At 45.0% G+C, this 71,582-nt stretch overlaps 2 protein-coding genes across 3 annotated transcripts in view; both read left to right on the top strand.

Annotated features, from left to right (window-relative positions):
• Positions 1 to 9,095: 9,095 nt before the first annotated feature.
• Positions 9,096 to 59,119, top strand: LOC307100601 (complement C3-like; the record flags this gene model as incomplete). The annotated part of the gene is made up of 41 exons (XM_079773073.1): positions 9,096 to 9,223; positions 9,944 to 10,136; positions 10,969 to 11,134; positions 11,231 to 11,301; positions 14,145 to 14,239; positions 14,340 to 14,422; positions 14,508 to 14,598; positions 14,900 to 15,002; positions 15,112 to 15,241; positions 15,466 to 15,581; positions 15,662 to 15,811; positions 16,255 to 16,464; positions 16,594 to 16,797; positions 17,162 to 17,323; positions 17,709 to 17,838; positions 18,084 to 18,155; positions 18,299 to 18,499; positions 21,464 to 21,572; positions 21,820 to 21,905; positions 26,593 to 26,735; positions 26,824 to 27,036; positions 36,871 to 36,937; positions 37,031 to 37,117; positions 37,814 to 38,017; positions 38,464 to 38,539; positions 38,840 to 38,999; positions 39,957 to 40,055; positions 41,364 to 41,520; positions 43,011 to 43,174; positions 52,979 to 53,137; positions 53,283 to 53,342; positions 53,460 to 53,547; positions 53,660 to 53,711; positions 55,986 to 56,073; positions 56,179 to 56,271; positions 57,178 to 57,283; positions 57,496 to 57,585; positions 57,803 to 57,886; positions 58,581 to 58,664; positions 58,755 to 58,890; positions 58,978 to 59,119. The coding sequence occupies exons 1-41, from the start codon at positions 9,150 to 9,152 to the stop codon at positions 59,117 to 59,119; spliced, it is 4,998 nt and encodes a 1,665-aa protein (XP_079629199.1). The 5' UTR covers positions 9,096 to 9,149.
• Positions 59,120 to 70,290: 11,171 nt separating this feature from the next.
• TNFSF14 (TNF superfamily member 14) overlaps positions 70,291 to 71,582 on the top strand; it is a gene marked incomplete at both ends in the record, with an annotated part of 3,632 nt that continues 2,340 nt past the window's right edge. The window contains one exon of one of the 2 annotated variants that reach the window (XM_079772730.1): positions 70,291 to 70,509. In XM_079772730.1, the coding sequence (XP_079628856.1) occupies positions 70,291 to 70,509 (219 nt within the window). The remainder of the gene's footprint in view (positions 70,510 to 71,582) is intronic. The other variant, XM_079772731.1, reaches the window with a different exon arrangement.

Genomic DNA, 71,582 nt, shown 5'->3' on the forward strand with positions numbered 1-71,582 from the left:
AGTGTATAGATCAGAAACAGGCTGGGAGAAGTCAAAGCTAGAATCAAAATCTGCCCACCATGTCCTCCCAGGATGCGGGTCTGGTGCCCAGGCCTCTGCTGAGTGTGCATGAAAGCATGGGGGAAGGATCCATAGGGCACCGGGTAAAGGTTACCTATGAGTTAATGAGTAATGAATGGAGTGTGTAGGGTGAGGGGATGACCAGGCTGCAGGTAGTGGGGGAGGCCTGGCTGTGGGTTGAGGAGGGAAACTCTCAGAAAGCAGTGTAGCAAGGACCCTTCTTGGAAATGGGGGGCCAGGAGTGAGGGAGGCTTCTTGCTATTTCCAGGCCTGGCAGTGCCTGTGGGGAAAGGGTGGGCTGCAGCAGGGAGATCACTGCACCCTGGCAGGGGTGGGGTGGGGTGGGGGGTCCCAGGTCTCCTGCCTTTCTTCCTCTTCTCTCCTTGCATCCCAGCTAGTGTTGTGAGGCAAAATACAGGGAACCCAGTTAAATTTACGTTTCAGGTAAATAACAGGTACTTTGGTAGTAAAAGTTCATCCCCAGATGGCCACCTAGGTCGTCAGGCAGCCTGGCTCCACCACCCTTGGTGCCTGAATGCTGGGCCAGGTGGAAGTCCCCTCATAAGCCACCTTCCCTACCCCCTTCCTTCCGGCTTATCTTGCCCCCCTCCCCCACTCACTCTCCCTCCCAATCTTCACCCAAAAGTCAAGAAGCCTTCCTCCTGTCACCTCTGTCCTCCCAATGGGAGCCCCGCTGCACTCCCCCCTCCCTCTGGTTCAGGGGCTTCTCAGTTCCTTTAATTGTCTGAACAGCAGGGACTGTCATCCGTCTCATCTCATCTTTCAGAAGGATTCACTGAGGCGCTGAGAAAGGAGGAACCAGGCCTTGCAGGGAGACAGAGGCCAGACCAGGAACCCCTCAAAGCTGTCCAACCACAAAGCCTGAAAGCTCAAGGCTCTAATAACATTGGGAAGTGGGGTGGGAGTTTGGGGGCACCAGGGGAGGGAACAAGGGCAGTATTGGGGGCTGGGGAATCCTCGCAGGCACCCCACCCCAGTTTCAGAAGTTCAATCCCAATTCTGAAGAATAAGCAGGTCTGTTTGTACGCCCTCCTCTTCTAAAGAAAGGGTGTCACAATCGTAGCAGACAGAGGCCAGGTTTGTCCTGTTTCTCTGTGCCTCCCCCCTTCTGGGCACACGGGGGGTGGGGGGAGGAGAGCAAGAGGATGGTTTACAGGAACTCAGAACCAGTTCCCCTTCAATGGGCCTTTGGAAACCAGCCCTCCAGGAATCAGGATCCCCACCCCACTGTGCCCAGACTTCACATACAGCCCCAACCCCAGATTTCCAACCTTGTTGGGAATCAGAGGAATGCACGTTAAAATGATACTGAGGCAAACATTCAAAGCTTTGCTACCATGATCTCATGGTGGGGGGCAGGGGGTTGGCATGAGGTGGGGCAACTGACAGTTTTCTGCGGGGCCAGTAAGTATGTAAATCAGTACAATTATAGAGGGGAATTGAGCGCTATCTAGTAAGATTACCAATGCCTGTAGACTTTGATCTGTGTTATCTCCTTTCCTTACAAAACAAGCCCATAAAGTGGGCAATGTGATACGCCCATTTTACATGGGGAAGCTGAGACGCAGGGTGGTTCTCAGGGGCTTGAGACCACCAGTAAGTGACACAGCTGGAAAATGACACAGGCTCATAACTCACTGGCAAGAGTATGATTTGTTTTTCTTTCTGTTTTTTAAATAAATCTTTATTGTTGAAAGTATTACATATGTCCTCCTATTTCCCCCATTGACCCCCATTTGAGCTCTCCCCTGCCCCTACCCCAGCTCCACCCCAGGCCCTCTCCACCCCACTCCCTGTGTTCTTGGGCCATGCATATATGCATACAAGGTCTTTGGTTGATTACCTCTCACCCACCTACCCTTACACCTCCCACCCTCCCAAGATTCCCCACTCTCTTCCATGCTTCCACTCTCTGGATCTCCTCTGTTCATCAGTTTATTTTGTTACTTAGATTCCACATATGAGTGAGATCATGTAATACTTGTCTTTTTCTAACTGACTTATTTCACTTAGCATGATACTTTCCAGGTCCCTCCATGCTGTCTCAAAGGGTAAGAGATTCTTCTGTTTTACTGCTGCATAGTTTCCCATGATAAAAGTACCAAAGCTTTTTTATCCACTTATCTACTGATGGGTACTTCTTTCCAGATCTTAGCTATTGTAAATTGTGCTGCTATGAACATAGGGGTGCATACATTCTTTCTGATTGGTGTTTCTAAGTTTCTTAGGATATATTCCTAGAATTGGGATCACTGGGTCAAATGGGAGTTCCATATTTAATTTTTTTAGGAAACTCCATACTGTTTTCCATAATGGCTGCACCAGTCTGCATTCCCACCGGCAATGCACTAGGGTTCCCTTTTCTCCACATCCGAGCCAGCACCTGTCTTTGGTTGATTTGTTGATGGTAGCACTTCAGGCAGGTGTGAGGTGATACCTCATAGTCATTTTAATTTGCATCTCTCTGATGATCAGTATCTTTGAACATTTTTTATATGTCTCGTGGTCACCTGTATGGCCACTTTGGAAAAGTGTCTATTTAGGTCTATTTCCCATTTCTTAATTGAATTGTTTGTCTTCCTTCTGTTAAGATGTATAAGTTCCTTATATATTTTTAATATTAACCCTTTACCAGATGTATCATTGCCAAATACGTTCTTCCATACAGTGGGCTCCCTTTTTGTTTTGTTGATGGTTTCTTTTGCTGTGCAGAAGCTTTTTATTTTGATGTGGTCCCATTTGTTTATTTTCTCCTTAGTTTCCTTTGCCCTAACAGATGTATCCATAGACATATTGTTGTAAGAGATCTCTAAGATTTAGCTGCCTATGGTTTCTTCTTTGATACTTATGGCTTCTCAACTTACATTTAAGTCTTTTATCCATTTTGAGTTTATTCTTGTGTATGGTGTAAGTTGGTGGTCTAGTTTCACTTTTTTGCATGTATCTGTCCAATTTTCCCAACACCATTTATTGAAGAGACTGTCTTGACTCCATTTTATGCTGTTGCTCCTTTGTCAAATATTAATTGAGCATAATGCTTTGGGTCCATTTCTGGGGTCTCTGTTCTGTTCCATTGGTCTGTATGCCTGTTCTTGTGCCAGTACCAGGCTGTTTTGATTAAGGTGACTTTGTAGTATAACTTGAAATCTGGTATTGTGATTCCTCCAACTTTGTTCTTCTTTGTCAAGATTGCTGCAGCTATTCGGGGTCTTTTCTGGTTTCATATAAATTTCTAGATTATTTGCTCTAGATCTGTGAAGTATGCTGTTGGTATTTTAATGGGGATTGCATTGAATCTATAGATTCCTTTGGGTAGTATGGACATTTTAATGATGTTGATTCTACCAATCCATGAACACGGAATATTCTTCCATTTGTTTATATTTTCTTCTATCTCTTTTTTTTTTTTAACGTCCTGTAGTTTTCTGAGTACATTTCTTTTACCTCCTTAAGTATCTTACATTCTTTGTTGCAGTTGTAAATGGGATTGTTTGTTTAGTTTCTCTTTCTGAGAATTCATTATCAGTGTATTAAAAAAGCCATGGATTTTTGGGTGTTGAGTTTGTATCCTGCTACATTGACAAATTTATTTATTAAATCTAGTTGTTTTTTGGTGGAGTCTTTAGGGTTTTCTATGGACAATATCATGTCAACTGCAAATAATGAGAGTTTTACTTCCTCCTTTCCAATTTGAATGTCTTTTATTTCTTCTTTTTGTCTGATTGTTTGGGCTAGGACTTTGAGTACTATGTTGAATAAGAGTGGTGAAAACAGACATCCCTGTCTTGTTCCTGTTCTTAGGGGAAATGGTTTTAGCTTTTGTCCATTGAGTATGATGTAGGTTTGTCATATATGGCCTTTATCATGTTGAGATATGCTCTCTCTATTCCCACTTTGTTGAGAGTTTTTATCAAAAATGGGTGTTGAATTTTGTCAAATGTTTTTTCTGTGTCTATTGATATGATCATATGATTTTTGTCTTTCAATTTGTTTATAAGATGTACCACATTTATTGATTTGCAAATATTGTACCAGCCTTACATCCTTGGAATAAATTCCACTGGGTCATGGTGTATGACATTTTAATATACTGCTGGATATGATTTGCTAATATTTTGTTGAGGAATTTGGCATCTATGTTCATCAGGGATATTGGCCTCTAATTCTCTTTCTTTGTAGTGTCTTTATCTGGTTCAGAATTAGGATAATGCTGGCCTCATAAAAGGAGCTTGGAAGTATTCCTTCCTCTTGGATTTTTTGGAATATTTTGAGGAGAGTAGGTGTTAGTTCTTCTTTGAATATTTGGTAAAACTCCCTTGTGAAGACATCCAGATGTTGGCTTTTGTTTGCTGGGTGTTTTTATTATTATCATTATTATTACTATTACTTCTATTTCCTCAGTTGTTATTGGCCTATTCAGCTTTTCTGATTCTTCCTGATTCAGTTTTGGGAGATTGTATTTTTCTAGGAATTTGTCCATTTCATCTACATATCCATCTTGTTGTCATATGGCTTTTCATAGTATTTTCTTACAATTCTTTGTATTTCTGTGGTGTCAGTTGTCACTTCTTCACTTTCATTTCTGATTTTATTTATTTGGGTCTTCTTTCTTTGTTTCTTGATGAGTCTGGCTAACAGTTTATCAATTTTGTTTATCTTTTCAAAGAACCAGCTCTTGGTTTCTTTGATATTTTTATATTGCTTTTTTAGTCTCTATGTTATTTATTTCTGCTCTTATTTTTAGTCATTCCTTCCTTCCTACTCTGGGCTTTTCTTGTTGTTCTCTTTCTAGTTCTTTAAGTGGTAGGGTTAAATAGTTTATTATTAATTTTTCTTGTTTTTTGAGGTAGGCTTGTAGTGCTATGAACTTCCCTCTGGGTCTGCTTTTGCTGTGTCCCAGAGATTTGGGGTTGTTGTGTGTTCATTTGCATTTGTTCCTAGGAAGGTTTTGTTTCTTTCTTGATCTTGTTGGTAACCCATTCATTGTTTAATAACATGATTGTAGCCTCCATGGGTTTGAAAGTTATTGGGTGTTTTTACTGTAGTTGATTTCTAATTTCATTCCACCGTGATTTGAGAAGATGCTTGATATGATTTAAATCTTCTTATACTTGTAAAGACTTGTTTTTTGTCCTCATATGTGTTCCATCTTTGAGACTGGCCCATCTGTACTTGAGAAAAATGTATATTCTACAAATTTGTGGTGAAATCTTCTATAATTGTCAACTAATTCCATCTGGCCTCATGTGTCCTTTAGGGTCACTGTTACCTTGTTAATTTTTTGTCTATAAAATCTATCCAGTGAAGTCAGTGGGCTGTTAAGGTCCCCTACTATGACTGTATTATTGTTGTTCTCTTCCTTACAATCCTCCAGAAGATTTTTTATCTATTTAGGTGCTCCTTTATTGGGTGTATATGTGTTTGCTGAGGTTATATCCTTTTTTAAAAAAAAAAAAAAATATATATATATATATATATATATATATATATATATATATATATATATATTATTGGTTTTTTACAGAGAGTAAGGGAGAGGGATAAAGAGTTAGAAACATCGATGAGAGAGAAACACCAATCAACTTCCTTCTGCACACCCCCTATTGAGGATGTGCCTGCAACCAAGGTACATGCCCTTGACTGGAATCGAATCTGGGACCCTTCAATCCAAAGGCCAACACTCTATCCACTGAACCAAACCCGTTAGGGCGGTTATATCCTCTTGTTGGATGAATCCCTTTGGTATTATGTGGTGACCTTTGTTGTCTCTTGTGATGGCCTTCATTTTGAAGTCTATTTTGTCAGATATGAGTATTGCTACCCCAGCTTTTTTCCATTCTTTCACTTTTATCCTGTCTGAGTCTTTTGTTCTGAGGTAGGTCTCCTGTAGACAGCATATAGTTGGGTCATATTTTTGTATCCATTCAGCTACCCTATGTCTTTTGATTGGAGCATTTAATCCATTTACACTTAAGGTCATTATTGATAGGTATTTATTTATTGCCATTTTAATTCTGTATAGCTAGGTTTCTCTCTCTGTTTCTTCTTCTCATTACAGTAGTCCCTTTAGTATTTCTTGTAATGCGGGCTTGGTGTTGATGAACTCTGGCTGTGTTTTTGTCTGGAAAGCTCTTTATTTCACTGTCTATTTTCACTGATAGCCTTGCTGGCTATAGTAATCTTGGTTTCAGATCCTTGCTTTCCCTTACTTTGAGTACTTCATGCCATTTCCTTCTGGCCTGTAGAGTTTCTGAGGAATCAAATGTCAGCTTTATGGGAGATCCTTTGTAGGTAACAGTTTGCTGTTCTCTTGTTGCCTTTAAGATTCTCCCTTTGAGTTTAATTTTTTGGCATTTTAAATATGTTAATGTCTGGGCGTGGGCCTTTTTGGGTTCTCTTGCTTGGGGTTCTCTGTGCCTCCTGAATTGTGTGACTTTTTTCTTTACCAGGTAGAAAAGTTTTCTGCCATTATTTCTTCAAACATGTTCTCTATCCCTTTCTTCCTTTCTGCCTCTTTTGCCACACCTGCTATTCAAATAATGTTGTTTCACATTGTCCCACAGTTCCCTTATGTTGTCCTCCTGGTTTTTTTTTTATGTTTTTTTTCTGTTTGGTTCTCTGATGGAGTGATTTTTTTCTACCCTGTCTTCTAATTCACTGATTTGATTCTCAGCTTCCCCTAATCTGCTGTGTATTCTTCCAATGTGTCCTTTATTTGTGCTATATCATTCTTTATTTCTGTTTTCATAGTTACTATGTCTTATGCTGTTGAGCATCTTTACCATCAATATTCTGAATTATCCAGTTCTGTATTAGATAAATTTCTTATCACCATTTCATTTATCTCTTCTTCTGGAGAATTCTCTTGTTCTTTCATTTGGGTGTTGTTTCTTTGTGTCCTCATTGTGGCTGCCTGTTTGGGTTTGTGACTGTATATTAGGTAGATTTTCTATGCCTCTCAACTTCTAGTGCAGTACAGTGTCAAAAGCTTTTTCTAACTAATTAGATCAGGCAAACACTCAAAGCCTCCAGAGATATCCTCTGCCTACAGAATGATTGGATTTAGTCTTGACTAGCCCTCAGGCAATTGTCCATAGGTTTATCGAGAGGTTTTTTTTCCAACAGAGTGGGACAATTGCTTCTGCCTGGAGGATACTTGTTATTCTCAGTCTTTTAATGAGCCTCAGAAACACTACATTGTGGGGCTATGTATTTTCCAATAGTTTCCCCCCATGCCAAACCACCTAGATAGCAGTTGCCTGCATGAGAAAGATGATCTCTGCAGCATAAGGTAATGACTCAGCACAGGAAACTGGGATGTCTGACTTCTGACCTCTAAACCCAGAGCTCCAAACCCTGGCTTCTGCTCCCACAGTTCTAGTTCACTCTGCCCTCCCTCTTCCAGAGCACAAGGTGAGTGGTCTACAGGGAATTTCATGCTTGGCCCTGTAAGAGGGTGCCTGAATTTCTAGCCCTCTCTTCCTGTCAGACAGCAACTCCACTGCTTTTCATTACCAGATATTCTATAGGTACCCTTCTCAGTTGTGGTGCTCTCTGTTGGGCAGCCCAGCTTGGGGATTAGACCGTCCCCCACCCCCCAACCCCCTGCTGAGATATCTCTGCAGAACTTCAGTTGCTGTCTGTGGGAGCCTGGCCAGCCCTTTTGCACCTCCGCCCTCTTCCCCGGCCTCTATGTGGTCTCCACTTTCCAGGCTCACTTGGTTATCAGGGTTCTCTTCAGTGAGTCTTTTGTTGATTATTCAGGAAGTTTTCCCGTATTTTAGCTGTAATTCCATTTTGATCCTGGGAGCTTGTCAGTGCACATCCACTTACTCCACCACCATTTTTAATCAAAAGTGGCAAGAGTATGGTTTGCAATCCAAGAAAGTCTGTACATCAGTTGGAGTCTGTTGACTTTCACACAATGTAATATGAGGCAGTTTTTTAAAGAAGTTCTCTGTGCACTATTAATCAACAGTCTCTAGCTGTTTAAAAAGAAACAAGGTATGACTCAGGGAGACTAGGAAGGACTGTATGTAAAGCATGCCAATATTAGTTCCGACAACATGTGGAGGTTTGTAAATGCAAACGATATCTGTGGAGAGAAATCATGATCCTTTATTACATGGTCATGATCCTTCATTACTGGGACCTGGATGGCTGGTAACAGACCCAGGAGGAAAATTATATTTTCCCTATATATATATTTCTACATTTTATATGTTAAATCATATGAATACATTACCTATTAACACAAAAAAATATACTGTTTAATAATAATATCCTAAGAGGATGCTGATATAAGACAAATACAAAAGCTAGCAATGGTCCACAAAAATTACTTTTTAAATCATCATAGCTACTCAGGCATTCTGAGAAGAGTAGGTGAAGGAAGCTCCAGGCTCCTATTGCCCTATAAAATATGCTCACCTGGACAGTGAACTCCTATGCATACTTCAAAGTCCACCTGAAATGTCCCCTCCCCCAAGAAGTCTTCTCTGACCCTCCAAGAAGCAGACCTCCACTTGAGATCACACTCCAGAGGGTTAGGAGTGTCTGTGCTGGAGTCTGTCCCCGACTCTACATCAACATGGAAGACTCTGGAAGTAGATTCCTAGGAAGGGTTTGGTTAATAAGTTCATGGACGAAACTGGACTGGGCCCGGCCCAGATATCTGAGGTAGGGGGTGGGGGGACCCCTTGCTCTCAGAGTTCCTCCACTACAATGTGGGTGTAACAGGGAAAGGTCCCTGTTCATCCACTGGCCTTGCCACTGAGGAAAGCCCAGGCAGGGGGCACTTGTGCTCCTGTTGGAGAAGGATATGCCCTCAAGTTATTTACCCAGGACCTGCTGGCCCAGGAAATGAAAAAACTTAGGAAACGTTATTGAGAAATCTGGGGCAGCCCCAGGGAGGGGAGAGGCCATGGGGAGCAGAGGGCTGGGCTGAGTGGGGGAAAGGCGGGAACTAGATAAAAGGAGGCCTCCAGCAGCCTCTACTCAGTCCTCCCTGTCCTCTCCCTCCGTCCCTCAGTCCTTCTGTCCCTCTGTCCCTCCACTGTCCCTGTACCATGGGGCCTGCCTCAGGTCCCAGCCTCCTGCTGCTGCTGCTGAGCAGTCTCCCCCTGGCCCTGGGGGACCCCATGTGAGTAGTCATGACCCTACCCCAAGTGAGGCAACTTCTGAGGTGGAACGGGCATTTGTGGGTTCAGGTCCTTGTAGAATTCAGGGTGCATTATGCCGGAGGATGAGGAGTTAGTGGGGAGGAATGCTAATAAATGGGGCTGCCTGTGACTTTGAGAGTTTATGGGTTGGGTGTTTGTGAAATTCAAGCATTGTACAGAGGGAGTGTGTGGATGTTTATGAAACTGGGGGTCTGCAGGTTTAGGGTGCATATGGTGTTTGCTGATTCTGTGGATGTGGAGGTTTGACTTTACATGATTTGGGAGTTTGCAGTTTTAGGATTTATGGGTTTCAGTGTGTGTAGAGCTATGGCGTGGGGTTATGTTGGCTGGGGGTGGGATGGATTTAGTTGTATTTATAGGCCTGGGTGATAGAGGTTTAGGTAGAGGCTTGGAGTGTTCAAGGATTTGGGGTTCAAAGATTTGGTATATGTGAGTTTGGCTATGTATAGTTGGGGTGGCTGAGGGTCTGGGTGTTTAGAAACTTAGGGCGTTTAAAGATTTAGGGATCAGGGTTTCAGGAGTATGTATGTAGATTCCCCAACTGTGGGTTTGGAAGTCTAGATAATTAGGGGACTTGCTGGTTCTGGTTTTGAGGTTCCTGCAGGAGCAGGGACTGGGGAGACCCCCGTGGAGGCTGGAATGTTTGGTTCCTAGGATGACCCCGTGCACTCTTCCCGCAGGTTCTCCATAATCACCCCCAACGTCCTGCGGCTGGAGAATGAGGAGACAGTGGTGCTGGAGGCCCATGATGGGACAGGTAACATTCCTGTCAAGGTTAAGGTACACGACTTCCCAGCCAAGAAGCAGGTGCTGTCCAGCAAGGACACCATTCTCAACAGAGCCAATGGATACCTGAGCACCGTCACCATCAAGGTGGGTGCTCACTGGAGCCACCCCGTGGATGCCTCACCCCGCGGATGCTCCACCCCCTATGGGTCTTCTCCCCATTCCAGCACCTCGCTTATGAGCCCTGTCCCTTCCTCAACCCTTCCATTTTTTTAATCCTCATGAGAATATGCTTTCACCAGGAGGAAAGAAGAGAGAGAGAGAGAGAAAGAGAGAGAGGGGGGGTGGGGGGAGGCAGGGAAACATGCTCAGTTGCCTCCAGTACACACCCTGGCTGGGGAATCAAACCCGAAACCCGGGTATTTGCCTGATCAGGAGTTAAACCCGGTGACCTTTTGGTGCACAGGTCCAAGCTCCAACCAACTGAGTCACAGCAGCCAGGGCAGCCCTTCCTCTCTTTAATTCTCCTCCCCATTTGGGTTCCTCCTTTTATTGGCCCCGCCCCTTCTAAGGCCCTCCCTCACCCTGAGCCTCTTCCTTTCCAAGCCAACAATGTCTGTGCCCCTCCTTTTGGAGCCCTTTCCCCTCCAAGCCCTCTCTTCCTTCAAGCCCCTCTCCTCTCTGAGTCTCCTCCCCTTTCTGAGCCCCCTCTACTACTGAGCCCTCCATCCTCTGAGGCCCCTCTCTGATCCCCCTTTCCATTGCTCTCTCTGACTCCTAGCCTGTCTCTTGTCCTTGTCCCCTCGCTGAGTACCCCCTCCCCAAACCCGGGCCAACCAGAGAGACCAGGCAGGAGTGAGGGGCAGGCTCTGTTGTGAGGAGGGGCAGATGTGGACCCAGCCGAAGGCCCAGAGGTTGGATGGTGGGCAAGGGGCCCTGGGGCAGACCCCTCCTCACGCCCTCCCCCATCCATGCCTAGATCCCAGCCAGCAAGGAGTTAAAATCACAGAAGGGGAACAAGTTTGTGAGTGTCCAGGCGGTCTTTGGGAATGCTCCGCCGGTGGAGAAGGTGGTGCTAGTCAGCTTTCAGAGCGGGTATCTCTTCATCCAGACGGACAAGACCATCTACACCCCAGGCTCCACTGGTAAGGGGCTGGTGGGTAGCTCCGAGGGCTGGGGCTGGGTCATTGGGAGGGGCAGGGCCTCACTGAGCTGTCCCTTTCTCTCCCGCCACCTCCCAGTCCTCTATCGGATCTTCACTGTGGACAATGAGCTGCTGCCCGTGGGCCGGACGGTTATCGTCAGCATTGAGGTACCAGACAGCCGGGCTCCCAGACACACTTGGGGCAGACACTCAAGGAGAGACTAAGAGAGAGTTTGAGACAGAGAAAGAGACACTAGGAAAGACCTTAAGGCAAGCATGTCAAACTCAAAGGCTAACACGGGCCAAATAAACAAGGTGTAAGTTATGTGGGCCGCAAAAAAACAAAAGCTTCAACTTTCATAGAAACGTAGGTTTATTTCTATAGAGACATGCTGAATACAAAGGGCTGAAATAAATGAGTAATAGTTAACATGTAAGAGAACATTTTAATAAAAATTAATATTTTTTTCTTTAACATGAACTTACCATACACTGAATAACTGCACAAATTAATAAGCGTAACGCAAATAAACCTATTTTTCTTGTTCTCCAAAAGTGAAATATTTCCTGTTGTGCACACCAAACAAGTCAGTACAAGACTAATGACATGGCAATCGGCTGCTAAAATATTCACTGCTAGTGTTAGTGGGGAGAAATGGTACTCGCGAAAAAAAAAAAGACGCTTAAGGGAAATGAATGCAACAGGATTATAGTAATCCGTCATTAGCGAACATTGTAGTTTGTTATTAATAATTAGGTATAACAGTATATTGTAAAAATTAAGTTATGAAATTGTTATTAAAACGTTTCTTACATACCGTTATATTGGCGGGGCCACAAAAGTATTCCTTGTGGGCTGCACATGGCCCACAGTCCTCGAGTTTGACATGCTTGTCCTAAAGCAGTGGTCGGCAAACTCATGAGTCAACAGAGCCAAATATCAACAGTACAACGACTGAAATTTCGTTTGAGAGCCAAATTTTTTAAACTTAAACTTCTTCTAATGCCACTTCTTCAAAATAGACTCACCCAGGCCGTGGTATTTTGTGGAAGAGCCACACTCAAGGGGCCAAAGAGCGGCAGTTTGCCAACCACGTCCCTAAAGCAAAGAAATATCCCTAAAGCAAAGACAGGCACAAACACAGAGGCCTAGAGGTGGGCGGGGACCCAGGGAGCCGGCATGGGGCAATGTTCACACCTATGAATTCCACCTCCAGATAAACCGCTGGTCCCTGTGACTCTGGCTAGGTCTCTCACCTTCCTAAGCCTAAATTTTCTCTTCTGAAGATTGGAGTAATTCCATAATGCTGTGTAGTAGTCTGTTCTGCCTACTGTAGCCAGGAGGCACCTGTGAGCACCTGAGTCTGGTCCAGCCCTTCCTCTGCTCACATTTCTCCAGGACTCCTCCCTCCCTCCAGATAAAAGCTCAAGGCCTGGCTCAGTGGTTGAGTGTCTACCTATGAACCAAGAGGTCAAGGTTGGATTCCAGTCTGGGCACATGACCAGGTTTTAGGCTAGATCCCCAGTGTGGGGCATGCAGGAGGCAACCAATCAGTGATTCTCTCTCATCATTGATGTTTCTATCTCTCTCTCCCTCTCCCTTCCTCTCTGAAATCAATAATATATATCTATATATATTTTTAAAAAGCTCAAGTCCTCCCTGTGACCTACAAGGCCCTGAATGACCTCCCTTGTCCCTTTCCTGCCCTTACCTCCTGCCACTCTCCCTCTCACTCACTCTATTCCAGCCACACAGACCTCTTTCCTGTTCCTCTGACACATGAGGCAGAGTCTCCTGCCCCAGCGCCTTTGCACTGGTTGTTTTTTCTGCCCAGAAAACAATCTTCCTCCAAAAATGCACTCTACTTGCCCTTTATCTCCTTCAAGACTTTGTTCAGATGTCACCAATGCCCCAATGTTACAGTGAGGCCTTTCTGAGCACCTGTAAATTTGCAACCCCCTCCCATTCACACATGCACTTCACTCTTCCTGCCATGCTTTTGGCATCCTGTAAATCAGATTTATTCATTTATTAATTGCCCCCTCCACCAACCTCTGTGGGACCACAATTCCCTACAGGACAGAGTTGTGTGTGTGTGTGGTTTTTTTAAAAAAATATATTTTTATTGATTTCAGAGAGGAAGGGAGAGGGAGAGAGATAGAAACATCAATGATGAGAGAGAATCATTCATCAGCTACCTACAGCACGCCCCCTACTGGGGACCAAGCCCACAACCCGGCATGTGCCCTTGACAGAAATCAAATCCAGGGCCCTTTAGTCCGCAGGCCAATGCTCTATCCACTGAGCCAAACCAGCCAGGGCTACAGGAAAGAGTTTTTATCTGTTTGTTCCGGGCCTTATTCCTTAATTCAACCAAGTGTTTGGCATATAGTGGGGCTTAATACAAAGTGATGGAAGAAAGGAGTCAGGGAGGGAGAAAGGAAGATGTGAAATGTCACCTGAGCCAACAGGAGGGCATTATCCACAGTTACCCTGGTTTCCAAGAGAAGCCAGAGAACCAGATTTCTATGTGGTGTCTCCCGATGTTTAACTGTTGACAGAAATGAAATAATATGTGTACAGGAGATTGCTATTCTTGTAGAACAAAAGGTTGAACAGAGCAATTATGTATGGCTTAGCACAAATCAAATGCTCAGCCCAGGGCCTTGAACAAAAGGAGGTAATACAGTCTAGTGATTCTTAATATCAGGGGGCCACTCATAATGATGAGCTCCTCCTTACATGAACGCTGTCCCACTCCAGAGGGGCTGTATTTATCTCCTGTTTTTAGATGTGCACATTGAGCACAGAGAAGTTAATTAACTTGCCCAAGGTCACACAGCTTGTAGGTGGCACAGTGGGATCTGAACGCAGGCTGACCAACTCAGGTCCACGTTCTTAGCCACTGCTGCCGTAGACATGGCAGAGAGAGTGTCCAGACACAGAGAAGGAGAGGGCCAAGGGGCTAAGCCTGCTCTGAAGAACCACACCCCTCCCTGTCTATATACAGACGCCCGAAGGCATTCCCATCAAGCGGGACACCCTCTCTTCTCAAAACCACTTTGGCATCTTGCCCCAGTCTTGGAATATCCCGGAGCTGGTCAAGTACGTTAGGCCCTCCGGGAGTGGGTTTGGGGCTCCCCTATCCCAGAAGGAGTGGGGGGCTGCCAGGTCTGAGCAGATCACTCACCTGCCTTCCCCACAGCATGGGGCAGTGGAAGATACGAGCCCACTATGAAGATTCGCCAGAGCAGGTCTTCTCCGCTGAGTTTGAGGTGAAGGAATATGGTAAGAGAAGGAGGGAGTCAGGGTGTGGGCCCCATAATGCTGGGTTCAGTGCTGGCTCCTCACCAGTGCTGTTCCCCCGCTCCAGTGCTGCCTAGTTTTGAGGTCCAAGTGGAGCCTGCAGAGAAATTCTACTACATTGATGACCCTAAGGGCCTGGAGGTCACCATTACAGCCAGGTGAGGGGTCAGGTGAGGGCCAGGAGAGAGACTAGGTGAGGGATTGGGTGAGGGGCTAGGTGAAGGGCTAGGTGAGGGCTAGGTGAGGGGCTAAGTGAGAGCCAAGTGAGGGGCTAGGTGAGGGGTCAGGTGAGGACCAGGTGAGAAATCATGTGGTACCAGATGAGGGGCCGGGTGAGGGCCAGATGAGGGTGAGGTGAGGGGCTGGGGATTCTGGGTCCTCTCCATAGCCAGTGGAAGTTTGGGGGAGGGGTGCACAGCTTTTGAGGAGGGAAAATCTGAGACTCTCCTCTCTGCACAGGTTCTTGTACGGGAAGAATGTGGATGGAACGGCCTTCGTCATCTTTGGGGTCCAGGATGGTGACCAGAGGATTTCACTGTCCCAGTCACTCACCCGTGTTGTGGTACCTACCAAAGGCCCCCAGAGCTTCCTCCACTCTGAACCCTTCTTCTCACTCTCTGAATCCCCTCCCCGCTGAGTCTTCCCCTCTGAGCCCTCATTCCCTGTCCCAGATCGAGGATGGCACTGGAGAGGCTGTGCTGAGCCGAGAGGTCCTGCTGAGTGCGGCCCCAGATCACCCACGAGAAGCTGCCCTAGTGGGAAAGTCATTGTATGTGTCTGTCACCGTCATCCTACACTCAGGTGAGGCATGGGCTGAAGGTGGAGGCTCAGTACCACCATGCAGTCCAGTCTGAGAGGGGAGGCCCAACTGAGGGAGGAGGCCCGGAATAAAGATGGGATCAGTCTTATGAGAGAGGCCCCGTCTGAGAAGGGAGGTCTGGTATGAAGGCAACAGGGTCCAATGTGGGGGAAGCCTAGCCCTGAAGGGTGGCCCAGGAGCACACCCTCACAGCTGGCCCCCTCAGGCAGCGACATGGTGGAGGCGGAGTGCAGCGGGATCCCCATCGTGACCTCCCCCTACCAGATCCACTTCACCAAGACGCCCAGGTTCTTCAAACCCGCCATGCCCTTTGACCTCACGGTGAGACCCAGGGCAAGGTTGCACCCCACTCCTGAGCACTGGCCTCGTCTCTGGGTCTGCTGAACCCCCTACACCCACAGGTGTATGTGACGAACCCCGATGGCTCCCCAGCCCCCCTCATCCCTGTGGCAATTCAGGGCTCCAACCAAGAGATTTCTGTGACCCGGGATGATGGCCTGGCTCATCTAATCATCAACACACACAGGAACCAGAAGCCCCTGTTGATCACTGTGAGTCTGGACCAGCAGGACCCCACCCCAGGGAAACAGAGGACTTTCTTCGTACAGCGGGCTTCTAATGATTGCACAAAGGGGTCTTGTCATGTGCATAGCGATGTTCTTTCATTTGCATAAGTGGGTCTTGCCATTCACACGGAGATGTTTCATTCACATAGAGGAGTCTTGTCTGCACATTGGAGTCCTGCCGTCTGGGTAGAGGGTCCTCCTGCCATTTACACAGTGCCTCCTATCATCTGCATGGATGTCTTATAAGGACCCTTGTGATGACATTAGTACACCTGGGTAACCAAGGATAGTCTGCCCATGTCTAGATCCTTAACTCCATCTCACCTGCAAGGTCCCTCTTGTCATACAAGCTGCCACATTGCCAGGTGCCAGGGGTTAGGTCATGGACATCCCAGGTAAGCAGCATGCCTCCCTGTCTCCCTGCTCAGGTCCGGACAATGAAGGAGGGCCTCCCGGAGGGCCGACAGGCTACCAATCAAATGCAGGTCCTACCCTACAGTACGATGGGCAACTCCAACAACTACCTGCACCTCTCCGTGCGCGCCACAGAGCTCAAGCCAGGAGACAAGTTCGATGTCAGCTTTTTCCTGCAAATGGACCCCGGCCAGGATGCCAATGTCCGGTACTTCACCTACCTGGTGCGTGGCTTCCTACAACCCCAGGTCTCCCCCCTCCTCACTTCTCCAGCTCTCCAGAGCCCTACCCCTTTCCAGATCCCCCATCCTCCCTCCTGCTGTCCTGATCCTTATGCCAACCTGTCTCCCAAGGTCATGAACAAGGGGAAGCTGTTGAAGGTGGGACGCCAGGTGAGAGAAGCCGGCCAGTTCCTGGTGGTGCTGCCTCTGACCCTCACGACAGAGTTTATTCCTTCCTTCCGCCTGGTGGCCTATTACACGCTGAACAAAGGAGGCCAGAGGGAGGTGGTGGCTGATTCCGTGTGGGTGGATGTCAAGGATTCGTGTGTGGGCACGGTAAGCGTTGTGAGTCTCTGTGCCCATCTTGTGACTCTCTGCCTGGCCATGGCTTTCTCTGTCTCTGCCTCTCTCCATCCTTCTGAACCCACTTCTCTCCCCTGCTTGTAGAGTTCCTGCCTCTCTCTTCCCCTTTTCCATCTTGTTTTCTTCCCTGTTTTAGTCTCAGTATCTCTTTTGCCCCCAATGTTCTCTTTCCTTAACTTTCTACCTGATGATGGTTTTGTGCGTGTCCCTTCTTCTCTCTCTGTCTCCACCTTTCTCTCCTTCGGGACCAGTCCAGAACCCCTTCTGTCCTCTACCAACCAAGGCTGGGGCCCCACTGGGCTGACTTCTCCCTCCTATCTCTCCCACCTCCTCACAGCTGGTGGTGAAAAGTGCCATGAAGGAGGACAAGCATCAGCATCTACCTGGACAACAGATATCGCTCAAGATCGAGGGTAACCAAGGGGCTCGAGTGTGGCTGGTGGCTGTGGACAAAGGCGTGTTTGTGCTGAATAAGAAGAACAGGTTGACTCAGAAAAAGGTATGTCCCCATGTCACTGAGGTTGGGTAAAAGATGGCAGAGGCAAAGAGATGGCCTTGGGTTGAGGTGGGAATGGCGGTGGGGATAACCAGTGACATGAGGTTGAGTGTGGGTTGAGTGCAGAGGTCAAAATGGACACAGACATGGGGATGGGTTGAAGTTCAAGTTGCAGATGGAAATGTGGATGGACAGGGTCTATGTTGGGGATGGTCATGGTAATGGACACAGATCTGCGTCCCACAGCAGCACACTCCGATCACCCACTGTGGAGTGTCTGGGGCCCAAAAGGAGGACAGTAGTGAGGTTGGGTGGATGTGTTGGTGTGGTGACCTAGGCCCTGCTGGCCTGGCCTCAGCCTGCACTTGAGCCCCTCCCCACCCTGCAGATCTGGGACACAGTGGAGAAGGCAGACATTGGCTGCACGCCAGGCAGTGGAAAGAACTATGCAGGCGTCTTTAAGGATGCCGGGCTGGTCTTCCAGACCAGCAAAGGCCTGCAGACCGAGCAGCGGTCAGGTGAGGAGTCGGCCAGTGGACACCCAGGGAGGGGCAGCACTTCTACCTCCCAGATAGGATCCGGGACCCTGGTTTCAAGTCCTGCCTCTACCACCAACTAGCAATTCGCTCTCCTCTCTGAGCCTCCGTGTCTACATCTGTTAAATGGGAGCAATAACACTCCCACCTCGCAGCTACTGTGAGGAGTAAACCAAGGACAGGCAGTCAGTGCTTAACCCACCTTGTTCCGTCCACCCGCCCCTCAGATTTGGCATGCCCGAAACCAGCCACCCGGCGACGCCGCTCCGTGCAGCTCATGGAGAAGAGGATGGGCAAAGGTGGGAGCCCTCATCCGCCGCCCCCACCCTTGCACCCTGTCCACTGAGATCCCAGCAAAGCGGGAGGAGGGCACGGCCTGGACCTGGGCAGGTCCTCCCTGCGAGGCCCTGTGGGGACTTGCCTGGGGTGTGTGTTCCCACAGCGGGTGAGTACCCCAGCAAGGAGCTGCGCAAGTGCTGTGAGGACGGTATGCGGGAGAACCCCATGCAGTACCCGTGCCAGCGCAGGGCGCAGTTCATCCTCCAGGACAAGGCCTGCGTGGACGCCTTCCTGGACTGCTGCAACTACATCACCAAGCTGCGGCTGGAGCTCAGGCGGGATGGCGACCTGGGCCTGGCCAGGAGTGAGTGCTGCGGCCTGGGGGGCCCTGCCTGAGGGCTGGTGTTGGGGAGAGGCGCCCATCACTGGGGGTGGGAAATGAGTGGATCAAATTTGGTTCCAAGAGCAAAGGCAAGCGTGAGCGGCTTGTGAAATTGAGAGAAATTACGTTATCAATTACAGGATGAAACGTAACAAAAAAATATGCTTCTGCTTAAAGCCTAAGGAAGATTGGGAAACTTGCCCAGTGGCTGGCTGGCCGACCAATGCAAAAATAATGATCTTGTTTTCTTTAAACAGCCTTTAACTTACAGACAAACTTGTGCGGGTTAAACCCGCTCCCCCCTTGCCCTCCCTCAGCTGTTTGATGCCCCCATAATTCTGAATAGTTTAGTGTGGATTTTTTTGGGCAGCAAATATATTCTCCTAAACACCACAGCACAATGCTCAGCATCAGGACATTACTGTGGATTCCTTCCCACCATCTAATTCAGACTCCACTCAAACGTTGCCACTTTTTAAATTTTTTAGTTCTCTCTAGGAAAAGGACCCAGTTCCGAATCACACATTGCATTGGTGTGTCTGGCTGTGTCTCTTTAGCCTCCTCGTATCTGCCCAACCCCCAGTGGCTCTTTGGTCTTTCTGTGACTCTCATGTTCTTCACATACAGGAGGTACACAGGCCAGATCATTTGAAAGTTGTTCAGCCCCCTGAGTCTGCCTGATGTTTCTCCTGCTCACATTCGGGTTTTGCATTTTGGGCAGGGCTGTCCCAGAGGAGATATTGTGCCCTTCTTGGTGCCTGGGATCAGGAGGCAGGTAGCATTTGTTAAGGCACAATTTCTAGGCAGCGGGAAGACATAGAACCAGGCACTTGGAAGATTCAGAAAATGCACTTTATTGCAGGAGCAGGTGCTGTGACTCATGGGAATTGGTTCCTAAAGCTGAGCGCTGATTATAGCGGGATTTCTCTTTATAAAGGGCATTATGTTCTTTGTTTCTGGTTCCCGGGCTTTTCACGGGCTTTTGCAGCCCGCCCCCCGCCCCTAGGATGGTGGTAAGGGGGAACAAAGAGGCCCTGGCTGGTGTCTGCAGTCAGCCACACATGGTTTATGGCCCTGCAAGAAAAGTATTCAGGAAAATGGGTTTTTCAAGGGCATTAGCTGGAAGGGGTTTGGGGTACAGGATGCAGCTATGAGCAGGCCTGGGGGGGTCCATAGACATCAGCTATTGTAATCAGTCATATCAGGCAATGAGATTATGTTGATGAGATGATGTTTTGACTCCTGGTGGGTCGGCCTGACCATACCTATCAGTTCTGCTTGCTGGATTCACAGCTGAGTCACCTCCTCAATCACTTTGCAGGCCTTGGAAAGAAAACTTTAAGAAAAACTTAGCCCCCTATCTATATATATAAAAGCCTAATATGCAAGTGTCCCACCATTCAACCATTCGCCCAGTCACTATGATGTGCACTGACCACCAGGGAGCAGACGCTCCAACCGGTAGGTTAGCTTGCTGCTGGGGTTTGGCCAATCGGGACTGGGTGAGATGGGCCGGACATGGTCTGGAACCAACCTCCCACAGCCCCTCCCTGGTCTCTAAAATATTTCTTCTAATTAATTTCCTTTCAATGTGCACAAATCCATGCACCAGTCCCCTAGTTTACATATAAGAAACTTAACCCCATATGCACATAAGTATATGTGTTCTACGATTTAAAATAATATAATTACTTTTCAGATTAATTCAGGTACACTATCTATCAGGTTGTAGGTCTCTATTACATTGACTTGTCCCATCATTGGTGATGAGAATCTTGATCCTTGATTAGGTGGTGTCTGCCCTGTTTCTCCATTGTAAAATTCCTCTTTATTCCTTTCATATTTTTTAACATCTTTTTAAAGTTTAAGTCAAGAGAGATGTTACCAAAGATCAATATCACTTAGCCTTTAAAATAATAGATATGGATGGACGCCTTATATGGTAACACATGATTTTTGTGTACATGTGTACTTTTGGGGGGGCGGGGCTTAGCAGCCACCTGTCAAAGGCAGCTGTTGTCAAAGTGGAGAAATATTTCTAAATTCTTTTATCTGGAAAGCTCAAATCCCCTCCACCCCTCCACCCACAAAAGACACAAAGATTCCCAACACACGTGAGCAAAAGACTGTCTATCTTCACTCTCTTTGCAAATGATGACAACTAGGCAGGCTGCTTTCTACTCCTGACAGAGCCTTCCTTCTGCAAAGAGAAGATAAGGCTGCTGAAGGGGTTAGACCTCACTGATCTGCTGGGCTGTGGTTTACACCCATGGGGAGATTTATTTCTCAGGATTGCATATGTTTTTTAGTCAACTGGGGGTGAGACAGAGGATGGCTTAAACGTTAGTATCGCCAAAGGCACTTTGATGGATTATCCCAGAGCAGGAATGGATTTAGGCATCTGTGCAATTGCACCTACTTTGTTATTAGACACACCCAGAGACAAGTTAAAGTCTGTCCACCATTTCTTGAGGAGAACCCAGCCATCGGTCAGCCCTAGCCACGCCCAGCGGTGTTTACTTGCCGGTGGTGCCCAGCTGCAGTAGAGGCCACCAGGGTCTCCATCAGTCCAGAATCTCCGCTCACCTGGTTGCTCTCAGGACCAACGTCACTTCTGACGCAGCAGGCACCGTGCCAGGGGTCAGGGTACCTTTAGAAGCTTATGAAAATGCTTTTGTTTCTTGGAAATCAGAGGAAATGAATATACCCTAACCTGGATTATCCTTGCCTTTATACCAACGCCATTGTATAAAATATCACTTTTAACATTTTTATGGAGGCAGGAGCCCTCAAAGGGAAACAGCCTTTAACTTACAGACAAGTCGTCATTTGTCCGTGGGTGTGTTTTGCTGCCAGAAACCCCTCCAGGGCTGTAGAAATGAGTATCTAAGGGGACAGCAGGGGAAGAGGGTCTGCTTTTAACCCAGATTGCCCCCACCTGCCCAGGTGACCTGGAGGAGGACATCATTCCCGAAGAAGACATCACTTCCAGAAGCGACTTCCCTGAGAGCTGGCTGTGGAAGATGGAGTTGTTAGAGGACCCAGAGAAAAATGGGTAAGGCTGGGCACCCCTCATTCCAACCCACCCCTAGGCGTTCCACACTCAGGACCAGAACATTTAATTTGCATGCACCCCAACCTCCTCTGTTTTCTGGGATCATAGTGCAACTCCACAACCCAACCTGGAAAAACCAAGAGGTGCCCACACCTGCGCCCTCCAACCGGTCCCTTTGGGGCCCCTCATTACCTGCTCTCCCCTCCACCACATCTTCTCCTAAGGCCCCCATTTCTCCTCCATCTAGAATCTCCTCCAAGACCCTAAAGGTGTTTCTGAAAGACTCCATCACCACCTGGGAAATCATGGCTGTGAGCTTGTCCGACAGGAAAGGTGAGATGGTGGTTTCGCAGGCCCAGGGCCCCGGGCATTTTCTGTTTCTCATCCATCCCAAAGCTCCTCTGCTTCTTGGTGGCTGACACTCTGCCCCCTGGTTACTGGGTGGGGTGGGTGCATCAGAGTCTAGATGTGGGTGTCACTGCTTTTTATTTTTATGTTTTTTAATATGTTCTTATTGATTTTTTAGAGAGAGAGAGGAAGGGAAAGGGAGGGAGACAGAAACATCAATGAGAGAGAAACATCAGCATCACCTGGCTGCCTCCTGCATGCCCTTTGTTGGGGATGGAGCTCAAACCCAGGCATGTGCCCTCACAGGGAATCGAACCAGTGACCACATAGTATATGGGTTGATGCTCAATCACTGAACCACACTGGCTGGGCAATGCTTTTTATTTTTTAAATTGATTTTATTTTTAGAGCAGTTTTAATTTCACAGCAAAATTGAGCAGAAAGGCCCTGGCCAGTTTGGTTCACTTTGTTGGAGCATCATCCTGTACACCAAAAGGTGGCGGATTCAACTCCTGCCAGGGCACATACCCAGGTTTTGGGCATTGGAGTCTGTGCTGGAGGCAACCAATAAATGTGTCTCTCTCACAACAATGTTTCTCTCTCTGTCTCTCCCCCTCCCTTCCATTCTCTCTAAAAGTCAATGGGAAAAAAATATCCTCGGGTGAACATGAACAAAAACAAAAATATTCTATTAAAAACTTGAGCAAAAAATACAGAGATTTCCTATATACTCTCTGCCATCCCCCCTCCCCTGCACAGCCACCCCCACTGTCAACATCCCCCACCACAGTGGTGCATTTGTTACAATCAATCATGAAGCCCCCAAGTTCATAGCTGACAGTAGGAATTCACTCTTGATGTTGTACATTCTATGGGTTTGGTCTAATGTTTCATGACACGAGTCCACCATTGTAGTATCATACAGATTAATTCACAACCACAAAAACTTTTAAGGAGGTGCTGTCAGCAAGATAGTAGGTAAAGCGATGAAGAAAAAGGAGGAAGCAGATGAAATGGGGGATTGAAACATCGGTGGTCAGATTGTGAAGCGTGACAAAACGGTTACCTGTCCCCGGTCACCCACAGCCAGACTGAGACCTGAGGAGCTCTAGCTAAATGGGGATGGTTTACAGCAGGGCCGGGAGGGGTGAGGGAAGGAAGACCCCGACTTTTAGTGCAAAATACAAGTGGGTGCCAAAAAGTTAGTCATCAAGATAAATAATATCCCACTGCAATCGTTTTCAAAATAAAAGTGAGTACAAAAAAACTATGATGAACAAAATATCCATATTTTAAACAGAGACCAGAGCCATGACAATCCACAAAGAAGTTTGAGGCAAGAGAAAAAATGTGTGACCCATATCCATATTTTATGTACACTTTAAAGGTAAAATTTGTCAAACAATATTAAAATATTAAAAGGCAGGTGTATTCAAACTCACAATATTAAGTGTAAATATTTTATTTATACCAGAGCCAGACTTACTTAGGCTATATTCTCATTTTGTTTATTCACTTTAGTATCATTTTACTTTCCTGACTTCAAGATTTTAAAAATCTGCTTCTTTGCTGATCTCATTTTTAATTGAAGGAATTGAAATTTTCTGCCAATTTCTCTTATTTAAGAAAATTATGTGTTTATTGGTTTTAGAAAGAGGGGGGAGAGAAAGAGAGTTTGAGATTCATAAGAGAAAAACGGCTATGGGGATGGAGCTCCTAACCTGGGCATGTGCCCTGACCTGAAATGGAATTTCAGTGCATGGGACAATGCTCCACCAACTGAGCCACACCAGCCAGAGCTATGGCAATTTCTCTTGAACAAGTGATTATCTCCAATGAAATCATTTACACAGGGGCACACAGTTTCCTTTTGCCTGGGACTCCAGTATGACTCAGCACAAGCCACTGTGTGGCCTTAATCAAGTTACTCAACCTCTCTGTGTTCCTCCATAAAATGGACATGATAGAAATAGCACATACTCAAAGCATTATTAAGAGGATTGTTATGAGTTAATACATGTAAAGCCCTTATAATAGTGCCTTGGAAAAAAAAAAGGAAGGAAGGAAGGAAAGAAGGTCAGAAGGAAGGAAGGAAGGAAGGAAGGAAGGAAGGAAGGAAGGAAGGAAGGAAGGAAGGAAGGAAGGAAAGAAGGTCAGAAGGAAGGAAGGAAGGAAGGAAGGAAGGAAGGAAGGAAGGAAGGAAGGAAGGAAGGAAGGAAGGAAGGAAAGAAGGTCAGAAGGAAGGAAGGAAGGAAGGAAGGAAGGAAGGAAGGAAGGAAGGAAGGAAGGAAGGAAGGAAGGAAGGAAGGAAAGATTTAATGTGGGCTGGTGTGTTATTTTTATTTCTGATAGTCCCATGAAAGAATGAATATGATGTACCCGATTTCAGAGATACATTTTATTTCACACAAATATATCCAAAATGTGATCATTTCCATATTTTATAAAAGTTTGCAAAACCACTATCACACTAATAATAATGTTACAATAATAAAATCACTACTATTTAAGCATAAACTATTAAGATATTAAATTTTTTGTTTATTTATCTTTAATCCTTATTTATAAGAAATATGTTTTTAATAATTTCAGAGAGAGGAAGGGAGAGGGAGAGTTAGACACATCGATGAGAGAGAATCATTAATTGGCTGCCTCCTGCACGCCCCCTCCTGGGGATCAAGCCCACAACCCGGGCATGTGCCCTGACCAGGAATGAAACCATGATTTCCTGGTTCATGGGTTGACACTGAACCACTGAGCAACTTTGGCCAGGCAAGATATCAAAATTTTTAATGACTTATTTTACTTCTATTTGTAAGCCTTTGAATCTGGTGCATCTCAATTAGGATGTGAGCTTTTCTTTTCTTTCTTTCTTTTTTTAATCTTTATTGTTCAGATTATTACAGATGTTCCTCTTTTTCCCCCCATAGCTCCCCTCCACCCGGTTCCCACCTCACCCCTTGCCCTTGCCCTGCCCCCCCCACTGTCCTCGTCCAGAGGTGTAAGATTTTTGTCCAATCTCTTCCCTCACCCCTCACACTGCCTTCCCCTTGAGAATTGTCAGTCCAATTCCTTTCCATGCCCCTGATTCTATTACATTCACCAGATTACTCTGTTCCTCAGAATTTTTATTCATTTGATTTTTAGATTCACTTGTTGAGAGATATATGTATTTGTTGTCACTTTGTTGTTCATAATTTATTATCTTTACCTTTTTCTTCTTCCTCCTCTTCTTAAAGAATACCCATCAGCATTTCATATAATACTGGTTTGGTGGTGATGAACTCCTTTAGCTTTTTCTTGTCTGTGAAGTTCTTTATCTGACCTTCAATTCTAAATGATAGCTTTGCTGGGTACAGTAATCTTGGTTTTAGGTTCTTGCTATTCATCACTTTGAATATTTCTTGCCAATCCTTTCTAGCTGCATAGTTTCTGTTGAGAAATCAGCTGACAGTCATATGGGTACTCCCTTATAGGTAACTAACTTTTTCTCTTGCTGCTTTTAATATTCTCTCTTTGCCTTTTGCCCTTGGCATTTTAATTATGATGTGTCTTGGTGTGGTCCTCTTTGGATTCCTTTTGTTTGGGGTTCTGTGCGCTTCCTGGACTTGTAAGTCTATTTCTTTTACCAGGTAGGGGAAGTTTTCTGTCATTATTTTCTCAAATAGTTTTTCAATATCTTACTCTCTCTCTTTTGGCACCCCCATAATTTTGATGTTGGTACACTTGAAGTTGTCTCAGAGGCTTCTTACACTATCTTCATAATTTTGGATTCTTTTTTCTTCTTTCTCTTCCTATTGGGTGTTTTTGCTTCCTCATATTTCAAATCTTTGACTTGATTCTTAGGATCCTCTAGTCTACTGTTGAATCTCTGTATATTATTCTTTATGCAGTCAGTGTATGCTTAATTTCTGACTGGTTTTTTTCCATTATTTTTGGAATTCTCACTAAGATTATTGAAAGTTTCACTAAATTCCTCAGAGGTTTCTAGAAGATTCTTGAGTAACCTTATAACTGTAGTTTTGAACTCTACATCCAGTATTTTGCTTTCTTCCATTTCTTTCATTTGTGACCTGTTTCTTTGTCTTCGCATTTTGGCTGCTTTCCTGTGTTGATAGAATGACCTTGTGTGGTAGGTATCCTATAGGGCCCAGTGGCTCAGCCTCCCCAATCACCTGAGGTGGACACTCTTGGTGCACCCCTTTGTGGGCTGTGTGCACAGTCTTGTTGTAGTTAAGCCTTGATTGCTATTGGTGTCACTGTGAGGAATTGACCTCCAGGCCTGTTGGCTGTGAGGATTAGCTCCTTCTTTGACTCTGAATCCACCCCTTTCATCAGTTTATTTTGTTAATTAAATTACATATATGAGTGAGATCAGATATTTACATTATGATTCATAACAGTAGCAAAATTACAGTTATGAAGTAGCAACGAAAATAATTTTATGGTTGGGGGTCACCACAACATGAGGAACTGTATTAAAGGGTCACGGCATTAGAAAAGTTGAGAACCACTGCTCTAGTCTATGGGCTTCTACCAAAACAAGCTGAGCTCGGGACAGCTCCCGTGTCAGGGGTAAGCCTTGAGAGGCAGAAACTTGGAGCTGAACTTGGACCCTGTCCACCCTGCCCATCCCCTACCCCTGACACTCATGTTCTGTTCCCCTGGGCAGGCATCTGTGTGGCTGACCCCTATGAGGTGACGGTGGTGCAAGATTTCTTCATCGACCTAAAGCTGCCCTACTCTGTGGTTCGTAATGAGCAGGTGGAGATCCGAGCAGTCCTCTATAACTACCGGGAAGCAGATACGCTCAAGGTGGGTCCGTGGAGCAGGAGAGGCACGAGGGGAGACCTGGAGAGGGGACCATGGTGCGTGCCCCTGGCCTGATACTCTCTCCTGGCAGGTGAGAGTAGAAATGCTCTACAATCCAGCCTTCTGCAGCTTGGCCACTGCCAAGAAGCGTCACCTGCAGACTGTATACATCCCTCCCAAGTCCTCGCTGGCCGTGCCTTATGTCATTGTGCCCCTGAAGACTGGCCTGCAGGAGGTAGAGGTCAAGGCCACTGTCTATCGGTTCTTCATCACCGACGGTGTAAGGAAGACCCTGAACGTTGTGGTGAGTCCTTGGGGCACCTGCTGCCTCTTGTCCTTCAGGAGGGACTCTTGCTCTCCCTGTGCTGTCAACTCAGTTTTGAGCCCCAGGCTCTGAGACACTAATACTGTCCGTGTTCAGCTTAGGAAAGTTAGGAGCCCAGAGGTGTGAAAGCAGGGCCGTGTGAGGCAGCGGAGACATTCTTCTGCGCATAAAGTTCTAAGGGTGTGCCCCAAACCTCAGCAATAAAGATAAAAACAATTTTCATTAAAATATATTTTAATATCAAATATGACATTTCAGTATAAGAGTTTTGTCTTGAATTTTAAAATTATTTTTATTTTACTTTTAAAAATCTTTATTGTTGAAAGTATTACATAAGTCCCCTTTTTCCCCCATCGACCCATTCAACGCCCCCCCAACTCCTCCCACCATCTGTGTACATGGGTTATTCATATATGCATACAAGGTCTTTTACTGATTACCCCCCAACCTCCCACCCTCTCCTGCTTTCCCTCAAAGATTCTGCACTTTTTCCCATGCTTCTTTGACTCTGGATCCACTCCTTTCATCAGTTTATTTTGTTAATTACATTCCATATATGAGTGAGATCATATGATACTTGTCTTTCCCTGACTGACTGAATTCACTTAGCATCATGCTCTCCAGGTCCCTCCATGCTAGTCTCAAAGGGTAAGAGACTCTTCTTTTTTACTGCTGCATAGTATTTCATGGTATAAATGTAACCCAGCTTTAAAAAAAAAAAAAAAAAAGCCTTTTTGTTGAAAATCTTACATATGTCTCCTTTTTTCGCCCACTGACCACATCCAGACCCCCCGACATGCCCTGCCCCAGGACCTCACCGCCCCACTGTCTGTGTCCATGGACCATGCATATATGCATACAAGGTCTTTTATAGGTTACCTCCCACACCTTCCCTCCAAGATTCCACATTCTCTTCCATGCTTCCAATCTCTGGATCCCCTCTGTTTATTTTGTTACTTAGATTCCTCATTGAGTGAGATCATGTGATACTTGTCTTTCTTTGATTGGTTTATTTCACTTGGCATGATACTCTGCAGTTCCCTCCATGCTCAAAGGGTAAGAGATTCTTCTTTTTTACTGCTGCATAGTATTCCATGGTAAATGTACCACAGCTTTTTTATCCACTCATCTACTGATGGGCACTTGGGCTGTTTCCAGATCTTAGCTATTATAAATTGTGCTGCTATGAACACAAGGATACATACATTCTTTCTGTTGGTATTTTGTGTTTCTTGGGATATATTCCTAGAAGTGGGATCACTGGGTCAAATGGCAGTTCCATACTTAATTTTTTGAGGAAACTCCATACTGTTTTCCATAGTGGCTGTACCAGTCTGCATTCCCACCAGCAGTGTACTAGGGTTCCCTTTTCTCCACATCCTCGCCAGTACTTGTCATTGGTTGATTTTTTGATGGTAGCCATTCTGACAGGTATGAGGTGATGCCTCTATTTAGATCATTTGCCCATTTTTTTAATTGGATTTTTAAATTGGCCACACTCCAAAGGAATTTATAGATTCAATGAAATCCCCATTAAAATACCAATGGCATACTTCACAGATCTTCTGTTAAGTTGTATGAGTTCCTTATATATTTTGGATATTAACCCTTTACCAGATGTATCATTGCCAAATATGTTCTTCCATACAGTGGGCTCCCTTTTCGTTTTGTTGATGGTCTCTTTTGCTGTGCAGAGCTTTTTATTTTTATGTAGTCCCATTTGTTTATTTTCTTCTTAGTTTCCTTTGCCTTAGCAGATGTACCAGTAAACATATTGCTAGGAGAGATGTCTGATATTTTGCTGCCTATGGTTTCTTCTAGGATAGTTATGGTTTCCCAACTTACATTTAAGTCTTTTATCCATTTTTAGTTTATTCTTGTAAATGGTGTTTACAAGAATGGTGGTCTAGTTGGTGGTCTAGTTTCACTTTTTTGCATGTATCTGTCCAATTTTCCCAGCACCACTTATTGAAGAGACTGTCTTGACTCCATTGTATGCTCTTGCCTCCTTTGTCAAATAGTAATTGAGCATAATGGGTTAGGTCGATTTCTGGGGTCTTTGTTTTGATCCATTGGTCGGTATGCCTGTTCTTGTGCCAGTACCAGGCTGTTTTGATTAAGGTGGCTTTGTAGTATAACTTGAAATCTGGTATTGTGATTCCTCCAACTTTGTTCTTCTTTGTCAAGATTGCTGCAGCTATTCGGGGTCTTTTTTGGTTCCATATAAATTTCTGGAGTATTTGCTCTAGATCTGTGAAGTATGCTGTTGGTATTTTAATGGGGATTTCATTGAATCTATAAATTCCTTTGGAGTGTGGCCATTTTAATGATGTTGAGTCTACCAATCCATGAACACAGAATATTCTTCCATTTGTTTATATCTTCTTCTATCTCTTTTTTTGACGTCCTATAGTTTTCTGAGTATATACCTTTTACCTCCTTTGGTAAGTTTATTCCTAAGTATCTTAAATTCTTTGTTGCAGTGGTAAATAGGATTGTTTGTTTAGTTTCTCTTTCTGAGAATTCATTATTGGTATATAAAAAAGCCACTGATTTTGGGGTGTTGATTTTGTATCCTACTACATTGCCAAATTTATTTATTAAACCTAGTTGTATTTTGGTGGAGTCTTTAGGGTTTTCTATGGACAATATCATGTCAACTGCAAATAATGAGAGTTTTACTTCCTCCTTTCCAATTTGGATGCCTTTTATTTCTTTTATTTATTTATTTATTTATTTATTTATTTATTTATTTTGTCTGATCACTGTGGGGTGATCAGTGGGGTGTTAAAGTCCCCTACGATTACTATATTGTTTTTTATCTCTCTCTTAAAGTCCTCTAAAAAAATTTTTATATATTTAGGATATATATATTTTATATATTATGTAGTGACTTTGTTGTCTCTTGTGATGGCCTTCATTTTGAAGTCTATTTTGTCAGATATGAGTATTGCTACGCCAGCTTTTTTTCCTTTCCATTTGCATGGAAAAATTTTCCCCTCCTTTCACCCTCATCCTGTGTGAATCTTTTGTTCTGAGGTAGGTCTCTTGTAGATAGCATATAGTTGGGTAAAGTTTTTGTATCCATCCAGCTACCCTATGCCTTTTGATTAGAGCATTTAATCCATTTACATTTAAGGGTATTATTGATCGGTATTTATTTATTGCCATTTTAATTCTGTATGGCTAGGTTTCTCTCTCTGTTTCTTATTCTCATTACAGCAGTTCCTTTAGCATTTCTTGTAATGCTGGCTTGGTGCTGATAAACTCCTCTGGTCGTGTTTTTGTCTGGGAAGCTCTTTATTTCACTGTCTATTTTCACTGATAGCCTTGCTGGCTATAGTAATCTTGGTTTCAGATCCTTGCTTTCCCTTATTTTGAGTACTTCATGCCATTTCCTTCTGACCTGTAGAGTTTCTGGTGTGAAATCAGGTATCAAACTTATAGGAGCTCCTTTGTAGGTAACAGTTTGCTTTTCTCTTATTGCCTTTAAAATTCTCTCTTTGACTTTAATTTTTGGCATTTAAATTATGTTGTGTCTGGGCATGGGCCTTTTTGGGTTCTCTTGCTTGGGGTTCTCTGTGCCTCCTGAATTGTGTGACTTTTTTCTTTACCAGGTAGGGAAGTTTTCTGCATTATTTCCTCAAAGACATTCTCTATCCCTTTTTCCCTTTCTGCCTCTTCTGGCACACCTGCTATTCAAATATTGTTACGTTTCACATTATCCCACAGCTCCCTTATGCTGTCCCCCTGTTTTTTCTTTTTGGTTCTCTGATTGAGTGAAGTTTTTCTATCCTGTCTTCTAATTCACTGATTCAATCCTCAGTTTCCCCTAATCTGCTGTGTATTCCTCCAATGTGTTCTATAGTATTTTTCTTTTGGATTGCGACCAGCAGGGCTAGAGAGAGAATGAGTCCTGAGTAGGAGCTACAGGGGATGGAAAAAAAGAAAGAGACAGATACAGAGACAGTAGGGAAAGCTGGGACCAGGTGGGACACTGCCCTCTGCTGGAGGGATAGTGACCCAGATCTGGTGCAGCATGTTTATTATATACAGCATGATTCCAGGAAGTTTATTACTAGAGTTTAAGACAAAGGAAATTATGTGAAATCATGGTTAACCTTTTGCACTCGGATGTCGAGTGTGACTCGACATGGTTAGCATTAGAATAAAGGAATCGAGAAAAAAGCAAGTGAGTGCAAAGGGTTAAAGATCAAGCTGTAATTCTTCATTCTTGTGGCTTTTTTGTAATTGTCACTCTTGGCTGATCCTGGATAATTGTGTCCATTCCTTGCACCTGGATGAACTTAGATAATGAAATCCACCCCCTGGCACCTGAGCTAAGGGTCAGGCTGACAACATATCTGCCTCTGGCACGGTATGTTTCCAGGACGTGGCTCTGCCGACGCCACTGAACTCAGCTGTCAATCAGCTCATGTGCCTTCCCAGGTGCTCTCTATAGTGTTCTTTATTTGTGCTATGTCAGTCTTTATTTCTATTTTCATAGTTACTATATCTTTTCTCATGCAGCATTACCATAGATATTCTGACTATCCAGTTCTGTATCAGATAAATTTCTTATCTCCATTTCATTTATCTCTTCTTCTGGAGAATTCTCTTATTCTTTCATTTGGTGTTGTTTCTTTGTGTCTTCATTTTGACTGCCTGTTAGGGTTTGTGACTATGTATTAGGTAGATTTGCTATGCCTCTCAATCTCTAGTGCAGGACAGTGTCAAAAGCTGTTTCTGATTAATTAGATCAGTCAAAGACTCAAAGCCTCCAGAGATGCCTACAGACTGATAGGATTCTGTCTTGACTGGCCCTCAGGCAATCATCTACAGGCATGGTGAGTGTTTTCCCCAACACAATGGGGCAATTGCTTCTACCTGGAGGCTACTTGTTATTCTCAGCCTCTTAATGAACCTCAGAAACTCCACACCATGGGGTAAGGTGTTTTCCAATAGGGTGGGTCAACTGTCTTCCCTCCAGGCAAAACCGGCTGTATGGCAAATATCTACATGAAAAAGATGACCTCTGCAGTGTGAGGGAATAATTCTGCACAGGAAATCAGGGTATCTGCCTTATGACCTCTAACCCCAGTGCCCCCAATCCTAGCTTCTGCTCACACAGCTCCAGTCCACTCTGCTCTCCCTCTGCTGGAGCACAAGGTGAGTGGCTCCACAGGAAATTTTGTGTGTTGGCCTTTTACAAGGGTGACTGCATTTCAGCCACCTCTCCCCGGCAGATAGCAAAATCACTGCTTTTCACAGCCTGATGTTGTATGGCTCCACTTCTCAGTTATGATGCTCTCTGTTGGGCAGCCCAGATTGAGGATTAGACCCCAGAGGTCTCAGTGGCAACCCCCCAGAGCTGAGATATTTCTCTGGAACTTCAGTTGCTTTCTATAGGAACACAGCCAGCCCTTTTGCACCTCTGCCCCTCTTACCAGTCTCTATTCAGTCTCCACTTTCTGTCCTCAGTTATCAAGGTTCTCTTTAGCAATTCTTTTGTTGATTACTCAGGAAGTTTTTCTGCATTATAATTGTAATTCCAGGAGTGTGTCTGTGCAGCATCCACTTACTCCACCTCCATTTTTAATCTCCTTGACTTTAAAAATAAACATATTTCACAACCAAATTTTATAAAGCAATAATATATGATGCTAGAATATAGAAAATTTTTAATTTTTTAAATATGTGTTTTTATTGATTTCAGAGAAAGGAAGGAAGAGGGAGAGAGAGTTAGAAACATTGATGAGAGAGAATCATCAATTGGCTGCCTCTTGTACAACCTCTCCTAAGGATCCAGCCTGCAACACAGACCTAAAATGAAACCCTGATCTCCTGGTTCATGGGTAGAGGCTCAAACACTGAGTTACACTGACTAGGCAGGAAAGTTCTGTTTTTACCTGTGATTTTGTTGTTGTTGAATTTTTATGAACTTATTTGAGCCAAATTCACGACATGTGCTAGGGAAAAGGATCTCAAATGTTCCATTACCTGAGACTTTTTGCCTCACAATATATATTAACTGTTACATTCCTACTTTTACTCACAGTTTGGAAGACTTTCAAATATAATAACAGATAGAATCATTAATAAAATGCTTTTTTCATCTTTTCTAATATTTTAAAGCAAAACAAGATCATAAACAAGATCACTAATCATTAATAAAATGCTTTTGTCATCTTTTCTAATATTTTAAAGCAAAACAAGATCATAAACAAGATCACTTGTTTAATCATAAACAAGTACTATTTTTATATTTCTAAAGTAAAGTACTTTAATAACATTTACAAGGCTTACAAGCTCTCTCCAGGCCAGGACCCACCTGGCATCTGGGAAGCTGACTGGTTAAAGAGCTCTTTGCAGGCAACTCAGCCAGTCTTCACATCTGTTTTAATTAGAGGTGGGAGGGGGAGAGGGGAAGAAGTTCCCAGGTCAGGAGCATGCTGGCCATGCAGTGGCCCATGCAGCTTTGGAGAAGTGGGACCTGGGAGGAGCCCAAGTGCTCCCACACCCTCTGAGGGCTGAGAGGACAGTTGGAGGTTTGGGTTGCGCCCAGGTGAGAGGTAGCTGATGTTCGTGCCTCATTAGGGCACTCAGCCTTTTGACCTGGATCGGGGTACACCTTTGAATTCTAACATTCCTGGTTCCCTTTTTTCTTCTTCCATTTTCACCTGGGGATTCTCTCTATGTTAAAATTGATCCATGTGTTTGGTTTATATCAGCGGTTCTCAACCTGTGGGTCGCGACCCCTTTCAGGGTCAAACAACCCTTTCAAGGTGTCGCCTAAGACATCCTGCATATCAGATATTTACATTATGATTCATAACAGTAGCAAAATTACAGTTATGAAGTAGCAATGAAAATAATTTTATGGTTGGAGGTCACCACAACATGAGGAACTGTATTAAAGGATCATGGCATTAGGAAGGTTGAGAACCACTGGTTTATATGAAGATATTTGGCATCCTCAAAATGCTGACAGGATTTAATATTCTTTTAGTGCTAGGTGGTAAAACTGGTCTTGTGTAAGAAAGCAGAGCCCAGTTCAGACAAGGATGAGTGAGTTAACAAGATGCTAAGAAATGTGACCTCGAACTTCTGACATGGCCACGACCTTTCAATGCCACTGTCTCTGCTTCTCCGTCTCCCGCCAGCCCCCAGCTAACCAATGTGCAGCACCTCACAACCATTGACGTGAAGATGTGTAAACCCATGTTGTTCTTTCTCTCCTCCCTCCACCCCTATCTTAGGACTTAGAACTTGAGCAGTTTTACAAAACTGCACTCAGCACAAATGGGTACACATGCAATTATGTAATTTACAGCTAGATTTATGTAAAGCACTGTCTCAGTTATAAAGACCTGATCCAGCCACCAGGTTGTTGGTTCTCTGAAGGCAAAAACCTCAGCTCTCACATTTCTTGCACAAAGTAGGTGATCAATAAATACCTGCCGAGTTAATAGATGAATCTAAACATGTCTGCCAGATGCTTGGCCTCAGTCTCAGAATGGTTGTACTGGCCTATCATTTTCTGAGGAAATAATACATCTCAGAAGGGCTAGCCCCTGGGCATGGTAGGTTCTACCTGTATAGAAGATGCCTGGGACATGGTGCAATTCATTTTACACAGAAACAGGTACAGAGACGATAGTAATTTGTGCAAGGTCACCACTAGGATACTGTTGACCCCGGACTTGAGCTGAAGAATTTCTTCTCTCCCAGGACTCGGCCCTCACAGTGAGGACTGCGGGGCCTTGTGTCTGTGCTCAGCAGCTGCATTTATAGCATCAGATCACTAATATTTTAATGCAGTAGTTTAAGAAATCAAAATTAATGCCAAAAATATCTGTGATGAACAAAATATCAAAGTTTTAAATAGAAACAAAATCTGACAGTGTCTAGCAAAGCCATTTTGGAGCCCAAAGTAGAAGGAACAGTGAGTGCCCCCACAGATGTGCCTGTGGATTTTATTTTAATGATCAGTTTTCCCTCAAATTGTTAAAGTAGTTGAGGAAAGCCTGGAATCGGTGAAATACAAATATGTTAAAACTAACAGTGTGATTTTATGTTGAGATGTTTTATTCACACCCAAACCAGAATTTGTTATGCTTTTTCTTTCCTGGCTTTAAGGAATGTAAATTTCATATTTTTTCAATTACTTCAATGTTCTGGGAAAATATTATCATTTAAAAATACATTGAAGTATATATTTGGATCCCAATATGGCCCAGCATAGGCACTGGTGGGAAAGAAAAACCACATAGTGCAGAAACCTGTGTGGCCAGCTCTTACCAATTCTGTATTCACTAACTGGTAGCTTGAAATCCATCATAGTGGGGATATTTACACCAAGGAAATTGGTAGCCCTAAAAATCAGGATTTTTTCTTCCTGGACGCTGGATTTAAATATTTACCAGCACACTTTGGGAAGAAAGTCTGCAAATGGAAATCTGGGATTTATTACCAGGTGAAAGGAGAATGGGTTCTGGAAGGCCAAAAAGTATATCCACAGTAAAGGCTTATCTGAAGACATCTGAGAACTTGAGTTGGGTGTTTGATGCTAATTAAGATAGCCCCATACACTGCTAAGTACTTAAGCACAGACTTTTATTTTATGATTTATTTAAATCATTTGTTTAAAAAATTAATTTTAGCCCTGGCCCATGTAGCTAGTGCGTCATCTCATGCACCGAAGGGTTGTGGGTTCGATTCCCGGTCAGGAGAGATACCCAGGTTGCAAGTTCTATCCCCAGGCAGGGTACATACCAGAGGCAACCAAAGTTTCTCACATCAATATCTCTCTTTCTCTCCTTTCCTCTCTCTAAAAAAATCAATAAAAACATCCACAGGGAAAGATTAAAACAAGTATTAATTAATTAATTAAAATTTTAATTTGATGTATTTACTTTTCTGTATTTATTTTATTTCACTTATTTTAAATTAATTATTGCATTTTATTTTTTAGTTTAATTTAATTTTTAAATTTCTATTTTATTTTTATTTTATTTAACCCATTGAGAGGCACTGGGTTGAAAACAGACTCTAGAGCCAGACTTCCAGGTGCATATTCCAGTTCTATTCTACTGGCTGTGTGGCTCTGGCCAAGTTACTTCAACTCTCTGTTCTCCAATTTCCCCATCACCATAAGTTTATGTGTTGTTGTTTTTTTAAGACTTTTTATTGATTTTGAGAGAGAGAGAGAGAGAGAGAGAGAGAGAGAGAGAGAGAGCGCAAAGGAGAGGAAGAGAGAGAGAGAGCAAAGGAGAGGAAGAGAGAGAGAGAAACATTAATATAAGAGTGCTACACCCATCGGCTGCCTCCTGCATGCCTCTACTGGGGATCAAGCCCGAAACCTGGGCAGGTGCCCTGGCCTGGAATCAACCTTTCTGTGTATGGGACAATGGCCAACTGGCTGAACCATACTGATCAGGGCCCGTTTCCCCATCTTTGAAATGAGAATGATAATAGTGGTACCTTATTATAAAGATTAAATGAGTTAACCTGGATAAAGAAAGCTTCTAGGCACACAGGAAGATTTTAAAGGCTTCGTTGTTTTATTATCATTTATTTATAATTTTGTTATTATATCATGCAATAGTATTAAGTAGATGCTTGTATTGCCTCCTCCCAATAAGGAAGGAAGCTGAGACACAGAGAGGTTAAGTAACTGGCTCCCAGTCACACAGCTAAGACTGGCAGATGCCATCTAGGCTACAGTAATCCCCAGAACAGTGCCCCGCTGACCAGCTGTGTCTCTGTCTGTCCTTTATTCACCCAACTCCCCCTTCCCTCAACACTGTCCAGCCTGAAGGAATCAGAATTAACAAAACTGTGGCCGTTGAGACACTGGATCCACAGCGCCGGGGCCAGAGTGAGTCAGCGCAGGAGTGGGGTGAGGCCTGGGTGGTGTGCAGGGTCTGGTGAAAGGAGGCTGGTGCCAAGGGTGTCTCCCATTCCACCACAGACGGTGTGCAGCAAGTGAAGGTCAAGGCTGCAGACCTCAGTGACCAAGTCCCTGACACAGAGTCGGAAACCAAGATCCTCCTGCAGGGTGAGATGCCCTTGGTCCTACCCATGGGGCCCGGGAAGGTGTGGGAGCCATGACCCCGAAGAAGGTGCCCGGTTCCATCGACTTCCGGGAATACTGAACCATGGCGCCTCTCTCCTTCCCGTGTGCTAGCACAGCCTCTCCTTGGTGTGTTCGCAGAAGGCTCCAGGCAGGTCTTAGCTTCTGCTGGTAAAGAAGCTTAAATGAGAAGTGATAGAGTTCAAGAACAGAAATTCTGGAACTAATTGCCCAGGATAGAGGACTGGGACCAGAAGGCACAGGAAGGAGCTAGCAAAGCTCCTTGCACCCTCTGATCTCTTAGGTTTGGGGAAGAGACTCTTGGTTTCCTGATCTGTGATGAAGGCAAATAGTGGTACCTCTTTCTAAGGGTTGCTGGGGAAATTAAATGAGATACTATATAGTGTTCTCCTAGAAGAGAGCTTGGCAAATGGCATTAAGCATGATAGACGTATTCATGACCATTGGTCCTGGAATTATGTTACCACTGGTGGAGCATGAGGACCCGGGGACAACTGCCCTGGCCCCCCGCAGTCACATGCCTCCAGCCACCAGCTGGCCCTGACTCCCTGACTCTTTGGCCCTGGCTGGTTGGAGCCTGGGAAGGCTGGCGCAGCCCCGGCCCTCTTCACCCCACAGTGGGTCTCCTTGCCTGAACGCCATCCTTCCTCCTGGCTGCAGGGACCCCAGTGGCCAAGATGGCAGAGGACGCCATCGATGCGCAGCGGCTGGGGCACCTCATTGTGACACCCGGGGGCTGCGGAGAGCAGAACATGTTCCGCATGACGCCCACGGTCATCGCGGTGCACTACCTGGACCACACCGAGCAGTGGGACAAGTTTGGCCTTGACAAGAGGCGGGAGACCCTGGAACTCATCAAGAAGGGTATCTCCCCTTCCCCTGTTGGAGGCCCCCACTCTGAGGCCCCTCTCTGAGCTCTTTTCTCCTCTGAGGCCCCAACCTTCTGAGACCCCACCTATTCTCTGAGACCTCCTGCTCTCCCCTCTTTGAGACCCTGGTCCCTCAGAGTTCCCTCCCACACTGAACCCCCTAAGAGTCCTTCTCTCTCTGAGCTCCCTCTCCTCTGAGAAGTCCATACCCCTCCTCACTCTGATCCCTGTACCCTTTCAGAGTCCCTCCACCCTATAAGCTCCTCTCCCTCCAGACATTCCTCCTGGTCCTGAGCCCTCTCTTTCCTCTCTGAACCTCACCTTCCCTTTCACAGAATCCTTGTTCCCTCTCTAAGCCTCTCTGTTTCCTGGCATACCCACACCAGCCACTGCCTCCACTCAGCCCTCGCTCCCCCAGTGACATTTCTCTATTCCTTGCAGGGTACACGACACAATTGACCTACAGACAACCCAACAACGCCTTTGCAGCCTACCAGAACCGGAAATCGAGCACCTGGTGAGCCTGCCCATCCTTGGCCCTGCACCCCTCAGCAGGGCCTATGTCCTAGCCTGTGGTGATCTAGGCTGGCCTCCCCCACACTGCCCTGTGCCTCTGGACCCCTCCTCCTTCAGAGTCAAGGTGCCCACTAGCTGAAGCAGTCACTAAGCACTGCCTACAAGCAACATTGGGTCCTGAGGCCGGGCACGGGAAACTGGGCACGCCTGAGCAGGCCCACCCCTCTCTGCTCCTTGTTTGGCTGGGATGGCAGTCTCTGGATCCAGAGCCAATTGGCTCATGCTCTGTGCCCACCCCCAGGCTGACAGCCTACGTGGTCAAGGTCTTCTCTCTGGCCACCAACCTCATCGCCATCGACTCCCAAGTCATCTGTGGGGCTGTCAAGTGGCTGATCCTGGAGAAGCAGAGGCCTGGTGGAGTCTTCCAGGAGGATTCGCCTGTGGCACAACCACAAATGACTGTAAGAGGCCGAGATTCAGGGCAGGCTGGGGGAGAGGAGTGCCTGAGTGCCCCAGCATGGACAGGAGACAGGCTCCATCTGCCATTTGCCCAATTCCCAGCGTGGGATGGACAGAGAAATAAAGGAGCCACGATGGTCACTTCTCCTTTGCAAAAACCAGAGACCTCAGAGTCCAGTGCAAAATAAAAGTTCCCTAGCTCCCATTGCTTTGAAAAAAACCTGAGAAGTCCTTAGAATTGTGGTTCTCAAACTCCGGTCTCCAGGCCAACAGCATCAGCATCAGCTGCAAGTTTGTTAGAAATGGACATTCTTGGGCTGGATCCCAGATGCACAAATCAGAAACTTTGGGGGTGGGGCCTAGGAATTGGGGTTTTAATAAGCCCTGACTCCAGGTAATGCTGACATGTGCTCAAATGAGCGAACCACGGCTTCAGCCTGACCTTTCAGGCTTCCAGCCTCACAGCCTTCCCTCTCCAAATTCCACTGTACTGCCTGGCGCCTTGCTCCCAGGCACAGGGCATTTGCACATGCTGTTCCCACTGCCTGGCATGTTCCCACTGCCCTCTTTGAGAGTTGAGTCCTACTCACTCTTCAGATTGTGGCTCCACCTGTCATCCCTCGGGGACACCTTTCCAACTTCCCTGACATAGACACTCCCCCACTATCCATGCTCACTGCGCAGCACTCATCAGTTTTAACGATATATATGTTGATGAGCTGGTTGGCTCATGCCTGTCTCCCTATGAGATGGGGAGCTCCATGAGGGCTGGAGCCATCTTACCCACAACACCAGCAACATTTACAGAATGAGTGAGTGAATGAATGACTTCTAGAGTATGGCCCTCCTGTGAGACACTGGGGAGAGACCCACCCCTGCCCCGCTGATCCTACAGGGGGGGTGGTTGGAATGAGGGGCACACAGGTGACCCCATCCTTACTTCCTGCTCCACACCCTAGGGTGGCTTGAATGATGCTGAGGAGAAAGATGTGACCCTCACAGCCTTCGTTCTCATCGCGCTGCAGGAGGCTAAAGATATTTGCGAGCGACAGGTCAACGTAAGTGTGCCCTCCCCCCGCCCTCCCCCCCCCACCACCCCCACGCAGGCACAGTCATCCTGGAGGTTGTGTAATCACGGCATCTGCTTAGTCCTGGGGTTTTGAGAGTGGGTTGTTTGACCTTTAGCTTTCCAAGTGGGGAACTCCAGGATCCCAACTTCACCAGCTGCTTCTCCCTCCTCAGGACCCCAGAAAAGAGAGGGAGGAGAGAAAGGCTGTGACCTTTAAGGCCAGAGGAACCTTGTTTCAATCCTTGCAGATTTGAAAGAAATTATGATAGAAAAGAGACAGCTCTAGGGCACTGGGGTCAGACAGATCTACATTTAGATCATTACTCTCAGGCACTTCCCATTACTGGGCCTCAGTGTGTGCATCTGTTAAATGGGTATAATAATCTTTGTATTTTTTAGGACTCTCTGACTTCTAGATGTAACACACGTGTGAGCTACATTATGTAAAAACACAGGTTGAGGCAAATCAATTAAGAAAAAAAAACAACAATATGGGTAGTAAACACTAAAAACTCATCACTTCTTAATTATTTTACTACCTTTTATCATTATCCATGCTCTTGAAGTTATTTACATCTGTTGTACCTATATGGTGGACATACTACATAATCTCTTCCCAGTTCTACAGTCAATGACTCCATGCTGGTAGGTTGAAATCAGCCATGGTTGTATTTACACTATAAAAATCAGCAAACTCTTTAAAGCATATCTGCCTCTGCACCTCATCTTATGGGTCTCAGTATTCTCCTCTGTGCAGTAGGGATGATGATGAAAATAAAACCTACCTCATGGGATTTTGAGATGAAATGAGTGGATATGTGACTGGCACATAGTAAGTGTTAGTTACAGTGATGATGATGATTAGATAATAGGTGGACCCACTTGTGTGCTAACCCTGGGTGTCTATTTGTGGCATCTCTTTCCCACTCTGTGTTAAGTTATGTCACACTGGTAGCTTGAAATTGGCCATGACGGAAGTATTTACACCACAGTCATTGGCAATCGATAAACCAGCTCCTCTAACCCCACCTCCTGCACTGACTAGACAACTGATTATTAAATATTTACTAGCACACCACTGGTATACAGACTGCACCAGGAACATGATAGGTACTCAGTAACAGAGCAGTGCACAGTGGCTAAACTGTCTGGGGAACCCTTAAAAATAGACAGATCCAAGACAAATATGTACCAAGCCAGAAACATAGTGCCCAGGAAGTGGTGATTATGTGATCCTTGCCAGCTCTCTGGGGCAGCAGTGCCCACCTGACCAGAGTACCCAATCTTTTTCTCATAGAGCCTTAGGGGCAGCATCAATAAGGCCGGAAACTTCCTTCAAGCACACTACAGGAACTTGAAGAGACCATATGCTGTGGCCATTGCTGGCTATGCCCTGGCCCAGTTGGGCAAGCTGGAGGGCCCTCGCCTCGACACATTTCTGAAAGCAGCCACAGGTGAGAGGCAGCCTGGCGGGGTAAGGAGAGATACGTGGCTGGGGGTTGAGGGTGGCCATCTTAAACAGGGCTGCATGGCTCCAAGCTTATCTGGGATGAGTGAGTCTAGGTGTGAAAAGTCCTCATTGTAAATGACACGAAAGATCCATTGCATGATTCAACAAGTATTTTTGAGTACTTGCTATGACACAGGAGCAAGGGCATGGGCTCTGACATCAGACAGATTCAAGTTCAAAATCAAATCACCCTCAGCTACATTCTCACTGTGTGATCTTGTACAATCCACTTAACCTCTATGGACATTGTGTATAAAACGATACCGACATCACAAGATTGGTGCGAAGATTAAAAGAGCAATGCGGGTAGAAGAAGGTTTAGCCCATAGTAAGAGATCTGTCACTGATGTTGCTATTGCCTTTAGTATTATTAATAACATTACCATTATTTCAAGGGTTATTAGGACTAGATAAGAGAATGACATAGGAATTTTAGCACAATAAGTAGCACATCGTGAGCACTTAATCACTGGTTCAAGTGATGACACCTTATCAGGTTTATGCTCACCTCTGTAACATATCTGAGTGTGTACTGAAGTAGTTTCACACACAGAAGTTGGTGTCTTGCTGTGTAAGAAACAGCGCAGTGTGGGTGTCCCAAGTTGGTGGACAGCTCTCCTCTATACAGTGATGCAGGGATCCAGGCTCTATCTTCTCATGGCCCTGCCACCTCAGGGCCTCGGAATCCCTTCTCTTAAAGCAGAAGGGGAAACAGTCAGGAAGACTGTGCAAGGGAGGTAGACCAGCCATGGAAGGGGCCCCGTCAATTGCTCTGCACCTTCTATTAGCCAGAGCTCAGTTATGTGACCCTACCTAGCAAACGCCTCTGGGAGATGTAGTCCAACTCTGTGCCCAGGAAGAGGAGGGAATGGTTCTTGGAGACAGTCTCTGTCATGAGTACTTTCTTAGGCACTTGGGACATCACAGTGAATATGGCACAGCCCCTGCCATCATGGCCCCACGTTCCAGTTGAGGAAAGAAATGAGTTAATAGATTTCTGTAGAGCGTCATAGTGCTGGGACAGGAGACGCACAGGATACTTTAAGAGACAGAAGGAAGGGTCTCACTCTGTCTTGGGTGCCATTGAAGCCGCATTGTGCGGGTGGATAAGAATAACCAGGGGTAGGTGGAGGAAAAGGTGCTTCAAGACGGGAGAACAGGATATGCAAAGGCTCAGAGGTAAGAATGAGCATGGCAAACTTAGGGAATCAGCTCCCATAGGTCAGCGGGGCTGCGGTTCAGAATTCAAATGGAAGAGTGAGGTTGATGAGGGGAGAGAGTAAGGCAGGAACCAGCAGACTGAAAGCCACAAATGTGGGCCAGGATACCTGAACACGACGAGGTCTCGTACAAGTCTTCTTTTCTGAGCTTTCTCTGAACTACTTCCAGGCTGGACAGAGCAGTGAGCATGGGGGCTGGTGTTCTCTCTTGTAGATAAGAACCGCTGGGAGGAGCGTGGCCAAAGGCTCTACAGTGTGGAGGCCACATCTTATGCCCTGTTGGCTCTGCTGCTGCTCAAAGACTTTGACTCTATACCTCCTGTCGTGCGCTGGCTCAATGAGCAGAGATACTACGACGGTGGCTATGGCTCCACCCAGGCAAGTGGTCCCACATCCCCCATGCAAATGCATCCTTACCTCCTCTGGCCTGGCTGGCCTCCCTGATAAGATGCTGAGACCAAGAGAGGCAGTTGATTGGAATGAAGTTGAGAAATCAGGTTGTTGTTACAAATCTGTCTATAGATTCTAGACTAAATTCTGGATGCCTCAAGCTGCATTTTGAGACTCCCTTTCCCTCCTGGTGTCCAGATCATGTTCTCATGGCCCAGATTCAGGGGTGACCTTCTCTCTTAAGGGTTCTAGACCATGTTTCTAGTTCCACCAGGCCTCCCATCTTTTTCTGTTCCACTGGTGGGTTCTAGACCAATTCTCAATTATTATAGGGAATCATCAAGTCCATCTCTCCCTCTGGCAGGTTTTAGACCATGCACTCAGTTCCACGAGGCTCCCAGTGTTACCTTGTCTTACTGTGGGTTCTAGACCATGTTCTCAGATTTCTAGAGAATTATCAAAGCCTGTATATCTCCCTGCTGTGTTCTAGACCATGGTTTCAGCAACCTCAAGTCTAGCAACCTCAAGCTTCAGTTTGATCCCCTTTCTCTCTGGTGGCATTCTCAGATTTTTAAAACATCCTCATCCAGTGATGTTTATTGATTTAGAGCAGCGGTTCTCAACCTTTCTAATGCCACGACCCTTTAATACAGTTCCTCATGTTGTGGTGACCCCCAACCTTAAAATTATTTTTGTTGCTACTTCATAACTGTAATTTTGCTACTGTTATGTAAATATCTGTGTTTTCCGATGGTCTCAGGCTCTACAGCAGTGGTTCTTAACCTGTGGGTCACGACCCACAGGTTGAGAACTGCTATCGGGGTCACCTAAGACCATCGGAAAACACAGATATTTACATTACGATTCATAACAGTATCAAAATTACAGTTATGAAGTAGCAATGAAAATAATTTTATGGTTGGGGGTCACCACAACATGAGGGACTGTATTAAAGGGTCGTGGCATTAGAAAGGTTGAGAACCACTGATTTAGAGATAGAGGAAGGGAGAGAGAGGGAAAAAAAACAACACATTGATGTGAGAGAGAAACATCAACGGATTGCTTCTTGTATGTGTCCTGACCAGGAATGGAACCTGCAACCTTTTGATGCATGAGACAATGATCCAACCAACTGAGCCACCTGGCCTGGGCTCAGTGTCACTTTTGGATTCTAGATTATATGCACAGTTGTCCCCAGGTTCCAATTTTATTATTTACTCACAAATGGGGTCTAGATACATTCTCAGTGTCTCCAAACCCCTGTGTTAGACTCTTCTCTGGATGTGTCTAGACCACATTCTCAGTGTTGCTAAAACTTCCTTTTTTTTTTTGGTGGCAGCTGTTGGCATGTTTTTATTGTATTTATTTATTTATTATTGTTGATGGTATTACACATATCTGCCATCCCCTCCCCACCTCTCCTTCCAGCTCCTCCCATTCCTTCCCCTCAGGTCTTCACGATGTTATTTCCATGTCCATGGGCTAGACATATATTCAGTCTTATGCCCGCATTTTCTTGTGTATCTAGACATGCTCAGTGTCTCCACACTCTGGTGTAAGCCTCTGTCCCTTGGAGAATTCTAGGAGATGTCCTCAGTGTCTAATGACTCCCAGTCTTAGCGTTGTGCCCTCTGGTCCCTTCTAGGTCACAGTCTTAGTGTCACCAAGCCCTAGACTGAGCCTCTCTCACTGAGAGAGTTCTAGAACATGTCCTCAGTATATAACAACCCCCATTCTTATCCTCACCCCCTCTGGTGCATTTTTTTGTTGTTGTTGTTTTGTTTGTTTTATATTTTCTTTATTTGTTTTTTATATTTATTAACAGATTTCAAGGTTAAACATGTTGTTTATATTTATTGACAGATTGCAAGGTTGATAAAGAACAACTTCATGAAAAAAGTAAAAATATTAAGCAGCCTCTGGGTCCTTTCTCAAGCTTCCTAATAATGGATGGGCTTTAGAAAGCTAGGTCATTTCCAACATGCTGCTCTTTTAAAGGACAAGTTAAATTTTAAAAATATGGATCTTAACTTTATATTTTGATCATTTTTACTTATATAAGTTTCATGCAAGAGTTATAAAATGTTTTCTTTATGTTCATGGATCTTGGAAATCTACACATCAAAGTGAAGTATAGAGTTGTGTAATGATCTAGTGATTCTGCAACTATGTAGATTCCAGAAAGATTAGCTTTGTTTTCTCCCAAGAGAGGTCTGAATTATTCAGGTTTTCTTTTCAATCGTTCTCTTCATTATGGCTTAAACAGCAAAAAAAAAAAAAAAAAAAAAAAAAAAAAAAAAAAGATTTAAACTGCTTGCAAAGAGTTTTAGAACAATATAATAGCAGAGCTTAAAGAATACCTCTTTATTCCAGGAGTAATGGAAACACTGAATGAGACATTTTTCATGCTGTTGTTTTTCCAAGTATCTCTAAGCAATAGGACACTACAAACCCTATTAAAAGTCTGTTAGAAGACATCAGCAAAGAAGATAAAACAAGTCCAGTGATTTTATAAAAACATTTACCATTGCTTTTTTATTGTTAGCTGGTACAGCATGCTTTTTTTTATTAAGGTATTATATGTGTACATATCTTACCATTGCCCCCCCCACCCCACTCCCATACATGCCCTCACCCCCCAGTGTTTTGCATCCATTGGTTATGCTTATATGCATGCATACAAGTCCTTCGGTTGATCTTTTATCTCCCCCACCTCTCCCTAACCATCCCGCTGTAATTTGACAGTCTGTTTGATGCTTTACTGCCTCTGTATCTATCTTTTTGTTCATCAGTTTATAATGTTCTTTATTATCCATAAATGAGTGAGATCATGTGGTATTTTTCTTTCATTGACTGGCTTATTTCACTTAGCATAATGTTCTCCAGTTCCATCCAGGTTGCTGCAAATGGTAAGAACTCCTTCTTTTTTATGGCAGCATAGTATTCCATTATGTAGATGTACCATAGTTTTCTGATCCTGTCATCTGCTGACAGGCACCTAGGCTGTTTCCAAATCTTAGCTATTGTAAATTGTGCTGCTATGAACATAGGAGTGCATATATCCTTTCTGATTGGTGTTTCTAGTTTCTTAGGACATATTCCTAGGAGTGGGATTACTGGGTCAAATGGGAGTTCCATTTTCAGTTTTTTGAGGAAACTCCATACTGTTCTCCACAGTAGCTGCAACAGTCTGCATTCCCACCAGCAGTACACGAGGGTTCCTTTTTCTCCGCATCCTCGCCAACACTTGTCATGTGTTGATTTGTTGATGATAGCCATTCCGACAGGTGTGAGATAGTACCACATTGTCATTTTGATTTGCATCTCTCGGGAAATTAGTGACTTTGAGCATGTTTTCATGTGTCTCTTGGCCTTCCTTCTGTCTTCTTTCGAAAAAATTATATTTAGGTCCGTTGCCCATTTTTTTATTGGATCATATATCTTCCTTTTATTAAGTGGTATAAGTTGCCTGTAGATGTTGGAAATTAAACCTTTTTCAGTGATAACATTTGCAAATATGTTCTCCCATACAGTGGGGTTTCTTGTTGTTTTGTTGATGGTTTCTTTTGCTGTGAAAAAGCTTTTTATTTTGATGTAGTCCCATTTGTTTATTTTCTCTTTAGCTTCCATTGCCCTAAGGACAGTATCAGTGAAGAAGTTATTTCGGCATATGTCTGAGATTTTGCTGCCTGTGGATTCCTCTAGTATTTTTATGGTTTCCTATCTTACGTTTAAGTCCTGTATCCATTTTGAGTTTATTTTTGTGTATGGTGTAAGTTGGTGATCTAGTTTCATTTTTTTGCTTGTATCTGTCCAACTTTCCCAACACCATTTATTGAAGAGACTGTCTTGACTCCATTGTATGTTCATGCCTCCTTTGTCAAATATTAATTGAGCATAGTGGTTTGGGTCGATATCTGGATTCTCTATTCCATTGGTCTGTATGTCTGTTCTTGTGCCAGTACCAGTCTGTTTTGAGAACAGTGGCTTTGTCATACAGCTTGAAATCTGGTATTGAGATCCCTCCTACTTTATTCTTCTTTCTCAGGATTTCTGTGGCTATTCGGGGTCTTTTTTTATTCCAGATGAATTTTTGGAGAGTTCTTTCTAGGTCTGTGAAATATGCCGTTGGTATTTTAATGGGGATTGCATTGAATCTATAGATTGCTTTTGGCAGTATGGACATTTTAATGATGTTGATTCTACCAATCCATGAACATGGTATGTTCTTCCATCTGATTACATCTTCCTATATCTCTTTTTTCAGTATCCTGTAGTTTTCTCCATATATGTCTTTTACCTCCTTGGTTAAGTTTAGTCCTAGGTATCTTAGGTTTTTTGTTGCGATGGTAAATGGGATTGCTTTTTTAGTCTCTCTTTCTGTAAGTTCACTATTGGTGTATAGAAATGCCATAGATTTCTTGGCATTAATTTTGTATCCTGCTACATTGCCGAATTCATTTATTAAGTCTATTAGTTTTTGATGGAGTCTTTCGGTTTTTTATGTACAATATCATGTCATCTGCAAATAAGGACAGCTTTACTTCTTCTTTTCCAGTTTGGATGCCTTTTATTTCTTCTTCTTGTCTAATTGCAATGGCTAATACTTCCAGTACTATGTCAAACAGGAGTGGTGAGAGTGGGCATCCCTGTCTTGTTCCTGTTCTTAGGGGAAATGGTTTTAGTTTTTGCCCATTGAGTATGATGTTAGCTGTGGGTTTGTCATATATACCTTTTATTATGTTGAGGTATGATCCTTCTATTCCCACCTTGTTGAGAGTTTTTATCAAGAAAGGGTGTTGGATTTTGTCAAATGCTTTTTCTTCATCAATTGATATGACTATGTGATTTTTATCTATCAATTTGTTTATGTGATGAATCACATTTATTGATTTGTGGATATTGTACCATCCTTGCATTCCTGGGATAAATCCTACTGGGTCATGGTGTATTATCTTTCTGATGTACTGCTGGATCCGATTTGCTAGAATTTTGTTGAGGATTTTGGCATCTATGTTCATGAGGGATATTGGCCTGTAATTCTCTTTCATTGTGTTGTCTTTATCTGGTTTTGGGATTAGGGTGATGCTGGCTTCATAGAAGGAGCTTGGAAGTGTTCCTTCCTCTTAAATTTTTTTGGAATAGTCTGAGGAGGATAGGTTTTAGTTCTTCCTTGAAAGTTTGGTAAAACTCCCCTGTGAAGCTGTCTGGTCCTGGGCTTTTGTTTGCCGGAAGCTTTTTGATGACTGCTTCAATTTCGTCCATAGTTATTGGCCTATTGAGCTGTTTAGATTCTTCCTGATTGAGTTTTGGAAGATTATATTTTTCTAGGAATATGTCCATTTCCTCCAGGTTGTCCAGTTTGTTGGAATAGAGTTGTTCATAGTATTTTTTAACAATCCTTTGTTTTTCGGTGGGGTCTGTTGTTATTTCACCTCTTTCATTTCTGATTTTGTTTATTTGGGTCCTCTCTCTTTGTTTCTTGGTGAGCCTGGCTAAAGGTTCATCAATCTTGTTTATCCTTTCAAAGAACCAGCTCTTGGTTTTGTTGATCTTTTGTATTGTTTCTTTGGTCTCTATGTTGTTTATTTCCGCTCTGATCTTTATTATTTCCTCTCTTCTGCTTACGATGGTTGCTCTCTTTCTAACTCTGAGTTGCAGGGTTAGGTAATTTATTACCATTGTTTCTTGTTTTTTGCAGTAGGCTTGTAGAGCTATGAACTTCCCTCTCAAGACTGCTTTCGCTGCATCCCATAGATTTTGGATTGTTGTGTTTTCATTGTCATTTGTTGCCATGATGTTTTTTATTTCTTCCTTGATCTCTCTGGTAACCCAGTCATTGTTTAATAGCATGCTGTTTAGTCTCCATGTGTTTGATTTCTTTGGATTGTTTTTATTATAGTTGATTTCCAGTCTTATGCCACTGTGATCTGAGAAGATGCTTAATATGATTTCTATCTTCTTGAATTTGAAGAGACTTTGCCTATGTCCCAACATATGGTCTATCTTTGAAAATGACCCATGTGCACTTGAGAAGAATGTATATTCTGTGGCTTTGGGGTGAAATGTTCTGAAGATGTCAATTGATTCCATCTGGTCTAGTGAGTCATTTAGAATTGATGTTTTTTTGCTGATTTTTTGTTTAGAGGATTTGTCCAATGGTGATAGTGGGGTATTAAAGTCTCCCACTATGATTGTATTGCTGTTGATTTCTCCCTTGATATCCTCCAGAAGTTTTTTTATGTATTGGGTGCTCCTGTATTGGGTGCATATATGTTTACCAGAGTTATTTCTTCTTGTTGGGTTGCCCCCTTTAGTATTATGAAGTGGCCTTCCTTATCTCTTGTTATGTCCTTCACTTTGAGATCTAATTTGTCAGATATAAGTATTGCTACCCCAGCTTTTTTTTTTTTCATTTCCATTCGCCTGGAAAACCTTTTTCCATCACTTCACCCTCAGTCTGTGTGCGTCTTTTTTTCTGAGGTGGGTTTCTTGTAGACAGCAGATACATGGGTCTTGTTTTCTTATCCAATCCGTTACCCTATGTCTTTTCATTGGGGCATTTAATCCATTTACATTTAAAGTTATTATTGATAGGTACTTATTTGTCACCATTTTTATTCTTTACCCCTGTGTTCCTTCTTCGCTTCCTATTTCTCTTTTTTTACAGCAGACCCTTTAGTATTTCTTGCATTGCTGTTTTGGTGGTAATAAATTCCCTTAGTCGTTTTTTGTCTGTGAAGCTCCTGATTTCACCTTCAATTTTGATTGATAGTCTTGCTGGGTACAGTATTCTTGGATTCAGACCCTTCCTTGTATGACTTTGTATATTTCATTCCATTCCCTTCAGGCCTGATGAGTTTCTGTTGAGAAATCAGTTGCTTGTCTGATGGGGGTTCCTTTCTATGTAACTTTCTGTCTCTCTCTGGCCGCTTTTAAGATTCTTACTTTGTCGTTGGTGTTTGCCAATTTAATTATAATGTGCCTTGGCATCGGTCTTTTGGGGTTCATTTTGTTGGGGACTCTGTTAGCTTCTTGGATTTGTGTGGGTTTTTTATTCCTTATATCAGGGAAGTTTTCTGTCATTATTTCTCAAACAGGTTTTCTATTCCTTGCTCAGTTTCCTCTCCTTCTGGCACCCCTATTATGCAGATGTTGTTTTGTTTCGCATTGTCCCAAAGCTCCCTTAGGCTCTCCTCCTGCTTTTTAATTTTTTTTTCTAGATGCTGCTCTACTTGGGTATTTTTTCCCACTTTGTCTTCTAGCTCACTGATGCGGTCCTCTGCTTCTTCTAGTCTACTCTTGATGCTTTCTATTGAGTTCTTTACAGCAGCGATGTCATTTTTCATTTCTTCTTGGTTCTTCTTCATTTCCTCTTGGTTCTTACTCATATTATCAAATTTGTCTTCCATTTTTCAGCCACCTTAGGACCATTTCTCTGAATTCTTTCTCTGACAGGTTGCTTGCCTCTATTTCGTTTTCTTCCTTTTCTGGTGATGCCTGATTTTCTTTCATATGTGGGCTGTTTCTTTGTCTCCCCATGGTCTCTCTTCTCCAGATGTCTGGTTATGTAGTTCTCTCTCTCCTGCGTTGATTTAAAGGCACAAAATACAACACAACCAGGTCCAACACACAAGGCACTGAACAGAAATGTATTCACAATATTAATAACCCCCAATAAAGGTGACCACCAGAGAAAGGCAAATTAGGGGAGAGAAGAGAAAGAAGAAGAGGAAAAAGAAAGAGGTGGAAAAAAAGGAGTGTCAAAATAAAATTGGCAAAAGGAAAACAAAAAGTAAGAGAGCAGAGAAAGAGACTAAGAAAGAAAAGGGGAACAAACTATATATATATATGGGGAGAAAACTCCAATAGAACAGCCACTAATCCCAGCAAATGCCAGCAACAAGAACCTGGAGATTAATACAAACTACAAACACCAACTAATATCAAGTGAGGCGAGGGAAAACAGAAGCAAAAAACAAAGCAAACAAAGAAAAGAATAAGCAAAACAATCTCACAAAAAAGCATAAAAAATCAATATAATCAACATTCAAGCAAACAACAACAAAAGGACAGAGAGAAAAACAATTTTTTGGATAGTTAAGACAGAGAAGAGAGAGGTGTGTATGGACTTGGAGCGGGAGATTGGTAATTAGATATATAAGTAGGGTGAAATTTTAACAGGGGGTAAACAGAAAGAATAGGGAAAATCTAAAGCAGGAAAAGGGTAAGAGAAACAGGACAACAAAAGGGGAAAGGTTAGGAAGAGAGTGATAGCATAAAGGTAGAGTTGAGATAGAGTAAAATGATGCTAAAGGAAAGATGAAAATAGAATGTAGAACACTAATCCCAAAGTAAAATAAAGAGAAAATAAAATGACACTTTTTTAAAAAAGGTAAAATAGTAGTAGTAATAATACTGATTGAAACTAAAAATGTAATAATTAAAAAGGTAAAATCAAGTGAGGAAAAAAGAAAAAAAAATAGTTTCTTAAGTAAAAGATGAAAATAAAAAAATAAAATGTGCAGTAGTGAAAGTCATTCACTTCCTCTATTGTTCTTTTTGGCATGCCTGTTTCCAAGTCCAGACAGTATTGCAGTTCCCTGCGTTCCACTGTTCCTCAGTGTTGGAAGCCAGTCCTGATTTTTAAGCAGGCGGTATCTTATTTTCTCGTATTCCTTTATTTTTTATTACACACGAGTCAATTTGTGATTCAGCCCCTGGGTGGCAGTGTTTCTGGATTGACTTCCGGGTCTATATGGCCTCTCTGTCTTGTACATAGATCCTGGTTTCCCTGTGGCACTCAATACCGGTTTATGGGACTGGGCTGCCCCAGAGCTGGCTCTCCGATGGTCATTCCCCACTCCGATCCCCAGGTTCCAGAAAAACAACTTTCCCCTGCAGTCTCCCAGGGTGTCCCCAAATGGGTGATCCTATGTATTGGGCTTAGTAATCAGAAGCAAGGATTTGAAGAGGAAAAAGCCCAAGTGTGCGAACAACGGGTCTGCACGTAAGTCTGCGCAGTCCCCCTTTCCCCCTTGGGTCTAAGCAGCTGGCTCACTTTTGGAATTTTTAGGCTGTCCTTTTGTGTCAGATCAAATGGGTTGCTTTTTAGAGATCCCTTCTGTTAGTAGCTATGAGGACCCCCTTCCACATTCACAGATCACGCCAGCCCCAACAGCCACGGATTTTTCTAGGCATAGACTTTCCCCAGTCCTCCAGCTCCCATAGTGCGTGCGTTTCTCTCTCCCTCCGGGACCAGAGACCTCACCTTATCCCAGGCGAAATCTGACCTTTCCGTTGTGGAGTGTAGAGCTCCTCTGAATCCGTTTGTTTGCGCAAATTGGTGACCGGTGTTCCGGGACTCACAGCTGTTTGGTGGTTGCTGCGGTTGTAGATTTTCAGGCTTCCAATAAGATCCACTTTCCCCTTCAAGATGGTGCGGTCTCCGCGTCTGAGCCCATAGCTCTGGGAGGGGACCGAGCAGCAGAGGGGGCTGCCTGGTCAGGGGAACCCCGTCCAGCAGTCCCCCACCTTCTCCTGGAGTTTAGCTGTCCCTTAACTTGCCAACAAACACTCCCCGTGCGACCCTCAGCTGTTCTTTCTTTCTGCTCCGAGACAAGCCTCGGGATTCGTCTGTCTATTCCGACGCCATTTCCCCCCTCCCCTCTGGTGCATTTTAGGTCACAGTCTCAGTGGTCCATCTCGAAGCTGAAACTTTTCATCCGCCAGCAGGTTCTGAGTACTTTCTCAGTCTCTCAAATCACCCTCTTTTTCTCTCATGGGTTCTAGGCCACTTTCATGGTGTTCCAAGCCTTGGCCCAATACCAGAGGGATGTCCCTGACCATGAGGATCTGAATCTGGATGTGTCCATTAAGCTGCCCAGCCGCAGCTCTGCAGTCACACACCGCATCCTCTGGGAATCCGCTAGCCTCCTGAGATCAGAAACGGTACAGATGCTTGGCCAAACCCTCCTCGCTCTCATCCTCCATTCCAGTCAGAGTCTGCAGGAGGCAGGAGGGAGGGCTGGTGACCATTGCAGCTGGGGGAAGGCTTGGCTCCCAACACCTTCTCTTCTCTCTCCACTCCCTGCAGACCAAGGAAAATGAGAACTTCACATTAACAGCTAAAGGGAAAGGACAAGGCACCTTGTCGGTAAGGACCAGAGCCCACACCTGCTCACCACCTTCTCTCAGCCCTGCTGCCCCAGAGGGACCATCTCCTTCCCAAGTCAAGTGTGCTGACACCTCATCTCCCCTCCCATCTCTCCAGGTGGTGACAGCGTACCACGCCAAGATCAAAGGCAGAACCACTTGCAATAAGTTCAATCTCAGTGTTACCCTGCGACCAGCCCCTGAAGGTAAAAAGAATAAAGACCCTATCTGGCACCCTTCCCCCACTGCCATTCTAGTGTCTGCCCAGCTCCTGAATCAGGACCCAGCCCTCCATCCTTCTGTCTTCTGTGTTTCTAGCGAAGAAGCCTCAGGATGCCAAGAGCACCATGTTACTCAACATCTGTGCCAGGTAAGAGATGGGTCACTGGGGTTCATCTCGCTCATCCCTCTGTCTAGCAAGACTTCCTGTAAATAACATCCGAGGTACCTACCACTCTCTGGGAATGTGTTGTGTGCGTAGTGCTGTGCTGAGCACCCTCCAGGAGGTAGACAGTACGGCATGGTGGTGTGAGACTAGCCGTGACCACATAAGCTGAGACGGTGAAAAGTGATATTAATAATCAATGAGGGACATTACAAGTGTTACAGGAATTTTATATTATTATTATTTTTAAACTTTTATTTCTTCCAGAGAGTAAAGGAGAGGGGGAGAGAGATAGAAACATCAATTATGAGAATCATTGATTGGCTGCCTCTTGTACACCCCATACTGGGGACAGAGCCGTCAACCAGGGCATGTGCCCTGACCGGGAATCAAACTGTGACCTCCTGGTTCATATATGGAAACTCCACCACTGAGTAACACCAGCCCGGCTTATATTATCTTTTTATCACAACATCCAAAACGTTTGTACTGACAGCTTTAAAAGTATAGAATAATGAAAAGTGTAGTAAGACGAGTATTTGTTTAGTGCACTGTAATTTAAAACATCAGAACATTGAGATTGAAGTTTATTTTGATTTTTTGTGAAGCAGTTATCCAAAGCCCTGTAGTTTGATCAGTGCCTCCTTTCTTCTCTGTAGCACTTACCCTATGGAGCCAGCATCTGCTCTGTGACGCTGTGAAGTGTCATGTTCCCTTCTAAGTTTAGGGCAACTTCCCACAGTAATCCTTTGAGCTTTCGATGTCATGGGTATTTAAGAGTTCCTTCACGGTGAAGTGTTTTGTCAGAGTCACTTCCTCTGGGACATCATTTTTGGCCACAGCCACTTTCTTCATTGATGTTGATGCCCTTGCCTTCACTAAGTGCCTCTGGCCCCATGATGGTCTCTCTCAAGGGCAGCAGGTCCATATTCCCACCATCTGCTGTTTCTTCTCTGGCTCCATTTAAGTGCTACTGTGTGGGGTGTTTCTCTCTTTTCCGCGGAAAGGGTCCAGTTCCTGAGTGGAGGAACTGGGATTAAGAAATGAAAGAAAGAAAGAAAGAAAGAAGAAAGAAAGAAGAAAGAAAGAAAGAAAGAAGAAAGAAAGAAAGAAAGAAAAGAAGGAAGGAAGGAAGGAAGGGAAGGGAAGGAAGGAAGGAAGGAAGGAAGGAAAGGAAGGAAGGAAGAAAGAAGAAGAAGCAGAAATAGAAGCAAGCTGGGAGCCGTGGGATGCGGATGCTCTGATGGAGGGACAGGACTCTGAGCCCATGCAGCACATTTATTTTATACCCCAAATACCAGGAAGTATCACCAAAACTTAGGATCAAAGGAGCTTATTTGCATTCTTGAGTAGGCCCTAGCATTCCTGGTGCTTGACTGGATTTACTTACTATCAAGTCACAAATCCGGAAACCTGGACAAAGGTAAAAGCCAGTACTGATAACACTTTCCACCTTCTTGGAGAATGTGTATCCGAGATGCAGCTCTGCCAGTCACCTCCGACTCAGCTGACAACAATTAAGAAATGCCCTGTGCCTTCCCAGGTGATAGTCTACCCTGCTGAAATCTCACTCCCAGTGTTACCACTCTCATTTCTGTGCTGCACTTCCAACTTTGCTGGCGATTCCCTTTCAATGATCCATTTTGGTAAAATCTCACATGATTTTTTTTTTTTTACTGAGACAGAAAAAATAAATACAACCCCCAACTTGGCTAGAATGACGGGTGCTCGGTGACCCATCACTGAATGACTTTGAAACAAGTGACGTGATTGGTCATTGATTGTAATGCTCATTTGTTTACATAGTGATTGGTGGTCTATAGAGCTGGCAACTAGATTTGTCCATTAGGGGTTTGCTCATTAATATATTGTGGTACTGGGATTAGACCGTGTTGCTGAGGGAATGGTGTTTATTGAAATAGACCGTGATAATGGAATCATGCAGTGAGACCTGCCTGTACTCTTGTCTTCATTTTCTAGAAGAACTAGGGCCCAAAGAGGTGAAGTGACTCATCAAATGTCACATAGAGCTTGGATGTGAACCCATGTAGTTGGTCTTCAGAGGCTGAGCAGTTCGTCGCCTTAACCATTACACACCTTTCCTTTATTCCCCTTGGGGGAGAGGTGTTTCCTTAGATCTGACATCCTCTGTACTGCTGTGTGGGAACCAGAATCCTCAGTCACTGATCAGACCCCCTTGTCTGACCCCTAGGGCTAACCCCACCTGGAACTCAAACCCTCTCTCCCTGCCCCATCCAGGTACCTGGGAGACCATGATGCCACTATGTCCATCCTGGATATATCCATGATGACTGGCTTTGCTCCCGACACTGCTGACCTCAAACAGGTGTGAAAATCCTGGGCTCATGGGCTAGGATTAGTGGGAAGGAGCGTGGGACCTGGCAGAGGCTGAGGGAAGGAAGGGATTTTCACAAGCTCTTCCCTCCTCCAGCTGAGCAGTGGCACTGACAGGTACATCTCGAAGTTCGAGTTGGACAACAAGGCCTTCTCCAACAAGAACACCCTCATCATCTACCTAGATGAGGTGAGGCTTCCATTGGGACCTTGACCCAACTGTGGCTGGCCTTTTCCTTCTCTATTGGTCTTTTTTTTAATTTCTTTATTGATTAAGGTATTACATATGTGTTCTCATCCCCTTCTCTATTGGTCTTACAGTCCTCTGCCTAATCCATTCCTTCCTTCCTTTTTTTCTTTCTCATTTAGTTTCCCAGCTTTATTGAGATATAATTGGCATATAACACTGTGTAAATTTAAGGTATACAATGCAATGATTGGATATATGTATATTGGAAAATGATGACCACAGTAATTTTAGTTAACACATGTATCACCTCACAGTTATAACCTGAGTGTGTGTGTGATGAGAACTTTTAAGATTTACTATCTTATGCCCTGGCCAGTTTCGCTCAGTAGAAAGAGCATCAGCCTGCAGACTGAAGGGTCCCAGGTTTCATTCCATTCAGGGGCACGTGCTTAGGTTGTGGGCTCCATCCCCAGTGTGGGGCATGAAGGAGGCAGCCAATTGGTGATGCTTTCTCATCACTGATGTTTCTATCTCTCTCTTCTTCTCTTTTCCTCTCTGAATTCAATAAAAATATTTTTTAAAAAGATTTACTATCTTAGCAGCTTTCAAATACACAGTGCAGTATTGATAACCATGGGTTGTTTATAGGGGAACAGATAGCAATCCGTTGGCCAGAATTCAATTTCATGATCACACCAAATGGAAAGGGAGGCTGAGAAGGGTAATCTAGCCATGTGCCTTGGAGAAAAAGGAAATAGATGTGTTGACCTGCTCATTAATCTTTGCCACTCCTCACCCCCACCCATCCTCTCCATGCAGATATCTCCTTGCCCCCCCCCCCCCATTTTTCCTTATGCTGGACTCTCTCCCATGTCGCCCCACTGACTCACCTCCTCCTTTTCCCAGATCTCACACGATCAAGAGGACTGTATAGCCTTCAAAGTTCACCAATACTTTAAGGTGGGGCTTATCCAGCCGGGAGCAGTCAAGGTGTACTCCTATTACAACCTGGGTGAGCAGCCAACCTTGGGCCTGGGGTCTGAGGGTCCCAAGTTTCTATAAGATGGGGTCCCAGGGCTTGATGATTGGGGACCTGGGAGTCCCAGGGTTCAGGACCTAGCATCTCCAGGTCTGAGAGACTGGAGTTGGGAACCTGAGCCGCACAGACATGGTCTAGGGTGGAGGCCTTAGCTCTCTGACACCTCCCACTCCCTCTGCCCACAGATGAGACTTGTACCCAGTTCTACCACCCAGAGAAGGAAGATGGACTGCTGAGCAAACTCTGCCACAATGAAATATGCCGCTGTGCTGAGGGTGGGTGCACAGGAGCCAGGAAGTGGCAGGCCAGGCCCACTTGATACCCTGCCCGCCCCACCCCACCCCTTTCCATGATGTTGATGCAAGGGGCCCCAAAAGCCCACACCCAGGGGACACCAAGAGGGATGGGCCTGGGGATGACCACACCCATGGGTGGCGGGCCCTGGGTGAGAATTGGAGCTTAGATCATGTCCCCTGCCCACCCACCCCGCAGAGAGCTGCTTCATGCACCATTCAGAGGACCAGCTCACCCCAGAAGACCGGATGGACAAGGCCTGCGAGCCAGGAGTGGACTATGGTGAGGAGGGGGTGGAGAGACACAAGTGCAAGTGTGAATGTATGTGAGTGATGGTGTGTGTGACTGTGCTTGTGTGGGTGAGACAATGTGATGGCAGGTGTGGTCATGTTTGTGTGTGTGACTGGCTGTGAGTGGCCACAGGTTCATGTGTTTCGGGCTATGGTTGTGGGTGACTAGTGTGTGTTATTAAGGTCATGATTGCTGGAGAACCATGATTATGACTGGGCTGGGTATGTGCAAGTGTGTGAAAAAAGGTGGTTGTGAGTAGATGCGGTTGTGTGTGTCTCTGAGAGTGTGGATGTAAATAGCCATGATTGTGTGATGGTGACAGTGGATAGGCATAGCTGTCCCTGTATATATGATGAATTGTGAGTGGCTATAATTGTGTGCATGGCTGTAGGTGACAAAGTGTGAGGTGGGGTTGTGAGTGACCATATGTGGCTGTGTTTAACAGATGGTGGTTATGGGTGACAGTGGATAAGAGTAACTGTCCTTGTGTATGGGATGAGTTGTGGGTGGCTGTAACTGTGCACATGGCTGTGGGTGACTATGTGAGATGGTGGTTGTATGACCCTGTGTGGTTGCATGTGGCTGCTTGGGAAGCCATGTGCCCAGGTACCTTGCAGGTAGGGTGCCGCCCTGCTGTCAAGCCTGCCCATAACCCATGCTGGCCCTCCTTCCCTCCCCGCCGCAGTGTACAAGACCAGCCTGCTCAGAAAGGAGCTGTCGGATGATTTTGACGAGTACATAATGGTCATCAAGCAGATCATCAAATCAGGTCAGCCCTGGGCTGCCTTCTGTCTTGCTGCCTTCCCCTCCCTACTCCTGCCTCCTCCATCCCAGCTCAGCGTCCTTCTCTCCCCTCCAGGCACCGACGAGGTGCAGCCTGGACAGGAGCGCAGGTTCATCAGCCACGTCAAGTGCAGAGCAGCCCTGAAGATGCAGGAGGGGAAACACTACCTCATGTGGGGCCTCTCCTCGGACCTGTGGGGAGAGAAATCCAAGTGAGTGCCCACCCTGCTCATTGTGTGCTCGCCCCACCCCCCCCTTCCAGGACCCCTCCTGACCTGCCATGTGTCCCTCCTCCCCAGCATCAAGTACATCATTGGGAAGGACACCTGGGTAGAGCTGTGGCCTGAAGCAGATGAATGCCAAGACGATGAGAACAAGAAGCTGTGCAGGGACCTGGCCAGCTTCGCACAGAACATGATCGTCTTTGGTTGTTCCCAATGAGCCCTCATCCAGCCCCTCCCCCAATAAAGCTTCAGTTTGTTAACATAAAAACATTGAAAGCTGCAAAGAATTTTTGTGAGTTTATTTGAGCCAAACTGTCGACAATTGCAGGGAAGCAGGATCTCATCGTATTGGGTATTGGGATAATGCTCCAGCGAATGGCCGTTTTCACCTTGTTGTATACTTTCCAGCCAAAGGAAGAGAAATAAGTGGTTTACATGAAATCCATGAGTGATAGATTAGGGAGATGGGAGAAAGCAAAGCAGGAAAACCTCTGGGATTGGATAAAAAGTAAAATGATAGACAAACACTTCTTTTACTTAAGTCGGTGCAAGATAGTTAACAGTCAACAATTAACTCAATAACAATGAGGGAATTTCTGGTCTCGGCAGAGTGGTGCTTGTGCTTTCAGGAGGCCTGGGAAAAGGGAAATTATTTTGACATTCCCATAATATATTATCGTAGATGTAAAAAGACAATAGGCTCATTTAAGGTAAAAATGGACCTTTGTCAGGGATTATACTGGCCTAGGACATGACTATTCACTATCAACTGCTTTTAGTTAAAGGTTTCATTTCAGACCATCCTATGTGGCTACTTTACGTCTTTGAGTTTGCAAAACTGCCATGCAGGTCTTCCCTGAGCTAGTCAGGTTAGCATGTTGCTTTTTTTTTTTTTTTCATCCATAAGTTATATTCCATGTGATCTCCCAAAGTCTGCAGGTCTGTGCCAGAGGGAAAGCGACAGTTATGGTCCCTAGCTGCCTCACCTGCATCTCAGCTCCATCCTTACTTGAAATCCCCAAGAATCTTGCATTCTTTCCTGTGCACTGATGCCCTCACCATCCTCACCTGCAGCTCCCTGCCCCCTCACCTGGGTTCTCACCTACTTGCTTACTTGCTTTCTCACTGCATCCTGAATTTTTTCCACATTCTCATTGGAATATGTACCTCCTCTCATCCCTGCATCCTTGACTACATCGACCTGCATTTTTGCATCCTCACCTGGACCCTCTCCTACATGTCTGTCTGTAAACTTACCAGTATCTTTACTTATATTTTCACCTGTCTTTCTACCTGCATCCTCATCGGGGACCTCACCTACATCTTTAAATCCCAATCTGGATCTCTTCCTATCTTCTTATCAGCATCCTTACCTACAATCTACCTACTCAGTTACGTGCCTTTTCACCTGCACCTTCTGCATCTTAACCTATGTCCTCATCAGCATCATAACCTTACAGACTCCTCTCCTTTCTCACCTGCATCCTCACCTGCAGCCTCCCCTGTTCTCAAATTCCTCATTCGCAGCTCACTATCTCCAATGGCATTCTCACCTGCATTCCTTTTTATTCTCTAGGCTCACCCTCCCAGTCACCACTTTCTAGATGAGCCTGAGCAGACTCCTCAATGCTTCTGTAGGAGCCAGTGGGGAGGCTGTGCCCAGGAGAGGGCAGTAAGGGGCCGGCAGGGTGATATTTCCGGTGGGGGAGCCTGAGTGAGTGAGGGGAAGGCATGAGTCAGCAGTTGAAGAGAGAGTGCTGGGGCTGTTGTGGTCACAGCATCACCAGATCTGAGGGGGGGGGGGGGGGCGGAGGAGAGGATGACAGCCACCAGGCTGAGTGGAACTACTGGTTGCAAAGTGAAACTGGGACTCCAAAGGCCTCATCTAGTCTCTAGATCCTCGAAGACTGTTGAGAGTGGGACCCAAGCGCAGGGTTCTGGATCTGGTTGTCATGGAAAAAACCCTACAGCCTGGAAGTCACCCCAGCACAGCCCCCTGGCCCTAGAGCCCCTGGTCCTAGAAACCCCCACCTCCCACTTCCAGGATTGTGGGGGAACACATTCACAGCCCAGCCCTGCTTCCTCCAGCCCCCACTTGCCAGAGACTTCTGTGGAGGGGACACTCAAAGACCCTCATCACTCACTAGGTGTCCCAGCTGACATCGGCCTGCTGCCCCCTCCCCCGATGTCCATCTTCTCATTTCTTTTCTTGCCTCTTTCCCCTTTCTCCTGCCCTGCATCCATTGTCCTCATTTCTTTAACACCTGGGGTTTGGTGTTGCTTGAGCACCTATGGTTCTAAGCTGTGAACATTCTGAAGACAGCAGAGGGTTGATTTCAGACAGCGAGGAAAGGAGAGCAGGGCAATGTGAGCAGGCCTGCCTGTGATGGGGCCACCAGTAAAGGTCCTTTACATGAGGGATGGTTCATGTTCTGTGTGAACTTAGCCAGGCCATGGAGACCAGCCATTTGGTGAAACACCAGCTAAATGTAGCTAGGAAGGTATTTTAAAAATGGGATTTACATCTATTGTCAGTTGACTTTAAAAGCAGTTTATCTTAGCCCAGCCAGTGTGGCTCAGTGCTTGGGCATTGCCCTTCGAACCAGGAAGTCACAGCTTGATTCCAGTCAGGGCATATGCAGCTCAATTCCCAGTAGGGGGGTGCGGGAGGCAGCTGATCAATGATTCTCTCTCATCATTGATGTTTCTATTTCTCCTCCCTTCCTCTCTGAAAAAAATAAATATATATATATATTTGAAAAAGCAGTTTACCTTTGATAATGTGGGTGTGTCTCACCCAATCAATTGAAGGGATGAAGAAAAAACAATCAGATTTCCTGAAGAAAAAGGAATTCAAGACAGCAGTGTAGAAATTCTGCCTGAGTTTCTAGCCTTCAGACTAAATGCTGCATCAACTCAATTAAATTTTGAGCCCACTGGAGTTTTCAAACTTGCCGAGCCACAAATTGCATGAGCCAACTCCTTAAAATAAATCTCTCTGTCTCCCCGTATACAAATAGATAGATGGTACAGATTAAATATAGATATAAATCTGATACAGAAACCCCTGCCTAATGCAGATGGACTGGGAAGTCTTCTGTGAAGGGGGTTCTTGAGTAAAGACATAGATGACAAGGAGGACGTGGGAAAGACTGTCTCAGGCAGAGGGAACAGTACAAAGGCCCTGACATACCTGTTGCAAGGTGAGCGAGGGCACAAGGGCTTCAAGATAGTGACACCCACTTAGTGTCTAAGCTCAGGGGATGGCAAGCTTTTTCTCTAAAGGGCAAGATAGTCAATATCTCAGGCTTTGAGGGGTGAGAGGTGTCCCAATTTCTCCTTCAGGGACGGAAGCACAGGTGACCAAGGGTGCCTCAGCCAGTCTCTAAACTGACACGTACTACCCAAGGTACTTACTTAATATTGGCCGAGCATAAATTACACAGGAGACAGACATGCAATGCACGAATCACTCACGGTTTATTTACAGAGTCCTGGTGGTTTCCAGACCTCTGCAGGCCACCCGGGGATCCGCGCTGACAGACACACACACTGGACGTTGGACGTTGCAGCTACAGCTCGGCGTCTTGCTTGAGGCTTCAGTTTCCGGCTCACTGTTTGGACTCACAGTCCACGGCAGAGCTTGGGCAGATTGCAGGAAGGGGGGTGGAGAGTGACCGTCTGTGGAGAAGCAGAGCAGGCCTCTCTGATCTTCCTCTGGTACTTCCTCTTTTTATGTGCCTAGATGGGCATCTTCAGTGTGTCTTATCAGCGGGTCCCAGGAGCCTTGCATATCTGGTTTTACATATGGGGAACAGATCACTTTATCTATTTTCTACATACAGGCCACTCAGGGGTGTTTAATCAACCTGTTTACATTACATTCAATACTTTTTAACATCATACTTTAATATCACACTGTAATTCTACATTTTGATACTTATTCTATATTATTCTTATCACTATTACTATAACAAGAGGTAAAATGGGAGCTATTGTTAAGGCACTTCCACCCTGCCATGCCCTGTTTGCTTGGGATGGGCCACTGGAGTGATGGGTGTGACTTGTGGCCCACTGCTGGAGACATTCTCTGGATGAAGAGTGATCAATCTGAGGCTTGGCAATCTAAGCAGGGGCAAGAGTGGGGGTGACCCCCAAGGCCAGTTTCTCTCTCTGCTCCAGATCTCAGCCAGCTGTCCCTTCAAAGCACGGCTCCCTCATCTGGATCGCTGTCCAGAGGCAAGGCGACATGTTGAGTCACCCACCCCCAGAATGAGATTCATCCACTCAGTGCCTTCCAGCCACTAACAGAGGACATTCCAACATGTTGGGGTGATCAGTGTGACCATCACAGAACATGGACAGTGGTCAGGTGTGGGCTGCTGGTCAAGGAGGCAGAGTGGGGTTTAGGGGCAGAGGAGAACACCCAGCTGAGTCTCTACAGCTCACTAAAGTCCCATCCCTGAACTGCTCCTGTAGCTGTACAGAAGCAGGAGGTCCACTGGATTTGGCCTGCTTATTTTTGCTTATACGCTCAATGGGAGGCCATTGAAAGATTTTATGTATTTTTTAATTTTTAAATATATATATATTTTTTTTAATATATTTTATTGATTTTTTACAGAGAGGAAGGGAGAGAGAGTTAGAAACATCGATGAGAAACATCGATCAGCTGCCTCTTACACAACCCCCGCTGGGGATGTGCCTGAAACTAAGGTACATGCCCTTGACCGGAATTGAACCTGGGACTCCTGAGTCCACAGGCCAACGCTCTATCTACTGAGCCAAACCGGTCAGGGCTAATTTTTAAATATATTTTTATTGATTTCAGAGATGCAGCCTGTAGTCGTGTTATCAAGGAGGCAACAAGACCTCAGTTCTTGTCTTCTTGAAGGAAAGATTTCAGCTGAGAGGAAGAGAGAGGGAGCAAGATATAGAAATATCAATAATTAGACAGAATCATTGACCGGTTGCCACCAGCACACCCCCACTGGGGATTGAGCCTGTAACCCAGGCATGTGACCTTGACCGGGAATCGAACCATGACCTCCTGGTTCGTAGGTCAATGTTCAACCACTGAGTCATGCCAGATGGGCCATTGAAAGATTTTAATCAGGGGAGGGGGAGATGAGAGCTTCCTTAGTGTTTGAAAAGCTAATGCAGGCCATTTCCATTCTAGTTATGTACCCCAAACAATTGAAACCTGGTACCACAACAAATATAAGTGCATGCAGGCTCACAGCCACATGATGCACAGTAGCCAAAAGGTGGAAACAACTTAATGCACATCAACAGATGAATGGATTCACAAATGTGGTCCTTCCACACTATGGAATACTCTTCAGCCATAACAAAGGATCAAAGCACTGACACTCACTATGATGTGGATGAAACTTGGAAACATTTATACTCAGTGAACAAAGACCACACATCGCATATTTCCGTTTTTATGAAATATTCAGAACAGGTAATTAGATAGAGCAAGAACAAAGAGTAGTGGTTGCCCAGGGCTGGGAAGATTGGGGAATGGGAAGTAACTGCTTAATGGCTCTGGAGTTTCCTTTGGGGGCATTGAAAATGTCTTGGAACTAGATAGAGTTGCACAGCATTGTCAATGTATTAAATGCCACTGAGCAACCTGCTTTGAAATGGCTAGTTTTAAGATATATGAATTTCACCTCAATAAAATAAAATATAAATAACTAAGGAAGGTCACACTAACTAGAGGATAGAGGGTGAATTGTAAGGTGACAGGAGGTAAAGCAGGACATCCAACTGGAAAGCTACTGCAACCGTCCATGCAAGAAATGATGGGTGCCTTAATGTGTCAGTCCATTCGGGCTACTAGAACAACATACCCTAGACTGAATGGTTTAAACCACAGACCTTTATCTCCCACAGTCTGGGAGCTGGAAGCCAAGATGAGGGTGCCAGCTTGGTGGGGTTCTGGAGAGAGCTCTCTTCCAGGCTTGCAGATGGCACCTGCTCACTGTGTGCTCACATGGGAGAGAGAATCTCTCTAGAGTGTCATCTTATAAGGGCACTAATCCCATCGCTAGGATTTACCCTTATGACCTAATAATCTCCCAAAAGTTCCACTTCCAAAACCATCACACTGGGGGGTTAGGACTTCCACATATGAATGTTGAGGGACACACACATTCAGTCCATAGCACTTACTAGTAGCTTGGGTGGCCGTGTTATCAAGGAGGCGACAAGCCCTTGGTTCTTGTCTTCTTGAAGCAAAGATTTCAGCCAAAAGACAAAGGCAGCAAAGCAAAAGCATGCTCAGTGAAACAAGGAAAGGCCTTGCATAGAAGAAGCAACAGGAGAGCCTAGGCTGGGTTTCTTTAGCTGACTGGGAAGTCAGACAAAAGGGAGCCTTGGAGTCAGGGTCTGTGGATTAGCCTGGGATGAGCTGCTGCTGCCCATTGCTCCCCTGGTTACAAGTCTCATGGGGTCCCTTGGAGTTGAAGGGATGCTTGCCTGTGGGGCAAGGAAAAGAGGAAGGGCCAGGGCAGGAAGTCATTAGTTATTGTAGCTGATCTTGAGGCAGCCACAACATCACCTGTCTGCTTTTGCTGCTTTTCTGCGCCTGGAATACAACTGAGGCCTAGATGTTACCTTTAGGGAGGAAAAGTCAGGAGGTCCAAACTGCATGACCAGCAATATGCTAGGGAGGAAAGGTTACCCTGGGGTCAAGGTCCTTGTTTTCCCAGTTTTGCCCCTTGCGAGGCACCTGGAACTTTCTGCCCTGATGACCTTCTGAATGGCCCATCATCCTTGCTCTGCTCATGTCTGTCTAACTGCCTATTACCTTCCCCAGTTAAGGATCTTGGCTCTGAATCCTTTCAGAGAAATAGAGCACAGGGTCTCTTCTGTAGCTACTTCTGCTGAAGAGAGCTGAGGCTTTCCTTCAGAGCCCAGAGATCCTTGATCTCTGTCAGAGGGGCACTGAGGCCTGGGCAGGGAAGGATGTTGTTTGTGATGGTGTTGAGGGGTGTTATTCCCTGAGTACGAGTAGTGCTTGTAACCTAGTGGAAACAAACTGTGTTACAAATCTCAGTATTATTGGGGCAAGAATTGTCATGAATGGTCCGATAGGAGAAAAAAGTTTTAGTTCCCAATAATTCCAAGTAAAAGAATGGGAGAAAAATAAAACATGAGTCTGGAGGTTTGGAGGCAAATATTTGAGAATACTAGAAAAATCCAGGATCCAGTTTAGTTCACAGGTGAACAGTGAAGCTTTTAACTGAACTAAAGTCTAATATCCACAACTATGTATTATGGAGGCTATTGAAATATAATTTTCCCTCTAAAATCATCCTTATTTTTATCAAGACCAATTTATTTACCATATTAAGTCCAGTTTCCATTTGGCCTGAATATTTGTATGAACACAAGAATAGCAATTGATCATATATCCTCTTTCAGATCTGCTTTGCTGACAACTCATACGGAATGGGAAAGATGAGAGCTGCACTGGTGAGCTCAGTTGTTCAAGACTAGTATGTGCACCTGAACCCCAGCAACAAGGGGTCAGAGAGGAAAGAGATTCCATCTGCGACTTTAGAGATGGATGGGCTCTAGCACGAGACATGTGGGTGGGGGCAGGGCAGGTTACATGGTAAGGCTAGCTGAGTCCCCAAACATGGGGGGGTGCTCTCTTTCAAGCCCACTATGGGAGTGGAGGGGATGAATGGGGGTGCTTGTTTCTCCTATTTGCCCCCTCTATTCTATTCCATTCCTCAGGACTCACCCCTAGAATGGATCCTGAATAACTGGTCAAAATTTGATCCCCAAACCCTAAAGAAAAAGAGATTAGCCTTCTTTTGCAACACAGCATGGCCCCAATATAAACTGAGAACCAGGAGGCCTGGCCAGAGAATGGAAGCCTTCATTATAACACGATTCTCCAGCTAGATTTTTTCTGCCATCACCAGAGCCAATGGACTGAAGTCCCATATGTCCAAGCCTCTATGGCCTTAAGGAACAACCGAGACCTTTGTAAGACTTGCAGCTAGACCGGCTTTGCCAGTCCCAGGGAAATGGATGAAGGTCCCATATACCCAAGTCTATGGCTTCCAGGGATGACCCTAAGTTATATAATACCTGTAAACTAGATCTCTCTGTAATTGCTACAGGGCCCGAAGAAAATTACCCAGATGAAAAGGAAACATTCTAAAAATGGGGGAATCCTTTTTAAAAATTATTTTTATTGATATTAGAGAGAAGGAGAAGGAGGTGAAGACAAAGGAGGAGGAGGAGGAGGAGGAGGAGGAGGAGGAGGAGGAGGAGGAGGAGGAGGAGGAGGAGGAGGAGGAGAAACATCAATGTGAGAGAGAAAAACATCAATTGGTTGCCTCCTACATGTGCCCTGACCGGGGATTAAACCTGGCATCTCACTGGCCAGGCCAAAAATGGCTCAGGGTGCGGGCTCAATCCCCAGTGAGGGTGTGCAGGAGGCAGCTGATAGACGGTTCTCTCTCATCATTGATGTTTCTCTCTCTCTCCCTCTCCCTTCCTCTCTGAAATCAATAAAAATATTTTTTTTAAAAAAAGAAAAAAGAATCACTCTCCTTTTTTTTACAAAAGTAATCTTTACAGGGCCAGCAGTATGGTTCCAGAAACAATTCAAAGCCCACCAAATCTTATTTGGGCCATATTTTAAAATGCAAGTTTCTGGGAGGTAATCCTTATTGAAAGGGAAAAAAAAACACCTTAGCCATTTGAGTGGATCTAATTAATGTATTTCAGATGTTAAACATTAATTGCTAGACAAGTCTGAATTTCACCTACTTTTGATGTTTTATTACAAAAAAAAGGCTAGAAAATAGATTTGAAGTTTTTAATAAATATCTTACATTTGATTAGAAATATGTCTCTTAAAAGTTTGAGTGTGGCCCTAGCTGGTTTGGCTCAGTGGATAGAGTGTCGGCCTGCATACCGATAGGTCCTGGGTTCAATTCTGGTCAGGGGCACATGTCTGGGTTTCAGGCTCGGCCCCCCAGTTAGGAGTATGCAGAGGCAGCTAATCAATGGATCTCTCTCATCATTCTCTCCCTCTCCCTTCCTCTCTGAAATCAATAAAAATATATTTTTTAAAAAGTGTGAGTGTGTTTGCCAATGGAGAAGTCCAATATAAAATATATTTGCTAATCTAAAGAATGCCAATTGCTTACTTTTTAGTAATCACTAAAAATTAAATTTCCTAAGAGTTAAGAATTCAAATTAAATTAGAAAGAAATTGTATGGTTTGATGATAGAAGGTATAAAGTATGGAGAGTTTTTTTTAAGGAAAAGGAAGAAAGTTAGTTGTTTTAAAGTTGGTTATTTCTGAATGGGTAAGAAGGTTTGTGAAAGTTGTAGAAGGTTTGTGAAGAGAAATCTTGAAAACAAATTATATAGGTAAGCTGAATGATGAACTTAATTATATAAATGAATTTAAAGATCAAAAGAAAACTAATACAGAATTAAAGTTTTGTTCTTTTCTACTTTATTAAAAGTACAAGGATGTTCCTCTTGCTTTCTACATATAGGAAGACTTATTTTTTTTTTAAAGCAATTTGGTAAATTATATATTTTCTCCCTACCTCATTCCTCCAGAATTTGGCAATTCTTATTGAGTGAGCCATGGTAATACATTTCTTTGCATGAATTCAATAAGACCAGTTTTCAATTGTAGTTTTATTAACCAAAACTTTGACTGGAATGTCATGTCTGAGAGATTGTTAGTCATGCAGTTTAGACCCCCTGACTTTCCTCCCTAAAGATAACATCTAGGCCTCAGTTGTGTTTCAGCTCCAGGCCCAGAAAAGCAGCACAACCAGACAAGTGACGCTGTGGCTGCCTCAGGACCAGCTGCCATGACTAATGACCCCCTGCACCATCAGTGGAGAGCACACCCCTGGAAGAGCACACCTGGAAAACTGATGACTATTCTGCTAACCCTCCCCTAGGAGCCTCCTGCCTTAAATGTCCCCGCAAGAGAAAGAGAAATACCCGCAACACAAAGGACCCAGGGCAACAGGTCCGGGCCTTCGCGGCCTCCTCTCCATCCCTCACAGGCATGCACCCCCTAAGGCAGTGGTCGGCAAACTGCAGCTCGAGAGCCACAGGCGGCTCTTTGGCCCCTTGAGTGTGGCTCTTCCACAAAATACCATGGCCTGGGCAAGTCTATTTTGAAGAAGTGGCATTAGAAGAAGTTTAAGTTTTAAAAATTTGGCTCTCAAAAGAAATTTCAATCGTTGTACTGTTGACTAAGTTTGCCGACCACTGCCCTAAGGCATGCTAAGCTCGTCCACGTTTCACTGTCCTGAGTGTGCTTTTGCTCACAATCAATAAATTCTTGCTTGCTTTGCCATATTTGCCTCTTGGCTAAAATCTTTCCTTCAAGAAGACAAGAACCAAGGTCTCATCGTTGTCTAGCTGGTAATAGGAGCCGTGGGGATGGAAACAGGTGGCTGAATCTGAGACCTGGTTGGGAGGTTGCATTGTCAGGGCTCGCTGAAAGGTGGGATGTGGGGGACAAGATAAAGGGAGGGTCCAGAATGACGCCCAGGCCCTGAGCTTATTTAACTGTATGGACAGTGGTTCCACCCCATGACTTTGAGTTCCATTTAAAACTTAAAGCGCGCACGTGGATACACGCATGCAGACACCACACCTGCACATGCATATGTACACACATGCAAACATCCACATGTGTGAACATGCACACACGTGTGCTTCCACCTGCACACACCTCCATGCGCACTCATACATGTACATATACATACCGCATACAAATGCACACACTCGCACACAATATGCATTTACACTCAAGCATATACACACCCATCTCTACATGTGTACACTCAAAAACCACTCTTGTATTTTCCATGTCTCTTATCACAGTCTAAAATACTATATATTATTCTCTTATGTATTGAGCTCATTGTCGTTCTCACCGGACTATAATAGGAGCTCTGTAGGACCAGGGACTTTTGTCTGTCTTGTTCATGGCGGTACCCCGACACCTGGAACAGTGGCACATAGGAGTTGCTCAATTAATATTTGGCAACCGAGTGAATGAAGCAGCCAGAAGGGAAAGCTGGGACCTCTGTTCTCTGATCCCCACCTGAGTCACATCTTCAGCTGCCTCTGGAAAGTATGAGCATGAGTGAGAGTGAGATGGGGCCAGCGGGGGTGGGGTGACAGGAAGGAGAGGAGGGCAAGGGGGAAAGAGGAGGGGTTGAACCACAGCTCTAAAGGCAGCCCCAGGACCCACGGGTGCCTGTCTGTAGCGTGCGAAGCCCAGGAGCGTTGGGCAATTGTGGTTTTCCTCCAGCCCGCAGGACCCAGCCGTGCAAGCCTAGCCTGGGCATCTGGGACTTCATCCACGCAGGCATGGAGGAGACAGTGGTGCGGCCCTCAGTGTTCGTGGTGGACGGACAGACGGACATCCCGTTCAGGAAGCTGGAGCGCAAGCCCCGGAGACAGGCCTGCAGTGCTGCCAGGCTGAGTCTGGTCCTCCTGCTGCTGCTGCTCGTGGCCGGGCTGGCCCTACAGGGCTGGTTTCTGCTGCACCTGCACTGGCGCCTGGGACAAATAGTCACCTCATTGCCGGTGAGTGGGGGCTGGGGGCCAGAGGTAGGCAGGTCTCCTATGTCCCTGTGTGTCTCTCTGTGCATGGGTGTGCAGGGCGGGGGACAGACTCAGAGCAGCCCAAGGCAAGTTCATTCATCTCCCTGAACCTCAATTTCTTTATCTGTGAAATGGGCATATTCCCTCAGAGGGAATAAAATACGTGCCCATGGTGGCTGGCATATAGCAAGTGTTCAACCAATGGAAACCATTCTTCCTTTTCTTAAAAAAGTAAGATATAACTGCCCTGGCCAGTGTGCCTCATTTGGTTGAACATTGTCCCATACACCGCAAGGTCGCCGGTTCAATTCCCAGTCAGGGGCACATGCCCAGGTTGCAGTGGATCGATGTTTCTCTCTCCCTCTCCCTTCCTCTCTCTCTACAATCAATAAATACATATTTTAAAAGATAAAATTAAGATATAACTGACATACAACACTGTGGAAGTTTAAAGTGTACAATATATTGATTTGATACGTTTATATTACAATACGATTGCTATTGTGGCGTTAGCATCTGTGTGGTGTCACTTCATTATCATTTCTCTTAGTTTGGGAATAATTCAGATCTAGTCTCTTAGCAAGTTTAATGTTTATAAAACAGTTTGCTGTCTGTAGCCCCTGGAATCAACATGACTTGCATATTATTTATTAGCCATTCCTGGTCACTGTTATTGGGATTGCCGCTAATCCACTTTGTCCAGGTGGCTGAGAATCTCTCTGCATCAGTTTCCAGTTGGCCGTGGATGTGACTGTCTGTCTGCTGGCCATGCCTGTAGGTCTGTGTGTCCTATGTCATGCCCATGTGGTTAAGACCCTGTGTCCTGTGTCTCCAGGTCATTTCTCTTTGTGTCTGGATCTGGTGGCCACATGTGCATGTCCATGTGGACTGTGCTGCTGTCCGGTGTACACACACCCACCCACATGTCCACGCACCTGCCGGTCCACAGCCCATGGGTTGATGTTGTCTTTGTTTCTGGGTCTCTGTGCGTCACAGACCCACCTGGATCCATAAACCAGGCATCCATGTGTCTGCATCCACGTGTGTCTTGTCAG

This window comes from Cnephaeus nilssonii (assembly GCF_951640355.1).
Source record: "Cnephaeus nilssonii genome assembly, chromosome: 5".
Taxonomy (NCBI): domain Eukaryota; kingdom Metazoa; phylum Chordata; class Mammalia; order Chiroptera; family Vespertilionidae; genus Cnephaeus; species Cnephaeus nilssonii.